The sequence below is a fragment of the Mustela lutreola genome, chromosome 14 (genome assembly GCF_030435805.1).
Source record: "Mustela lutreola isolate mMusLut2 chromosome 14, mMusLut2.pri, whole genome shotgun sequence".
Lineage (NCBI taxonomy): Eukaryota > Metazoa > Chordata > Mammalia > Carnivora > Mustelidae > Mustela > Mustela lutreola.
In genome coordinates this window covers 18874798-18935745 of record NC_081303.1, presented here as the reverse complement: position 1 = coordinate 18935745, position 60948 = coordinate 18874798, and the positions used below count along the sequence as shown (strand labels likewise).

The 60948-nt window shown below is 43.1% G+C and overlaps 1 protein-coding gene across 2 annotated transcripts; it reads right to left on the bottom strand.

The window, feature by feature from the left end:
- Positions 1–202: 202 nt before the first annotated feature.
- NPL (N-acetylneuraminate pyruvate lyase) lies at positions 203–35150 on the bottom strand. 2 transcript variants are annotated; one of them, XM_059146157.1, is made up of 12 exons: positions 35060–35150; positions 30570–30655; positions 20879–20952; positions 19154–19241; positions 17128–17185; positions 11946–12021; positions 10151–10243; positions 9307–9455; positions 9131–9177; positions 6564–6648; positions 3796–3835; positions 203–792 (listed from the first exon to the last, which is right to left on the bottom strand). In XM_059146157.1, the coding sequence occupies exons 2-12, from the start codon at positions 30635–30637 to the stop codon at positions 608–610; spliced, it is 963 nt and encodes a 320-aa protein (XP_059002140.1). In that variant the 5' UTR covers positions 30638–30655; positions 35060–35150; the 3' UTR covers positions 203–607. The 2 variants fall into 2 exon arrangements, with proteins under 2 accessions (XP_059002140.1, XP_059002139.1); XM_059146156.1 differs by lacking the exon at positions 35060–35150 and adding an exon at positions 34816–34904.
- Between the last annotated feature and the right edge of the window lie 25798 nt (positions 35151–60948).

The following is a 60948-nucleotide window of genomic DNA, read 5'->3' as shown; positions in this document are numbered from 1 at the left end:
TGGTAAGAACTGAAGCAAGTTTTCACCTAACGCAGTGTGTTGGGGTAAAACTGACATCACAGTTAATTTGAAAGCAGATATTCTAGAATTAGACTGAGTAGCAAGTGAGCTGGTGTGTTAACAGTTGTGTAGAGTTCAGTAACATTGTAATTTGGCACTCAAGTAAGGGTACCTGCCTAAATGAAGTAGCTCAGAGTTGTCCTAGATTCCAAATGAGTATTTATTTAAAATCAAAGTACATTATAGTGGTTTAAATTTTTTTAAAATTTAAAATAGGATTAAGAATCAGAAATCAAGATAATGGGGGCTCCTAAAGGCCAATGGGATGAATCATTATCATTTTCCCCCCCTGATTCCATTTCATCCATATAAGCAGAAATTTCTCCACAAAAATTCTGTGAAATATTGAATGACTCAGGGCTCATGACTCCTTTTAGAGTTTTTACCCCTTCACAAAATAGAGCATTTTTAGGATCTTAGAAGGTACTTAAATCCTTGGTGATTGGGGTAAGATTTTGTTTGCTAGAAAAGAGTTTAGTTCATTTAAAAAGTCCTTGAGAAATGAATGCACCATTCAACGCACACACTCTGATTTGACAGAGAGGCACTAGCTCCAGGATTCCAAGCTTCCATCCTTTAAATCAGTGGAAGAAAGGAAATCCAGGCTCTTCAGCTTAGCTTCTGCAGCAGCAATAAACTCCCTGGAGGCTTTCTGCAGTGGAGGCCGGGGTGGGCCCATTGGAATCCCAGAGACCAGAGTCATGATGGCTTTGGTCTGTGACACCCCAAAACCTAGAAAGGAAAAATAAATAAGGAAAAGTGACTGGGACCGTCCACTTTGCCACAAACATCCTAAAACAGAGATCACAGTCTAGTGACTTCTACAATAGGATAAGGTGGAAGTAAAAGAGGGGAACATTTCTTATCACTATGGCAGACTGAGCAAAGGAAATCCCTCTTTCTGCCTTGAACATGTAGAAAAGCTGGCAAATTGTTAACAATTTGACAAACTGTAAAACAAAACAAAGGAAGACTCAAAGTCAGCCTCAAAAGGGAGAAGGAGGGACCAAAGGTATCAGGAAGAAAGAGGTCAGTGTGTGAGTTGCCGAAGCCAGGTGGTCCATGAAGATGATCTGATTCAGGGATATACGCCTGTGGATCAGAGGACACAAGACTTCATTGCTTAGGCAGAATTGAGTTCAAGCACATCTAAGAAGTCCCTGAGAAATGCACTCCTTAAGACGTTGCTGTTTTAGAGCTCATGTTATAAAGCTGGGGCAGGAATCCAACAGGAAGCCTTGGGTCTGTGCAGAGCAGGGGTCTGAAATTAAATGCCCTGGGTAAACTGGGGGTCAGCCTTCTATGAAAGGCAGTGGAAGAAAACCTGGCCTGCTGGCCTGGGGACAGAGAGGCATGAAATCTTGACTTCTGACAGGCTGTGGAGGGAAAACGATCATATGAAAGAAATCCCAAGCCTGTGCTATCGATGAATGCTGGATCCAGATTTGCATTACGCACTTGGTGTAAAAACTGTACTAAGAAATTAACCTACATACTGGTTAGAACTGGTGAAACTATAGTGTCCAACAGAGGCGAATGTAAAAATGTAAAAATAGGACAACTCTGAGCCTCAAATTGTTAAGACACTTTATAACCTACAGCTCAATGGATTCTCTAGAAAACAACAGTCTCTGAAGACAAAATCAAAGTTAAAAATTATAAAACACATGAGAAAAAAGCTGCACAAGAGCTTGCAAATGCACAACTGACAAATCCCACATCCTGGGAGTAGATGATGCACAATTCTGAGAGACCTCACAGAGATAGAAGGAGGAATAGAAGCCATAGGCTACAAGAAGGGCATATAAATAAAGAACAGGAAAATCTTGGGGTGCCTGGGTGGCTCAGTGGGTTGAGCCTCTGCCTTCTGCTCAGGTCAGGATCCCAGTCCTGGGATTGAGCACCGCATCGCATCGGGCTCTCTGCTCAGCAGGGAGCCTGCTTCCCCCTTTCTCTCTGCCTGCCTCTCTGCCTACTTGTTATCTTTTTCTCTCTGGCAAATAAATAAATAAAATCTAAAAACAAAAACAAAAACAGGAAAATTAAAAAAAAAAAGAAATGCTAGAAATGAAGAAAATATATATATTCAGTGAAATGAAATAGGACAAAGCAGAGCTGAAGATAGAATTAGGGATGTTGAAGGTAGATCTACCAAAACAATACAGCAGAAAGAAACAATACAGCAGAAATACAGCAGTTGTTTTAACCGGCTATACTTTTAGATCCCACATATGAGAAGTAACTTTGTTTTGCTAAGCTAACTAATGTAACAATTGAGCATCTGGGAGGAAACTATTAGTTTGACCAAAGATATACAGTATATTTTGATGAATGCAAAATGGCCCTTCCAGGCCTATTATAAATGGCAGAACAGGGAGCTGCCCTCACAAGAAGACTACAAGTTTATTAAGCTAACTCCCTCCTTGTCTAAACTGTGAAAAGCTCCAACCTGCTAAAGAAGTCTGAAATGATTTCTTTTTTTTTTTTTTAAAGATTTTATTTATTTATTTGACAGAGAGAGATCACAAGTAGGCAGAGAAGCAGGCAGAGAAAGAGAGAGAGGAGGAAGCAGGCTCCCTGCTGAGCAGAGAGCCCGATGTGGGACTCGATCCCAGGACCCTAAGATCATGACCTGAGCCGAAGGCAGCGGCCCAGGCGCCCACGTCCACTGAGCCACCCAGGCGCCCCTGAAATGATTTCTTTAAAGATACATTCTTTTAAATCATAAAACTTATCTTCAAGAGTCCACTTTAGCGGGGTGCCTGGGTGGCTCAGTGGTTAAGCCGCTGCCTTCGGCTCGGGTCATGATCTCAGGGTCCTGGGATCGAGTCCCGCATCGGGCTCTCTGATCAGCAGGGAGGCTGCTTCCTCCTCTCTCTCTCTCTCTCTGCCTGCCTCTCTGCCTACTTGTGATTTCTCTCTGTCAAATAAATAAATAAAATCTTAAAAAAAAAAAAAAAAAAGCAGATGGGAAACACTGTCTTTGAAGGATTAAGAGAGCGAGCAGAGAGCCCTTCAAGAATGTGGGCCATATCACGTAATAGGTGCTTGGGCTTGGGGGGAGTTGCCAGGATAAGCCAGAAAGGCTCTGAAAGGGACGTGGGTGGTCTGCCAAGAATAAAACTTAAAACTTTTCCTGGACTTGACCCAGCTTCTCAGGAAGGATCAGTCTCCTCAGAAGTGGAATGAATGGTGGCATCTGTCATCTGTGATGGGATAATATTTAGGCGACTCTGAAAAGGCTTTTCTATGCAAATTCAATGTATTTCCCTCAAATTTTACTTTGTCATATTACCCAAACCTCCATCCATTTGAGCTTACAAATGTTAATAAACTCTTTTTACATTGCAAATACTCTTGGGAGAGCTGTCAGTCATTCACAATTTAGTAAGATCTATACTCAGACTGCCTTCCTCCAAGCACTCAGGCTGAAATCAGCCAAGATGCAGTAGAATTTTAAGGAGCAGAGGCACGAACAGGGAGCGAGTGCTGAGAAGAATCAGAAGGTGGTGTGCAGAGTGGGGAGGCAAGCAAAGCGTGAAGATGGACGGACAAGGTTGTAGAAGGGTGCCAACCAGATTTACTTCACGACTTTATAGGTTGGCCCTGAGGCTAGTATCGGAAATAAAATTCTGCTTGCATCAGAACAGTGAAAAGTGTTCTTGTTGAACCCTCACAGAAAGTGATGGTCTTCCATTTCCCTAAAAGTCAAAGCAGACAAAGTAGAAAACTTACCAAGTTTGAACACAAAGTTGATAAATCTCTGAATACAAAACTGGAAAGGAAAAAAAAAATTGACAGTCAGTATCACTAAGTTATGAAAACAATGTAGAAATTTTGGAGGTCAAAGGACAGAAACCCCAAAAGAAAAAGCCCACCACCTTAGTTTTCTGAAGGCTTGTCAGAGTGGAGAAAAACCCCCAAGTGAGGATGGTTGAGATCCATCCAGGATAAGGTAGGCTCTTTTCATACACATAAGCTTTATACAAAGGGGGCCATGCAGAGAAGTGCCAAAGACAGAATTGCACAACAGAGTTAAGACGGGGGGTGGGCAGCCTTCATCATCTAACTGATCCTTATTCATCTAAACTTATCAGCTACTGTGGTTGTTTTCAAACTGGGGTATGCTAATTTCTAAGGTACTCTCTAAGATATCTAGGAGCACTTAGGAAGGCTAAGATTTATGGGAATAAATAATTTCTGGATCCTTAACTTCTGTAAGTGCTATTTTTTTTTTGTAAGTGCTATTTTTCTTAAACTAAATGAGACTAAGAATTTACATGGAGGTATAGACTGTTCAGATTTCCTTTTCGTGAGTGCTCCTCTTCCCACTTTTGAAAAAAATAAAGATGTACTTCCTATATCATTGCTTCGGCACTGCCTGTATTACTTGGGACACCTCTGGGAACTGAATAAAGGAGCAAATCAAAATATTGGTACTGGCATCGACAAAGTGAAAAAGCGATTCCTCTAGTTAACAGGTATCACGTCCTCTAAAAAATTATAGGGCTTTCAACTTTTTGCTTTCAATACTGCTTTCAATGTTGCTTCTCAGGCTGTCAGCTGAAAATCACTAAAGCATTCTATGGTTTTTAACACAACTCAAAAAACTATTCAAAGAATTGAGTGACATTACTATAACAGAATTTCTTCTATTCTTACTACTAATTTATATGAACAGGGCTTCATAGCATTGATTTCTCTAAAACCCAAAAACATAAATAGTATTGATGCTGAAATGCAACTCACCCTAGCATTAAGTAATCTTCATCCATGAACGTGTAAGCTAATTCATAAAAACAGGCTCTCATCCATTTCATTAAGAGATGCATTTTTGATTAACATTTTATGTTGTTTTAACCAATTATATACAGTCTAGTAACAAAAAATTCAGTACAGAATGAACTTTTAACACCCAGAGCCTTAAAAACATGTATATATATGTTCTTTTTTCCCTCATACACAAACTGTAGTATATTACATTCACAACTCTATATGCCGCTGCTTTTGTACACTCAATATACCATGAAATCTTTCCAGATTTATACATAGAAAATGATCTTGTCCTTTTAAGGGCTGCATATAATTCCATCGCATCACTCAAACATGATGTTTTTAACCCTTTCCTTATGGCTGGGTATCTGGGTTGCTGCTGTCTTCTGCTCTTATAAACAACACAGTACGAAGCATCTCTGTACACATGTCATTTCACTTATGTAAATACAACAGATGGCATTTAAGTTCTTGAGAATGAATAAATTCCACCCTGACTTGTTGGTCTGCTTCTTCACTTGACTGCAAGTTCCTTTACAACAGAGACCGGCCTGACCGAAGTTACGCACTTGGCTCAGCCCTTGGCATTTGAATAACGGAGTCGATGAGACACACGCACACTAGCCTTCTGTAAGAAAAGCCAGAGAATGGGGTAAGCTACACTCCTTACCAGTACCTTTTCGAGCAGGATGACTTATTTGAGTGGGACTAATGGGGGAGAGGGTGGAAGCTGGACTAGTCAAAAAAAAAAAAAAAAAAAGAAGCTGCTAAATGGAAGGGCTCCTCTCACAACCATTTCCCTGTCGATTCTGTCCTCTGGTTTCCCTCTCATACAACTCAGAACAGGCTGGAATTTTCAGAAATAATTTTCACTGGGAAGCTACACCATCGGGGCTGAGCACTATTCCAATCTGGCTTATGCCTTTCGCTCTCACTTATCTTTTTGGGATACTCCACTCAGTTATTCTTACCATCTTAAAAAATCCCTATGCCTCTTGACCTCTGATAAGTCCTTCTCTTGTGCCTATGCTGTTTCTTTCCACCTCATTCCACTGACCTCAAGCACACATACTACCCAGCTCAGAGACTGGTTCTTCCTTTCGTGAGACTCTCCACTCTCCGGACAGCTGCCTGCCCTCAGTGTAACATTAGCGGCAGCCACCATTTCTCCCCACCTCGGGTCTTCCCTGTAACCCATCAGCTCCTGCTGCTTTTCTCTTCCTCTTTCGAAGTCAGTGTCTCCTTTTAGATCACCCACTTGGCTCTTGTTTCTGCTTGGTAGATGCTTCCAGTTCTCAACACGTGGCAGGTGAAAATGACTGACCTGCTCTGACTTTGGATTGAGTCTCCCTGTTCTGGGTTACCAGCGTCACGGCTTCTTCATATACTCTGGTGACTTGGGTGTGAAGTCCTCAAGGGGATGGCATGTGGTCATTTCTCCAGAACGCTATCGCTATTATTTTATAGTCACAAAAATACTTTGAACATAAAGTAAAAGTAAGATCGTTTCTAGGAGGAACACAGAGAAAGATCATTCCTGTATGGGGCCTGTCCTGATTGGACACGTGGGGAACACAGACAATCGGGATAGGTTTGGCTTTAAACAAGAACAGGTAAGAAGCAGAAGGAAAGTAAAGAAAGAGGCAGTGAGGCAATTTTAACAAGGGCAGGTGTGCTAGGAGTGCTGGTGAGAGAGAATAAGGACTAGCCAGCGGGAAAGAAAAATTAACCTGATGGTTCAGGGCTGAAGAGAAGTCCTTTCGTTCAAAAGCCTCCAACATCTGGTTTGTCTTTTTTCCCAGGTAGTTATAGGTGCTGGAAAGAAAACAGTACACACTGCAGGATCAGTAACTCAGTGGGAGACACCTAAATCTTCAAGTCCCTTTGATGCCTAAAAGGGAGAAATATACCAGGCCTTCCAGAAGTCTATTTTTTGGCCCTAGTCTATTAGAGATCAGGTGTCTTCGCTTCTGAGTTATCTAGCAACAGTAAGCGGTGCCAAGAGGAGGCACAGAATACCAAAGAGGATAAAGAAAAAGAAGAAAAGTGGGAAAAGGATAAAGTGAGAAAAAAGGGAAAAAAGCTAGAGATGGAGGTGTATTTGGTAGGGAGGGACTGAAGCCAACACCTGCCCCAAGGCACACGCACAGGCACAAAGCTAGACTCGAACTGTGGGTAAAATGTAGTATCTGAGAGGAGGCCGAAAAGCCTTATGCTGAGGAGCTGGGTGAAAGGGGCAAATCCCAGCAGATCATCGGAGTTCCCTGCCGGTTTATGTATTACCTGCAGTACGTGCGCTTACACAATTTATATATTACCTAGAGACTACTTTCTAATAATATTAATGAAGATGATAATAAAATGAGAGATCATTTATTGTCTATTGTGTTCCCGGGGCCTGACATAAATCGTGTCTAATTCTCTCAAAACCCTGGCTTCTGTTTGGTTGTGAAGAAACTATGACTTACAGAAGGCTACACCATTGTGGCAGAGGCTTTCGTCATTTCATGCTGCCATCTGCTACCACTCAGCAAAAATGCAGGTGAGAATAAGTCATTTGATCTGATAAAATGTGGACTTAAAAAAATAATATCCAACTCTACCAGTAAAGACAAATACCTTAGACGAATGACCGAATTCTTCGAGAAATCAGCAGGGTAGACGTTTACAAACAAGTTTCTAAAACTTCTCATATAAGTCAGTCTTACAAAAATACATTTATCTTGATATATCAAAAATAGAATGCTGTTGGTATTTCATACATGGAGACCCTGGAGTAAACAGCAAGGGATTCCAAGAACGTGAAGTTCACATTATCTTCTGGCAATAAAATAAGGAAAAATAAAATATAATAGCTGAGGTAAGTCACTTACAGATGTGAAACACTCCTAAGTCACAATATGTCTGAGGAGTTTCAGAATGCTAAAATTCAAATCCCAGGGGTCTTAGGCATATTTAGTCAGAGAGGAATATAATTATAATTAAGAAGAAATAAAGTCTAACGAAACGTACTTCACTTACAGATTATGTTGACAGAATTAAAATGCCTAGTATGGAGGCCAAAAAACAAAAGTAAAAAAAATGTAAGAATTTCATGGTCAGCAGATCCAGGCATTCAGGTTCCCATGGTAGAAATGTCCCTGCAGGGACGCCTGGGTGGCTCAGTTGGTTAAGCAGCTGCCTTCGGCTCAGGTCATGATCCCAGCGTCCTGGGATCGAGTCCCACATCGGGCTCCTTGCTCCGTAGGGAGCCTGCTTCTCCCTCTGACTCTGCCTTCCACTCTGTCTTCCTGTGCTCGCTCTCGCTTGCTCTCTCTCTCTGACAAATAAATAAATAAAATCTTAAAAAAAAAAAAAAAAAAAGAAATGTCCCTGCAGTGGCAATGGATGTTGTGGGCCATCCTGGCCTAGTGAATAACTTACCTAACTTACTTATTCTACTTATTCTTCAACAAAGCTATGGTCAACAAGACATGTTATCAATATTATTTTGCTTCTCCTACCCTTTTCCCATAGGAAGGAAATGCACTTTCAGTTGACATGAATATTTCACTCAATCCCTTGCAGGCACGTTTCTAATGAACTGGGTAAACAAGTGCAGTGGACATGCTAATTGAATTGCCTGCCTCTGCTGAGAAGGCATCAGGCCACATGATTCTACTTTTCTGGCTGCAGCTGACTGGACTTGGGCGAGCCAAACAGGCAGTGCTATCTCGTGATACCCTGAGATGAGATTCACGACCGGGCAGCCACGACTGTCCCTGTGCATGCTGAAGTGTAGAGAGGGCACCCGGAGAGCAAAAGAGGGAAAGAGAGAGGTGTGCGGAGAGACGCAGGGGTGAGAGTCTCCAGAGGAGCACAGGTGGAGAATCATCTGTCCTGCCTGTTGAGAGCTTTGTGGTCCTAGGTTCTCACCTTAGCTGAGGCCTGGCTGCATTTCCTCCTCTTGAGTTTTACCCAATTTCCCAGTAGTTGATAATAATGTATCTTCTTCCACATTAGCTACTTTCAATGGGTTTCTGTTACTAGTAACTAAGTAATTTCTGGCAAGTTCTGTGCAGGCTCTTAGCTCAAGTTCCTCACCTCTAATTGCAACAGACCCTTCTAATAACAGTGACTGAGTTGCTAATAAACTGCTAAGCTCTACTTAATTTCTTTTTATGGAAAGACTGAGGGAAAGAAAGGCAGCTTTTATTAGGAAAGGTGTCTGTGCAAGAAGTATAAACACATATGCAGCAAATGCCTCCCTGGGGGTGCTTCGCAGTTACAAATGCTGGGAGAAATGAATCAGCCTCACCTGCCGACTGCTCCAGTTGCTCCCATCACCAGGGCACTCAACAGTTGCTAAGCAAAAACACACAGAGGATTCACTTGAATGAAAAAGAGTGAGAGAAAATATCTTGCAACCTAAACAGCTTACAAACTGTTCTGGAGGGTAACATCCCTGCTGGGACAGGCCAGTGGATAACTTACCTCATCCACCCCAAAAAGGAGAGCAAACTGTCGCTGGTGATTCTGATCAACACACTGCCCGAAGTCTAAGAGATCGGTGTCACTGAACTTCAGCCCTTGGAAGGTGGGGATCTTCTCCTGGATCCTGTCCAACAATTCCTCAGCACGAACTGCTCAAGACAGAAAATGCCTCACGAAACTGCACACGTCCAGAAAAAGTCAAGTCCCATCACGTAGAGCCCTTCATATCTGCGCTGAGTGCCAGGGGCTGTTCGCAGCTGGACGTCACTTGCCCCCACTTAGTAGTTCCTATGACTTGTTAAATTTCAGCCTCCAGGCTTCCATTCCTCGAAGACAACAGATGAATGTTTTCAAATCACAACATCTATCTTTTTTCTTTTAAGGAAGTAGAAAGGAACGGAATCCAAAAAATAATCTCCTAAGAAATTTCATCTAATTGTAACAATCCCCTTTCTGGAGAAGCACAGTAGCAATAAAAGAAAAGTCAAAAGAAGGGGTGCCTGGGTGGCTCAGTCAGTTAAGTGGCTGCCTTTGGCTTAGGTCATGATCCCATCCTGGGATCGAGTCCCACATCAGGTTTGGGCTGCACGCTCAGCAGGGAGCCTGCTTCTCCCTCCCCCTAACACTGTGTAAAAACTTTCATTATAAGATAGTGTCAATGATCGGTAGGAGTGATTTATTTTTGATAAGACTGACTTATTTTGGAGCCAATTTGAACTACCTGGTCAACAGTTTTATGCTTTTGTGACCCGGGGTGGAGGGTAATGGAGTGGGAGTTTGTTACTGAAACAGGGTAAGATGTGAGAGATGGAGGGAAAGACACACGGGGAGAAACATTACTTACTCTTTATCCCTGTCAAGGCTGGAATGTGATAGTAATAAAATGGCAATGCTGGGGCAGCAGCGGCCACCTCCTTTAGGAAATTAATCAAGACATCTGAAAGAACAGCAGGAAAAGCCACCGTGTAAACAAGTATGAAACACTAACTTCCCCTGGTAAAAAATTAACCATCTATTGGAATGCAACCATCCCTCTCAGAAGGCCAAAATAAGATGATCACTTTCCTGCCATACTAAAATACTATTAAAAAACTGGTGTAAACCTTCCCACATATTAAGAGAAGCTCATGAAATAATACTCTTATCAAAGCCAGAAGCCCATCAGTAGGACTCTTGTGCTCTTATCCCAACAAGGGTTAAATGTGGTCAGTGAACAAGGAATTTGCATTAGGATCAGAATCATCAAGTTGTAACTGGGAAAATTCTACAACAAAAATATAAACATTGGCTCAAAGAGGGAAGTTATAAGAATAGTGGCACATGTCACCATAATTCCACCAGAGGTTGGCACTTCTCCAGTTTTGGGAGAAAACCAGATAGAGCAGAAGCGAATTCATTCTAGTTTACTGAGGATTTGCAATTTCCTACATCGTCCTCCGTGAGTTTTCACAGCGACATTGCTAAGGAGGATGAATAAAATCCCTCAGACCTGCTTACACTGCGGAGTGGGAGGGAGAATCTTCTGTACATCATCTGAACACTGTGATGACGTACTCTGCCCATGATAAATACTGGAGAAAATTATTATGTATAACTCATTATCTTTCTTTTTTCTTTTAGGGAAATGTATTGACATAAAATTTTTATAATCATGTGAAAAAAAGTTTTAAAATATGTTCATTCTGAATTCTCAAAATAGCAGTATTTACATCACTTATCCTATATTAACAGTTATTTTCTCTCTACCAATACTAGATGAATTTCACAATTACTTTGACCCAATTACATTTAGCTTTGATTTTATTTAATCATGCATGCAATCATGGATTGTCTGTCTTCAATCCTTTAAAAATTTGTACTTCTTTGTTTGCTAATCAGAAGGATTAAAAAGACTCAGTACACTTGGAAGCCACAAATAATTGCTGTAGAGAAAGCAGAGAAGGAGGGGCGCCTAGGTGGCTCAGTGGGTTAAGCCGCTGCCTTCTGCTCAGGTCATGATCTCAGGGCCCTGGGATCGAGCCCCGTATCAGGCTCTCTGCTCAGCAGGGAGCCTGCTTCCTCCTCTCTCTCTGCCTCTCTGCCTGCTTGTCATTTCTCTCTGTCAAATAAATAAAATCTTAAAAAAAAAAAAAAAAAAAAAAAAAAAAAAAAAAAAAAAAAAAGAAAGCAGAGAAGGAGAAAGCAATTAACTTGGTATTTTGGAAGACAATGGATCTTTCTCTGAAATCTCCCTCTAATTCATTACTCACCCTACCTTGACCAGAACATGAAGTCTCAAGATGCCCATCACTTATATTCCTCTTTTTTTGAGAAAAATGACCCATGCTTTGCCATGTGGCTCTGACACTACACAACCGACTGGACTAGGAGTGGATGCCTAACCTGCACCTGGAGGTTGACCTGGGGCTTGGTGGATGACCCAATCAGATTACTTGGTAAACGAGCTGAAGCCCTTCTTAAAGGGGTCGTTTCTTTTATGGATTCAGGGAGACCAAATATTCTGGACAGTTGCTGCACCACCGCAACTTCACGCCGTCGGTCCACACAACTTTACTTCCAGGAGTTCAGTATGACCATTTTGAATGAAGGCCAAAGAAGTGGACCACGTGAGGCCCCACGTGTTTGGACGACCTGCTTACCTGTGTTCCCTGGCTTGAGAAAGAAAGGTGCAAGGACAGCGATGCCATCAGCTCCTATTTCTGCGGCATGTCGGGCCTTGAAAAGAAGAAGACCTTTATGGGTCTGGTCCCAATTCTGATGTTTGTGGGTTGAGGGGTGGTTTCCCCTCATCAACAGGAAATTCTCCAATACCAGCTGCATGTCCTGCAAGCTTACTCAACTCTGATACTATCTACCTGGAGACAGAATCAGACTGCACAGGTTAAGGGCTCAGTCTTACAAGACGACCCTGCTTCCCTGAACTTCAGATGTTAATCACAAGTCCAGGTCATCACCTGTGCTTCTGACCAACTGGCTACAGACTTGGGAGGTTCTAACGATCCCCTCCTTGGGCTCACAGAACTCAGGGGAACATTTGACCAGCAGTTTATTAAGGAAGATATAACTCAGGAGCAGCCAGGTAGAAGAAATGCACAAGACAAGGCATGGAGAGAGGGCCTGTAGTTTCCATGTCTTGTCCAAGTGTGGGTGTGCCACTCTCCCCGAATTTCCACATGTTCACCAACCTGGAAGCCCTCTGAAACCTGCCCTTTTGGGTTTTAATGGAGACCTCACTGCATAGGCATGGCTGATTTCATCACTGGCCACTGGTGATGGATTCAACCTCCAGTCCCTCCTTTCTCCCCAGAGGTGGAGGTCGGGTAGGACTGAAAGTTCCAGCCCTCTGATCACACGGTTGGTCTCCTGGCAACCAGCCCTCATCTTCAGTTGCTTTCTAAAAACCACATCATTCATACAATAAGAGACAGTTTTATTGTTCTCATCACAGAAAACTGCAAGAGTGTTAGGAACTCTGTGCCAGAAACTGGACAAAGACCATATATATATATATATATTTATTTATTTATTATAAATCACAATATCACAACTATCTTGGAATAAGTGACCTACTACATTTGCCTATATCTTACATACTGAGAGTAGCAACAAACCTCAAATTTGCCAACAGATGCATCACTAGAGAGAAGAAAATAAGCCAAATTTAACAATGAATGTCAGCAGGAAAAATCCCAAATTGCAAAGTAGAGAACCTGGGTGGAGGTGACCCGTGCATTTAATCTTATACTTCTTCAGACTTTGTCAGCACAAAAAAAACCTTGCTAACAGAGATATGAGTGTTTCATTGTAATAATTATAACTATTATTAGAGAAACTTGCAAGTGTAATTTCTCTTCTGGTGTTCAGCCCATTTGATGATGCTGTCTTTCCTGCCCAATGATATAATAGTCATATTTTAAAGTTTATTCTAAATTTATTTAAAATTTTTAACTTATGGATTGGGAATGCAGTTGAAAAATTTTAAGAAGAAAAAGATTATGCACATAAAGGAAGATACAGTGTACCACTATTTTAGGGTTTTTTTAAATTCCTCCAGAAAAAAAAGACCATTTCCTTCTGCTGGGCCCTTAAAACATTCTTAACTATTTTGAGACCTAAAATCTACTACATTGCAAGACAGTGTGTACAGTGACAATTCTCAAATAGAATGAGTTCCTACAGGCGGGTGTGAGATCTTACTCACTCTCGTGTATAGTTAGTGAATTATGGTGATAAGCACATAGCAGGGACTTGCTGAGTCCTTCAGAACATGTCCCCCTACCTAAAAGGGAAAAATATTTCTCTCTAAGACTTTAATAATATCTATCTCTACTAGATGGGATTAGCTTCCTGCAAAAGTAGGAGAGCCAAAGAGAAGACCGGGATACAGTCCAAAGACCAATTGTGACATTGGGTTTAATTTCATTAACACCAATTGGATGTTATATATTTCAATCATTTGTTTAGCACTCTGTTAAGGACAAGACTAGAAGGATAACCTTAGCTGAAAATAAAGAAAAAGGAAATAGCTAAGAGACAGTTAATGGCAGTGCCCGTTCAAACAACATCCAATGGAGTTATGCCTAAGCAAATACCAAATTACAGTCTCATTGGCAAGATTATCCACATAGTAAGGGATTATCCCTATAGCAGGAGGATTACCTCTATACTAAGATTATCTCTGCTCTATTCTAGAGCTCAGCCTGATGGATGACAATCTTTCCTGTCATGACAAAATGTTAAAATTTATATCACACATAGGAAAAAAAAATCAATTAAAAAGAGATGAAAACAAATCTCCTACATCACACTACCTTAATTGAAAGGCCTATTGTAAGAACAAATCATGCATCAGAAGGATAAATCAAGTCTCCACGTTTTGATTCTAGACTTATTAAGCAACAACATAGCAATATGCCTTCCCTTGTGGCATGCCTGACAATAGTGAATTACGACTTTGCAAATATATATTATACATCCCATTTCTTTTTTTTTTTTTTTTTTTAAAGATTTTATTTATTTATTTGACAGAGAGAAATCACAAGTAGATGGAGAGGCAGGCAGAGAGAGAGAGAGAGGGAAGCAGGCTCTCAGCAGAGAGCCCGATGTGGGACTCGATCCCAGGACTCTGAGATCATGACCCGAGCCGAAGGCACCGGCTTAACCCACTGAGCCACCCAGGCGCCCCAATACATCCCATTTCTAAATTCAGTAATGAGAAACAAAGAGAACCCATCAGGAAGATGCTGGGGCTAGATCAAGTCACTGTAATCTTTGGAATCAGAATACATAAATTCTGAAAGTATGGTGAATTGAGTAGTGGTCCAGGTACTGGACCATCTGGTAAATACCTCAACACTTTCAAGCTTTCTTTTTTCACCCAATTCACGAAGTCCTCAAAACAACCAAGTCATGTACTTTTCTCCCAGAAAGTGTTACTCCTTCCATTCCTGCCCTGTGCGCCACCTGATCTGCTAATCTCTAAACCTGGAGCAATCCAGCTGTTTGTATTCTGGAACCTATGTTCTGGTTGGAGACTGTACCTAGAAAGAAATTTTCACGACTTAGTTGAATGGTAGTAAGACAAATTTATGACTTATGACTTCAGTTGGTCTTTAGCACCATTCAGTTAGGGGTGCCTGGCTGGGCCAGTTGGTAGAGCAAGGGACTCCCGATGTCAGGGTCGGGAGTTCAAGCCCTATGCTGGCCATAGAGCCTACTACAAAAAAAAAAAATTTGTTTAATTGCCACAAAACCATATAAAATTTACCATGTCAATCATTCTTAAGTGTTCAGTAGTTTTAAGTTATAATCACATTGTTATAAAACAGATCTTTAGAACTTTTCATCTTGCAAATTTGAAACTCTAGACCCACTAAATAATTCTCTCTTCCTCTAGCTACTGGTAACCACCATTCTACTTACTGTTTTTATGAATTTGACTATTTTAGATACATCATTTCAGAGGAATCATATAGTATTGTCTTTTATTTTATTTATTTATTTATTTATTTGATAGAGAGAGATATCACAAGTAGGCAGAGAGGTAGTCAGAGAGAGAGGAGGAAACGGGCTTCCTGCTGAGCAGAGCCCGATGCGGGCCTTGATCCCAGGACTCTGGGACCATGACCTAAGCTGAAGGCAGAGGCTTTAATCCACTGAGCCACCCAGGTGCCCAGTATTTGTCTTTTAGTGACAGACTTATTTAATTTAAACATAATGTCCTCAAAGAGGTTCACCTATATTACAGCATGTGACAGGATGGATTCCCGTCTTTTTTATGGTTGAATAATATTCTATTGTATTGTTAAAAAAAAATCCACAGGACCCAAATGGAGTCACTTACATTAAGGCCCCATGTCAGCAAACCAAGATTTAACACCTAACCTGGCTGTAGTTTCAATCCTCCCAGGAATGTAATCTTTATTTTTTTTTAAAAAAGATTTTATTTATTTATTTATTTATTTGACAAAGAGGGAGAGAGAGATCACAAGTAGACAGAGGCAGGCAGAGAGAGGAAGGGAAGCAGGCTCCCCAGTGAGCAGAGAGCCCGATGTGGGGCTCGATCCCACAACTCCGAGATCATGACCTGAGCTAAAGGCAGAGGCTTTAACCCACTGAGGCACCCAGGTGCCCTGGGAATGTGATCTTTAAACTGTCAACATGGAATTTCCTGGTCAGCCCTAGGAAATCCACAATCAGACCTCCACCTTTCCCCCTTGGAGGGTGACCTTGCTTAAAACAATGTGTTCTTTGCTAATAATTTCCTTTTTCTTGCTCCTTCTGTCTTTAAAAACCTTTCCTTTTCCACAGCTCGACAGAGCTCTTTTCTATTTGCTAGAATGGATGCTGCTGGATTCATTCAATAAAGCCACTTTGATCTTCCAAATTACTCAGTTGTATTTTTGTCCTTTAATAGTAGGTATATACCATATTCTGTTTATCTATTCATCCATTGACGGGTATTTGGGTCGCTTCTGCATCTCTCTATTATAAATAATGCTGATATGAGCATGGGTAGGGACAAAATTTCTGTGTTTCAGTTTTCCTTCCCATTCCTGTGGGCAGCAATTCTCAATTTTTACCGCTTTTCACATCTGAATCCCATCTTCCTTTATGCCCAGCAGATGGCTTTGCCTTTTGCTTCCTAGAGACACTGAGGTTGGCTCAAGTTCTTCTCCTTATTTGCAAACTGAGCTACATCTATACCCACCCCCACTTGGCTCAGAGGAAGAGGTGTCTCTGTCTCCTACTCCAAACTCTGCTATAGGAATTAGTCACTCGGGCTACACTCATTATGGCTGTGTCTGCTCCTGGATCGTGAGCTCTGACACCGCACATCTCATATTCCCCAATAACAGCATCCAGTATATAGCAAAAATGGTATTGGGTTTAACTTCAGCATAAAAAAGGAGCCCCTTCCCTTATTCACAGTCTAAAAGAACCCCAAACGAATAAACAAATAAACAAATACTAACAATGGACTCATAAAAACAGAGAACAAACTGGTAGTTGCCAGTAGGGAAATGGGCAAAATAAGTGAAGGGGATTAAGAGGTACATACTTTTAGTTATAAAATAAACAAGTCACAGACATGAAAAGTATAGCGCCTGGAACGTAGTCAATAATATTGTAATAACGTTGTCGGGTGACAGATGGCAACTACACTTATCCCAGTGAGCACTGAGTAATGCACAGAATTACTGATTCACTATGTCGCACACCTGAAATTAATATAATATTGTATATGTCAACCATACTCCCATAATAAAAGGAATAGGAGGCCCCTGGAGTGGTCTCTCCCAGATGGACTTACGTACATACCAGTTCTTGTGATTCTTTCAAGCTCAAGGCTCCTACGTGAATTACCACCTGATCCAACCTATAAAAGAGGAAACACTGTTGTATCACTTGGAAGTTTACAGGAATGCAGAAGGGCTGAACTACCCCGGGTTGTGCTGGTTTTGGCAGTTAGCTAATGGCCCTCTAATCTCAACCCCCAAACTATTAAATTCTATGGTGGTCTATTTAAAATTAGTCTAATGAGGGATTTAAAAAAATGTCCAGGGAGTAAAGTTTTGACACCAAGAGTCAGTTCATCAGTATGTGAATGCGTGTTTGGACAAAGCACTGTTTTAGATGGTGTGTTGCTGGTGATCTGTGCGTGGAGACTGGGGTAACATGGAGGTATTTCTGGTTGGGGATGAAAATAAAGAGGTTCTTCAAAGAGTACAGCCAGGAACAAGTCACATGAGAAATGAATTCACTGTAGAAAGCTTTTTCCTGTCTTGTAATTCCTCAGAATTTGGCTTCTTCTGAGAGGTTTCCTCTGAAGACCCCACTATTCATCTTTGGGGGTGTTCCATCCGCCCCACGGGTGGAGGTCACAGTGAGCCTGGTGTTCCCAGAAGAGGATTAATAGAACTCAGTTGTGAGTCCAGTCACCCCAGCGACTCTTCTGAGGGACCATGAATAACGCACATGCCATTTTTCAAGGGATGGAGACACGGCGGTCTTGTTTAGGCCTGCTCACTGAGTCCCTAGTGACTCCTGACTTGTTGTGTCTCAGGTGAAATGGGGGCCCCACTAAGGAAGTATTGTGATCAGGGTTGCATTTTTAAAGATTTTATTTATTTATTTGAGAGAGAGACAGAACAAGGGAGGAGTAGAGGGAGAGGGAGAAGCAGACTCCCCACTGAGCAGGGAGCTGGAGGTGGGGCTCAATCCCATGACCCTGGGATCCTAACCTCAGCTGAAGGCAGATGGCTGACTGAGCCACCTAGGTGCCCCAGGGCTGCATTTTTAAAGGTTAAGACCTCTGAAAGGAGAAAGGAAGGCTGACTCAGAGGCTCTTACTCTTATCAGCTGCTTTTCTGAGCGGCCTCCTGAAACCTTTCACACCCCTTCTCCTGGCTTAGGGTTAAACGAAGCCATTCATTCCTTCTCCCTTCCACCCTGATGCTAGGTGCTGCTAGAGAAAACCACCCTATGGCTTTCATCCCAACTCGTTCTTTTCCAATTCGGGAGAACGAGGCTCCAAAAAGCCTTCTGGTCAACATGACTTACTTCCCTTCCAATTCTGTGCAGTGGCTACTTCAAATCTGGACTGTTCTCAAGCAAATTTCAACCCAACCCTTGTTCCTGGCAGATGTGCTCACTTACAACACACAAGAAATACACAGAGGCCTCATACACAGATTACCCCACTTTTCCTCTTCTGCATCGCCATGCTTGGCCACATCCTGGCCCATGCTTCCCTCCTAGCTTCTGGGCTGTCCTCTAAAGTTACACTACCTACTTGTGGTTTTGTTTCAACCCCCCAACCCAGACCTTCCCATCAAAGGTATCAGCTGCCTATGCATTCTTATTCTCTTTGCAGATAACTGTCTTTTCAGCAGAGAAACATGCTCAAGACTTCCCCAGTTTAAAACAAACTTCCCTTCTTTCCACCTTGCTTCCTCTTCCCTCATCCACCGCTCCATCTCTCCTTCCCTTTACCAGAAAATGTTCTGAGAATGAGCTGTGCTCGTCGCCCCCACACCCGCACCTCTGCAGCGGTCCACCCACCCATAGCTCCCTGCGGGCCTCTCCTGTTTCGCCAGCCCGGCTGGCTCTGCACTCTCCGAGGTCATTGGTCACAGTCACTGCAAGTTCACTGAGCAGTCTTCTCAGCCCTCCATCTACTGACTTTCATAACATCTAAAATTTATTACAAATGTGGTGATGAAACAGCATCCCCATGCTTCAAGCCTGACCTCTGGCCAGAAGGTGGGAGGCTGTGTCATCAGGAAAGAGCTGTCCTCCAGGCAGCTCTGTGGAAGGGCGCCCTTATCCTGATGACGCCACTCACTTGTTCCGCCCTTGGGTCACCCACTCCTCTGCGACCTGGCGACGCTCTGAGACGCTCAGGGACAGGCCTTCTCCGGTCGTGCCATTCACTGTTTCAAACAGAGAGTCAGTTAGTGGGGCCAACCCATTCCTTTTGCTCTTCCAACACGGACACAGGAAGTGCAGGGTCAGAACTCCTTGCTTAGGGGAAGGGACATGGGGACAGATCAGAGGTTGGAATCTAGAGGGGAAATGCCACATTTCCATTTTTATCTAAGATTCTCTTCTTCCCATCTTCACCTTGTTCCAAGCAGTGGGAAGCTTAATTATGACTTGTAATGACAAATCCGTCCTTGCTATTAGGGATGGAGAGTGAGTATTTGAACACAGACTGAGATAACTGCCCTCATTTTAGGCAAATATCCAATCACACCACCTAATTCTATTATCTGGGCTTGAATGGCAGGAAAATCACCACCACCCAATACTGGGCTGTCAAAGGGTCATGAGGACAGTGGTGCGTACTACAGATCTACAAAGACCTCACTCTATAGTTTAGCATGACGGTAGCAATCTAGGACAATTTTTTCAATGTAATTCATAAGAAAACACCAAAGATATTAATATTTCTTATTTAAGCACTCTTATAATAGCTACTCATTCTCACAACAGCCCTGCAAAGTGCAAATGATTCTTCTCATTTATAGATGCAAAGATGAGATTTTCAATCACTAAATAGAGTTTAGTGAAAAGTTTCCAAAATTTTCCCTTAATCTCTTAATGGATCACAGAAAGTATGCACATGGCACTAGGATACATTACTGGGCCCTAATGGATTTGGATCTCCAAATACTGAGCACTCACCTGGGGTAGAGAAGGCAGGGTGAGGGTAGGAAAGAGTGTTTTTATCACTCCTTTGGGGTCTTAAGACACTTCCAGTGTGCTGTACGAGTAGGGATGTTCCTACTTCTTCCCAATACCCAGGGGAGATCTGAGGCCCTTTGAAGGGTAACAATCAGTCTTTGCTGGCCACGGCTTGGAGCCGTAGGGGGACACCAAGTGGTTCTGTATTCAGGTTCTGGTTTTGACGTGTGCCCTGACTGCCTTTTCACAGAGTTTTGACCTGACTCAATTATGATCTTATGCTTCCAGTTCTTGAGGGACCCCTGCTGGTAGAGCAGCAGCTTGGAAAAAAGCTGTGGTGTCCAGTCTAAGGGGCAAAGCACCTACAACACCACACAAAGGGGCAACTCGGTCACAGGTAAGTACAGTTCTCGGGCCTTGAGTGTACAAGATGTGATTTGAATCCATCGGCTATGAAATAAGTGAGTGTAACTGCTGGACCTGTGAGTCTTTTGCGTGCTGCCTTTAGAGTCTTTCCACAGTTACCACATGAAAGGCCTGGGTGAGACACAAAAAAGCCCATTCTTAAGAGACAGAAGTCTGGATTTCGCTGTTACTCTACCATTTTTGGCTAAGTGCCTTTAGGCACCCTAAATACATCTAAATACATCCGAGCCATAGATTATCTGTTTTGAAGGTATACCATCAAACTAGGAAATCTCTTGAGGTGCTTTCCAGGTCTAAAACTGATGAGTCTCTAGATTCACAAATTTACTTAGCTTAACCAGGCTCAGTCATAACCTATGACACAAGACACTGTGACCTCCTAACTAGCAACCAGGTGAGAGCTGCTTTCTAAGAACCGGGATAGAGAAGTCTAGAGAAATGTCTGAAGATGACTCACCAAAAATACTCTTCACTCCCTGTTCCTCCACAAGATAATCCACATACCGACCGATGACTGAAAAGTTGATTTCTCTACAGGACACAGGAAAAAAAAAAAAGGGAAAAAAAGCATATTTAGTCTTCAGATTATGATTCGACCACTCCTCAAATCTATAAATTGCTCTTTTGTTAATAGTTATTAAAAGTCCACCCAGGGGCACCTGGGTGGCTCTGTGGGTTGGGCCACTGCCTTCGGCTCGAGTCATGATCTCGGGGTCTTGGGATTGGGCCCCGCATCGGGCTCTCTGGTCAGCGGGGAGCCTGCTTCCCCCTGCCTCTCTGCCTACTTGTGATCTCTCTCCCTCTATCAGATAACTGAATAAAATCTTAATAAATAAATAAATAAATAAAATAAAAGTCCCCCCAGCCATGTTACACTAAGTGAAATAAGTCAGTCAGAGAAAGACAAATACCATATGATTTCACTCGTATGCAGAATTTAAGAAAGAAAACAGATGAACATAGGGGAAGGGAAAGAAAAATAAGACTAAAACAGAGAGGGAGGCAAACCATAGGGAACAAACTGAGGGTTGCTAGAGGGAAGGCGGTGGGTGGATGGGGTAGCCCGGTGATGGGCGCTGAGGAGGGCACTTGATGTAAAGAGCGCTGAGTGTCAAACGCAACTGATCAATCACTCAACTCTACCCCTAAAACTGATAATACACTATATATTAACTAAGGTGAATGAAAAAAAAAGTCTGCTTAGCCAATATGTAAAATACTTAACTTGCTCTAAATAATGCCTGGATTGTTCCTTGTTGTTTTGAGCCTGGTGATTTCTCTACTTATCCTTAGATGCCTCACTGACATAAGCAACAACATTATTTTATCACAAAGGCTTTACCCCCTGTAAATTTAAACATCCCCACGAGTAACATTTAAAAATTAATTATTTAATAATCTTGTGCCCTTTTGGGGAAGAAGGATGATTGGGGCCATGGTTAAATGAGAATTTAATATTTTCCACTTGGTGAAAAGCAAACATTTTTTAGGCTTACAAGATAGGAAAGTCCGATCTTGATAATTTAAGAATTTTTGCACTTAATGTTTGTGACAGCAAATGAAAGCTTCAGTGGTATTTGCCAGTTTTTTTTTTTTAAAGATTTTATTTATTTATTTGTCAGAGAGAGAGAGAGAGAGAGAGAGAGCAAGAGCGAGCACAGGCAGAGTGGCAGGCAGAGTCAGAGGGAGAAGCAGGCTCCCTGCGGAGCAAGGAGCCTGATGTGGGACTCGATCCCAGGACGCTGGGATCATGACCTAAGCCGAAGGCAGCTGCTTAACCAACTGAGCCACCCAGGCGTCCCCTGGTATTTGCCAGTTTTAATCAATGAGGATTACACTGGAGAGGAACTTTGCTCTCACCGCCTCTCAAAGCACAGTCTGTGGAAGAGCCGCCTAGGGATCTGGGGCGTCTGCAAGAAGGTCAAAGTCCCAGGCTCCACACAGTCCTACTCAGTCAAAATCTGCATTGTAACAAGATCCTCCTGTGATCTGCGTATACTCAGCGGTTTGAAGGGCAAAGACCTTGTAAGGATCTGATGCTTAAGGCAATAAGGGTTCTTTTCCTTAAAATCAAATTGATTTTTAAAATCTAGAAATTGACATACACACATCATATAAAGTGACCTATTCTTAACCAAAATGCAGGGGAGAACGACGGGGTGGAGAGTGAAAATCCAAAGGAAAACTGTGGCTATGGCTCTACCGGGTGTCATAGGTCACCAAAGCCATGGTTATATTGCCAAGGACAAAAAGTGCTAGTAGGCTCCATTTACATTTTTGTCAATGGGGGCCCCGAGAATCCTTGTTTAATTTCAAACTTATTAACATCCTTTTACTTTCTGTATTCCTTAACAAACCAAACCAAAACAAAAAAATTGGATGCATACAGAAAACAAAGACATCAAAAGGTATTTGTCAAAGGTAACAGGAACAGAAGGGATAAAAGCAAAGAATGCACAGGTGATCACTGTCCACAACATGCCAATGACATCTAATCCAGCCACTTGGGAAGAGTGCGCTTGGGGCACTGTAAGGCCCCCAAGGGGAGCACACTCCCTCCATGATGGCTCGAGGTACTGTAGCACTGCCCTCCCTGCCCACTTGCTCAAATGCCAAATCCTGGCCTCTCAGTCTTGCTGAGCAGAGAGGCTCCCTGAAGGCACGACAGGAACAAACTTAGGTTGTTCTCACCTAAAGGGAGGAAAGGCACGTTATCTGCCTAGACAATCTATGTCAACACCTTCCTTTAGGTTAGCTTGACCTGCTCAACTTGAAACGTCCACACCTTGGACAGTCCTGACCATTTGGAACCTGCTCCTGGTTCCAAGCTTCACCGCTTGCCATAAGCTCTGAGTTGCAGGAACAATCAGCAACAGCTTTGTTTGCAGGCTATAAACCCCGATTTTGACTTGCGATGTCCCCCTACCAAAGCAAGCAACAAGGAAACAGCTCCTAATCACACTTTCCAATCACAGACTGGAAACAGGAAATACACCTAGTGGCCACAGCTTATGCTGGAATCACAGATTCCAATGCAATGGCTCCCAAGCACTTTCACTGAAGTCCTGGCACCTCCCCAATTCCATCCCAGCCCCGTATTCAAGATCATCTGGAGTGGGCCTGGCTTTTTCACAGAGGAGGAGCCTGGAGAGGTCTGAATGGTCAAGGGCTGGTAGGTACTGTACTCTGTCTGATGTGTGTTCTTTTGGTTTAATCTAATGCTTCATCGTTTGGTAAGGGAATCTAGAGAGCTTGTTTCTATTTTCAGAAATACTTAAGGAGAGAAACTGTTTCTGTTGGGGGATGTAGGTATATATCCCCAGTGTGGACACTAAGCTCAGTAGGGGCCTACACCACCAAGTCGGCCTCTAGTGGCCAGTCTACTATGCGTGCTCCGCATTCTACCTGGCTCCAATGAAACACCTGGCCATTAGGACTGTTACTGCTTCTCATGATGAAACCCGGCAATACTTCAAATACACCTCATACCCTCATCAAAGTTCACATCTCTATTACCACGAGGATCATTTTGTAAATTGTTTATGCCACCCTCCAGGCTAGAGCAAGGACTTCCTGAAGGTAGGCACGGCGCCTTTTACACCTGACTATCCCTTCTCTGCACCTGCATAGTGCAGAAGCTCAAGGAGGATGAAACACCCATGATCTCTGCCTTCAAAGCGGCTTATCTCCACACCTGCAGGATCCACATAAACTCCATTATTAACTGAGGAAAGGAGATGGCTAGAATATTAAGGAATATTAAGGACTAGAGTAACTAGAATATTAAGGAATGTATGTTGAGGGCTATGATTGAAAGTATATAGGGATTCAGAAGAGTCAGAAGAGGGTCTCATCTTTCCAGTTAGGGAGGCTGGGAGAGAAGATTTCTTTTTCTTTTTTTTTAAGATTTTATTTATTTATTTGACAGACAGAGAAATCACAAGTAGGCAGAGACACAGGCAGAGAGGGGAAGCAGACTCCCCGCAGAGCAGAGAGCCCGATGTGGGGCTCGATCCCAGGACCCTGGGACCATGACCTGAGCCGAAGGCAGAGGCTTTAACCCATTGAGCCACCCAGGCGCCCTGGAAGAGGAGATTTCGAGGAGGAGGTGGTTATGGAATAAACAGGATGAAATTCTGCACACTTCCTTCCCCCTGACGTTCTTGAGTTGCTGTCTGTCTGGCCCTGCCTGTTCTGGCACCCTTCTCTTTCCACAGAGTTGGCTGCACCCTTAGGCAGATGTAGGCCTGCATGTGAAATCCACGGTTCCTTCTCCTTCCTCAGTGAACTCCATACTTCTCTCTGTGGCTTCAGTGAAGTGACTTCTATTTACACTCACCCCCTACTCCTTTAGGCTTTGTTGGATGATGGCTACAATTTCCCTCAGGTTAGGGGTGCTAACGGGTGATACATTATCTATCCCTTAAAGAAAGCAGTTTGTTGCTTCTTACAAAATGTCCCTAGCCTACAAGAGTGACACTAACAGTAGAATTTCTGGGCAGTGGCAGAGTCACACCAAAATGTCCTTGGACAGATGGTTTTTTGGAACTACCGAGTCCTCTTAGAGAGAGAAAAAGGTTGAAAAGAGATGGCTCCTAAATGTGTTTTGACTTTCCCAATGCTATTAAACATTTGTTTTCTGGTTTAAAAACAAACAAACAAACAAAAACTGAAAAGCCAGATCTGATAAGACCAGGCCTGTATTTCTGTAGAGCACCAAATGGTGGGGGAAGAGCCATGGCTGCCCCCTTTGGAGGCTCAGAAGCCCCCAGACCACCTCAGGGATTTCAGGTCTCTGCCTGACTAGAGGGGCAAGTTTGCAGTCCTTGGCACTGTTGCTCAGTGGCTACAGTCACAAGTGAGCACAGGGAAATCACCCAGAGCTGTTATCCTAGCTGTCACAAAGGTACCCCAACAGCAGGGCCAAGGTAGGAGCAGGATAATTCTCTCTGGGGACCTTGTTCCCTTCCTTGTTTTCCCACTGTAATCTGCCTCTCTGTGGTGGGTGGGCAGCCCCTGTAGCAGCTATCTGGAAGTCACTAGAGATAGTGGGAGCTGTAAGATTGGATTATTTCCTCCTCACTGGATGGCGGTCTGGGGCTCATTGCTCGTGAAAGTGAGAGATGGCACAAGCCAGTTCTCTTCCAAAGGCAGGACTCGCTTTCCATGGCCTGTCTCTTCCTTTGTGAGCCCCAAGAACACATCTCAGTATTAGCCTCTTCAGGGCTGAATGACTCTGAACCAAATACATTGCTTGCTGAAGTCACTCCCCTACTTAATTCCAATTTAGTATCTTAATTTCAACTCCCATAGGTTCAGATTCTTTGCCTTAGGTCCATGATTTTCTCTTAATTTTTCATGCTATAGAAGCTTTGTCATTTATTTTTGAGAAGTACACACAATAAAAAAGGACAGGAAAAACCCACTCATTATCTCCTTGGAGATGATCACTCTTATTAGTTTGATATTTTCTATTCATAAACACACAATGCAGGATTTTCTTAAATGAATATGGCCATATTGTACAAATATTGTAATTATTTTTTCACTTAGCATGCCATATTGAGTATTCTCCCACATCTTCAAACATTCTGTTCCTATACTGGCTACACGGCATTTCACTGCATGAATGAAAAGAATTTAGCCAATCCTCTACCTTTGGACTTCAGTTTACTTCCAAACCATGTAAGAGGAGAGAATGTTTATCTAATTATTTTTGCAACAAATTGAGGCCCTGAGTGGATAAAGTCTGAAACAGCATGTAGGCTGTATCTCTTTTCTTAGGACAGAAGAGTAACAGAATTTTTGTGAAGTGGCTTTTCAGAGAAAAATCTCGATTGCTGTTCATTTCCTCTCCTAGTGTATGACACAAAGTGAAAGACTTTCACTTTATTTGAGAATACAGAATCACCAGGGAGGTCTTGTTATAATTGGGACACATGTCAGAAAATTTGATGTTCCTTTTTTTCTTTTTGCCTTTTACATGTAACTCTCACCATTCAAAATCAGATGGAAGTTATTTGTGCTTTTGGCCAAATAACTACTTGGCTACTTTAAAACTCCTTCGTCAGAGAAGTATTCAGGGACCGTAACTTCCCTGCCTTGCCAGAAAACATTCTGTTCTGGGAATCTGGGTCATACAGTCTCCCGACACAGTTCAAAAGACAATACACAACTCCAACTCCGGCAGTCCAGGCCCCTTCTGACTGGGGTAACCAGCCTGTTTTTACTACAGCGTGTTGTGAGGATTTTCATGGTGAAGCCAAAGGCATCTGAGGGAGAAAACATTTTTTTTTTTTTTGACATTTTGGCCAATATGAAATGGACTTTCTTCTCTTTTTTTTCTAAAAAAAAAAAAGATTTTATTTGTCAGAAAAAGCGAGAAAGTCAAAGAGACAGAGTCCCAGCAAAGGATGCAGCAGGCTCCCCTCTGAGCAAGGAGCCTGATGTGGGACTCAATCCAGGACCCCGGGATCATGACCAAGTTGAAGGCAGACACTTAACTGACTGAGCCACCCAGGTGCCCATGAAATGGACTTTCTGTTTTAATGATTGCACTTGGCCAAGGGAAGAAGTTACTTCTTGAAACAACTAAGGAAAGCAAGTATCTTCTACTCTAGGGCAGAAAGAGAAGAGTTGAGATGGATAGAGAAAGACGTTTCTCTCTGGCTCCATGGCTGGGTGCACTGTGTTAATGTTTAGGGTCTTGTCTCATCAACTGTGGAAACAGAGGTGGCAGTTCTCTTTCAGAGTTATTACAAAGATTGAACTGGAATATGTATGTTAAAATGCCAGCACGACTGACACGTAGTGTTTAGCCAATCAGTGTTAGCTTCTTTTCCTCATGAAATAACAAAATTTAGCATTCACTGTGCTAGATGATGAAGACCCAAGGATAAATAAGAAACCGGCTCAGTCCTTGTGTATTGCCTGATGCTGAGTAAATATCTGTGAAATAAGGTTAAGCAGCTCAGAGCCTATTGGGAGAGATAGGAATGTAACAAACAGTTATTATAGTAATTTTCATTAACAAGTAATTCTGATGTAATGTGAAAAGGTGTGCACAGGCTGCTGTGGGATCACAAGGGGAAGGACTCTGAAATTCTTTATAGGAAATAGGGAAGAAGCAGCAGAGGATGGTTTTGATGGTTGAGCAGAAGTGTTCACGTGGATTCGAGAGAGGAGCGCAGAGTGGTAGACAAAGGAAGAGGAAATAGAACGTGTAAAGGCATGGAGGGAAGAAAATACATGACACGTCTGGGGGCAACAGAAATGTAGCAGGAGAGGTAATCCCGGTATCTGGCCTTTACCTTCAGATCCTTTCCTCAGACTTTAATGTGCTAAAGAATCATCCAGGGACAGGTAAAATGCAGGTTCTGATTTAGTGGTATGTAGGAGGACCTGAGATTCTGCCTTTCCAGCAGGTTCCTATGCGAAACAGAGCACAGTCCAAGGACCACATGACAGAGGTAGTAAGGCATCAACACAAGGGGGTCAGCAGAGAGTCTTAAAGAGGGAAGTGACACAATTAGATTTATGAGGATGCTCACTGGACTGCAGTGTGCAGGTTGGACTAGGGCCAAAGACACTTTGTGTATCTTCCTGGGGATCACTACAATATCCCTCATGACGTAACAGCGGAGAGCTGCACTCTTTGAATTCAAATGGGACCTGGAGATGATACGGCTGAACTCTTTCCAGAATATGAAAGAGAACATTTAGCAGGTGACAAGACCTCCCCAAGGTCAGACAGCTAATTAGTGGTAAAGCTAGGGGTCAAGAACCCAGATACTCTAACTAAAATCCATTTAACCATGTTCTTCCTGACAACTTCCCCACTTCAGAACACCAGCTTACATTCAGAATTGCATCCGGGTATTTCTTAGAATTATAAAAAAAAAAAGGGAGGGATGCAGGGGGAATAGTTCTTGTTCAGCCATTCTCATTCACGGAGACTATGGCTTACTTTACGAACCAGGTTAGGAAAGCTCCCATGACTGGCAGGTCACGAGGCAGAATTTCCAGTTATTCGATTCCATGTGACCCTTCTTTCTGTCTCCTGGAAACATGTCATAAGTTCGCACTCCCCTATGGGCAAGTAGGCAAATGCCCACCTGTTCTCAGATCCAATCTTGCTTTGTACCCACAGTAATGTCTGAATGGGGCAGGTGGTGGGAGAAAGGGGAGCTAATATAGCTTACATGCCTGCTATGTGCTCTGTAGTGATATACGTTTCAATTTAATTTGAAGGTCCTTGCAAAAAAAATGCATTCTTATTTTGACTGCACACATCAGGAAAGTGAAGGTCCTAGAAAATCCTAGAAGAGAAAAGATTAATGAAAAAAAGAAGAAACAGAAATGGAGGAAAAGGGCCAGAGGTATTGCGGACCAGAGAAGGACCCAGAAAACAGAGTCATTTATCTCCATACATGGGGCCTGATGTTCCTGAAAACAGCAGAATAGGGAGGAAGAACACACCAAAATTCTCAGTGAGTCCCAAATGAACAATCGAGCCTGTTCAGGGAGTCTCTTCTAGGCTGCGGGCTCTGATTAAAAAGGTTAAAGCAGCATCAACCAGATGTAGTTGTAGTCAGCCTGTAAACAGGATCCTTCTCAGTAACAGGAAGTGAATCCTGCCTGCTCATGCAATCACAAGATCCGTTTTATTGGCCGACAAGCAGCGAAAACATCGAAAAAGAGCTGACTTCAGTCTTTCCCTGGACTTATGGAAATGGAGAAGCAACAGGAAAAAAATTGCTATGAATCACTGAGTAATCTAAATGCCATCTCAGCAAGAATTTGATGCAGATCTAGATGGGATTTTTCATGAAACTTAGAAACTGGAGGTCTTGAACTCCAGTGATCTAAGAGTAAACTGTGATACGGCCAACTTTGAATGAGAATACTATGTCATAAGAAATGTCACTTATCGGAGTGCCTGGGTGGCTCGGACGTTTCACGTCTGCCTTCAGCTCAGGTCATGATCTCTAGGTCCTGGGATGGAGCCCCATGTCCGGCTCCCAGCTCAGTGGGGGGCCTGTTTCTGCTTCTCCCCCTGCCTGTGCGCTCTCTGGCTCTCTCTCTCTCAAATGAATAAATAAAATCTTAAAAAAAAAAAAAAAGAAATTTCACTTATTTTTAAAGGGGTAGGATTAAGGTTTATAAATTCAGCAACAGAAGACCAAAAAAATAAAAGCCTTTCTGAAAGATCTCTTAAATGCCGCAGCTCCCTTGCATCCCTGTCTGGTTCATATAAACATACTGACCTAAGGGCCTCCTGACCCTGTGCTGAGCACCATTATTATCCATGGATTATCTCACGTTAACACCCAGAACTCCAACACACAGGTTAATTATTGTATTTTATAGAGAAAGAAAGAAAGGAGAAACTTAAAGAAACCAGAATTCTGTTTTGGTAGATTGACCTCTCTAATGGGTCAAAAGCATTTAGATCCAGGTGCATAAATCCCCTCTTCGTCCACGGCAACGTCCAGAAAGCAGTTCTATGCCTGTGGCAGGTGACCGTTAGCAGACAGCAGGAGCAAAGGGCCTGCCCTAACATTCCCCCAGGAGTGAGGGCACTTGTCTGGGGAATGAGTTCTCAGCAATCATCTGTTGTTACCTCCCACTCCCACAGGCCCCCAGGGTTTAACCCATGTTGAAATGAGACTGTAAACATACTATGGGGACCACCTTGCAGCTAACTTCCCCTCTTTCCTCAGGCGAGGACATTTTCTTCACATCTATGAATTGGCTGAGATGGAATCATGCAGCTCTCTAGGGACAGGATCTAGAGGGGCCAGGCCAGGGCTTGGGAGCAAATCCTGCTAAAATGAGATTTTCCTCATGCAATTCCATTGGCCTCATTTGGGAAAGCCAGACCTCCGATGAAATCCAAGGAGAATTTATTTCGTGGCACTATAGATACTGGGAGAAAGGCAAGATGCCGTATCTTACATTCTTTCTGCACTTTGTGATACAGAGACTCTTCTCTGACTTGGGATCAGAGACAGTACGGGGGAGGGATGACTGACAGAAGCGGCCATTGGCAAGAGTACAGGTGCAGAATCTAAGTGACTGTGATTATAGAGAACTTCTGTCCATTTTGATGGAGAACAGATTCCCCTTAGGGCCCAAATGATAGTTACCCATGCTCAGTCATTGGCGTGATGGTTGCAGCAACGAGACCTTGAAGCTTCTTCTTTGGGAAGGCCATTGAGCTGCTGAAAAAAGTCTGCAAAACATACAGTGTAAGTCTTCTCCTTCTTCAGGGAATGTCCATTAATGATAAAACTCCCAGGCAAAGTCCATTCCCAGTTTGAACTGTGAAAAATGCTTACAAGTACACAAACACAGAGAGCAATCGAAAAGAATGTAATGTAAAGCTTAATTCTGCAGAGGAAACTGTTTTTTCAGACAGGAGAAGGTGGGGAGACAAGAAGGGAGCCGTATCTGGGAAAGCACTAAGAGAAGGCTTCCCACATTATCTATACAGCTAAATCAGGCAGTCTGAAAGCTCAAAGAGCACGGGTAAACAACAGCAAACCCAAGAAAGAACATGAATATAACTCAGGAAGTCAAGTATATAAAAAATTACTATTACTTAACTTGTAATTTGGTCAGGACAAAAGGGACATCCCTTCCTTTTTCCATATCTTCATTCTTTTAAGCAACAATCTCACCTAAAACCAACACTTAGAAGTTGTAAGGCTTCAGGGTGACTATCTTCAGATTTTACCTAACCTTTCATATTCTAATTTTGACCAGTTTTGCGCTTTTTTTCCTACGTCTAGTAAACCATGTAAACTCTATCATCATTGGCTATTCACCTCTCCCCGACTACAGCAAGCTCCCAAGGACAGGGAATACATTTCACTTGCCTTTGCTTTTCCTGCACTGAGTTACCTGCTGGACACTGTTCAATTAAAAAATGATGAATATGTGGGTAACTTAGTGATGTTTCCAGATTGTAGCTGGGTGATGGCTTGCACAGACAGGGAGATCACTGCTCAGAGACTCAACCTGACCCCACTCATCTAGGCCTAAAGGATCCCTCGCCATTTGACAGAGGGTACACATATCATGCCAGTGGAAAAAAGTCTAGAAGTTGTGGAAAACAGGCAATGAGAGGCAACAGAGTATCCTAGTCAATAGCCTGGATTCCACAGGCCGACTTCTGGTTCAGCTCTCAGCTTTGCCACTTACTAATCACAGAAGTCTTACTTACCATTTTTTGAGCTGTAAGACATAAAAAATTCAAAGCCACGAATGCAGAGTCTAACAACTGCAGAAGAAAATGAAGTATAATCAGAGTGTTTTTGGTGACAACTGGACAAAAGATGGCTGGCTTAGAGCCAGCTTAGAGCAAGCACCAGTGATGTTTATGGGTAACAGAGAATATGGGGTATGTTACAGTCCTGAGGTCACTGGCATATTTAAAAACCCAATGCCCACTATGCTTAAATTTTACTCACGTAATGTGATAATTACAAATGATCTCATTTTGTTTGCTCTTTATAACTGTTCACTTCGACTCCCTAAATGGGAGTATAAACTTAGAGAATACATATACACATATACTATATCTTCTCCTTTTTCTTTTTTTTAAAGATTTTATTTATTTGAGAGAGAGACAGTGAGAGAGAACATGAGCGAGGAGATCAGAGAGAGAAGCGGACTCCCCGTGGAGCTGGGCGCCCTATGCAGGACTCGATCCCGGGACTCCGGGATCATGACCTGAGCCGAAGGCAGTCGTCCAACCAACTGAGCCACCCAGGCGTCCCTCTTCTCCTTTTTCTGTATCTCCCAAGAGTTCTGGCTCTGGTAAGCCCTTGAAGCCAGAAACAGGACAAAAACAAGGACAAAGACATGGACGGGCACACTATGGCGGAATTCACTGCTTTTGTAGAAAGCCAATGTGATACTTTCCCTTACAAACAGGTATGTGTCCCTAGCAAAACTTGCTCCTGAAATTAAGCCCAAATCCTTCAAGTAGTTTTGCTCTGCACTGAAGGGCAATAAAGGGGAATATAAAAAACCTGATATACGGGATTCCAGGATTTCTCTGACTTTTCCTAGTTTGAAGATGAGACTAAAATCCTGTAGGAGGTTTTGAGAGATAAATGAGGTCCTTTGGGAAAACACAAGGCCATGACACAGGACCTGTGTATCCCGGAGGAAGGTCTGTGCATTACCTGAGACGGACACTATGCCTGCTGCATATCTTCACCAGGCACTCCTGCAAGTGTCTGAACTCAAGACACCTGCCAACTTGTCCCCCAAGATTTCTTCCTTTGTTCCTAGAGCGGAGGGGTTAGAGCACTAGCTCTGAAGTCAGACATCCTGGCTCCAGCGCTTACCAGTGGGGCAACCCTGGAACTGTTACTCACCTTCTCTGCGAGGCAGTTTTCACCCCCGTAAATAATAGTAGTCATATTTCAGAGGTTGTTGAGAGTAAAATGAATGAATTTTCATGGAATGATTAACAAGAGTGCTAGACACATAGTAAGTACAACCAGGAAGTCTTCTCAGTTGGCTATAGGACATGAGCAAGTATTCCTATGTTTACCAGCACCCTCTTTCCTGTCATCTCAGCTTTACTGCTATTGCCTCTCTGACTCTCACTACTCTGGTCCATTCCGGGACTAAGTTGTTTCAATGCTCTTAGCTTCCTTCCCTGCAATCCTCCCTCTCCCCCAACCCACTGCCCCTCTCAGAACTTACCCTTTGTTACCTCTTATCTAGACCGAAGGACACAACCTCAGGTCCAAGGGGCCCAAAGGGGCTCAAGAAGGAGCAAATGATAAGACTCTCATGAGCTAAGTTCAACTCTAAAATCTCCTAATTCAAACCCTACCAGGCTGTTCCATCAGACTTCTGTATTCTGAGCTTTTAGCTGTATTTATGTCATACTTAGGGCAACCACGCTGATATTCTTAGGACTGTCAGAAGCTTGGATGGGTAGTTTTATATATGCTTTTGATTGAAAGAAATAAAAATAAGTGCATGTAGATGCAATTTGGTTAAAAATTTTCAAAAACAGAGGCCATAGGGGTGTGGGGTCTGAGTTGGGAACTGTGCTAATCCCCACTCTTCTCCTCCAACCCACGTAGGCTGCCGGGTTAATCTGGAGGCACAGACATTTCTGGTCCTGCCTTTGCCAGGCTCAGAAAATGCCACTAACGCCTCCCTGGCTTCCGTAGGAGAAATACCAAACTCCCTGGTGTATGTCTCTGCACGGATCTCTTCATGCCTGAAGTGCACTAGCTCCGCTGATCCCTCCCTGTTGCTCGTTTCCATGCCTGGCCTGCTTTCTTCCTCCCGAGGCTCTCCCATCTGAAATGACATTATCTCCCACTTCAGCCAACTTTTAAAACTCACTGAAAAGCTGGAGGACGTCCCCTGACTCCCCAAGAGGAAGATAATTTCTTACTCCTCAAACACTTGTTTTTCCTTCAAAATTTTATCAGTTATTAGGGTAGGTATTAGCAAGCCACCAGGGGGCAGGAAAGGCTTAAAAAAAAACAAAAAAACAAAAAAACTATCTGCGGAGAGCAATATACTAAGTGAGCAAAATTTGCTGACTTTGTGAACACTGAAACTCCAGGAAGAGATGAGGCAAAAGGATCAGAACACTAACAGATAATGGTTGCTATTTCATACAATTGAATTTTTAAATAAATTTGGTAATATCCAGCTTTGGTATTCCTTACAGCCTGCATCACAAGCAAATGGTCAGAATGTTCTCCAGCCTAACTAAGGCTTAGTGTGAACATTGAATGTTAACAATGAAACGCTGGGGAGGGGACATTACTCTTGAAACCTTGCGCGAAGACAGACAGCACTTAGTACAAAGAATTCAAGTTGCCTAAGTCCATTCTCTTAAAAGGACAAAGTTAAACAACAACAAGAAAAACAACCTCTGGGGGAGAAGAAGGATGCAGATCTGGGTGTGGTGAATGACTCGAGAAATACGTAGAAAAGAGAGAAAAAGTGGAGAAATAAAGCAACAGAAAAATAAAAATGCAGAAATATAACCAAGTTCTCACAAATAAAAATGATTCGATCAAAAGCCCTCGCTAAAGTCTGTTTGCTCCACCTCCGCCTGGGGTCACTTTGAGGCACCGAGCCTTAGGGAAAGCTACGCGGTCCTGAAAGCATCCAGGGGAGCGGTCCCTCCGCCCGCGGCGGTGCGGACGCGCGCTCCGGGCGGAAGGGGGTCGCGTTCACACTTCCTCTAGCTCCGCGGTCCCAGCTCTTCTGCCCTCCCCTCTCCTCCGGGCCGTCCCCGTCCCCCTCCCAGCCCCGAGTCCCGTCCCCGCGTCCCTCAGCTCCCACGCCCCGGGGGGCTGGTGGTCTGCGTCCGTCCCAACACCCCGCGAGAGCCGCGCTCACCGCACGCGCCCGGGTCCACCTCGCTCGCCGTGGCAGCCCCCGCCGTGGCTCCCCGCCCCGCCGCCGCCGCTGCCACTCCGGGCCCCCGCCGCGGCCTTTGTCGCCTCGGCGGCCGCATCACGTGCCCCCACGCCCGGGGCCCGGGGCCGCAGCGCCGGCCCCTGTACCCGCGGCGCGCGAGGAGGCGCGCCCCCGAGACGCTGCGCACGCGTGCAGACCCCCCGCCCCGCCCCGTCGGCGTTACCTGGTGGGTGTGGGCGAGGGGACGGCCCGCCCCTGAGCTGGCAGCTGCGGACCCGTGGCGCGTGCTGCCGCGCGCCTAGATTCAGCGGGGCAAGTCTCTTCCTCTTCTGCTCAGCCGGTCCTTCCGCTTGCCGACGCCTCCTGGGCTCTCTTTCGCCCGAACTTCTGTGCAGGGCCTGCGGCAACAGGTATTCGTGGTTGTGGGCTTTGAAATTCCTGCGGTTTCGGAACCTTGCTGAGGACACTGCCTGCCCGTCGGGGATTTTGTGCAGTTCAGGCTGGTGCTGCTGCCCCCAACCCCACCTGCTCTCCTGTTCAAAGGAGGTGACGGATAGTAAAAGCGGATTAGTTACTCAAGTGGCATATTTTCTTTATATTCTGGAGAACAGTTGAGTTTTGAAAGGGAGAAATAATTTTAAACAAAATATCTCTACTTGCAGGGATATCGAGAGTTCATTTTTTAATACGTACCGTGCTAATCAATCACAGCCATAAACGAGTCCTCAGCTCCCTCTTGCAGAGGTGAATTAACCTCAGTTTTCCTTAAAAGGCAGTGGACGATGCTTATTTCATTTAGAGAAAATAAATTTCCCAAAGGGCTTTCTAGTTTGCACCATGCTTTTAAATCCATTCTAGAGGTTCTTTCATCGCACAACTCTAGAAATTAATTTATTAATCAATTCATAGAACAATCCTTTGTGGTGGGTACTGTTTTTTAAGTTCATATTTTACAGTTGAGAAAAGCATCATCCCATTCAGAGATGTAAAGAGTTTAAGTGATTTGCCAAAGGCCATTGGCCCATGAGTAGTTGAGAGATGATTTCGATTCAAGTAGTCTGGAAGGTGATATTTTTAATCACTACTCTATGTTATCCTGCAAAAAAAGAAAGGGAAAATCCTACGTTTGTCTGGTGATGTTGACAAGGGTATATTATCCTATTGGGACAATGTTAGTAATTTTTTTTTCTCCGAAGTCACACTTTAATGTAGGCAAAATTAAATATTTCAGTACCCAAAATGTATAGAACATTAGGTTTAATACTGTCAACCAATAAACTAATATGCTAAATGAATAAATTACTGTTTAAATAAATATGGCAGTACAAAGCAATGCCTTCTAGTAATGTGTTAGGATTTGCTAAGAAACACATGCTAAAATGGGATTTGATGTGTAGGAAATATATTGGGGGAGGGACCCAGAGAAGGCAGGGAGAGTCTTGATGATCATTCAGGGCTGACATCTGTGGAAGAAGCTGTGGAAAGAAGAGGGTGAGGAAGGGAAGAGTCCCAGGGGAATGAAGGAGGGAGCACATAAGAGCTTCCACTCTGTGCCCTTAAGAAACTCACAGTTTCTCCAGTGAATTGTGGGGAAGACATTTATCTTTAAAAATATGTATGCCTGTGCAAAGATACAAAACACTGAGGGAGGGGAATCTGGGCAGAGGGTTGAGGGTGTGAGTATGTATATATGTGTGTGTGTGTGATGAAGCAGGACGGTGTTTCTGAAAAGTTTTCAGGGGAAGACCTGAGCTGTCTTAGAAAAGGATTAGGTCTTTGGAGAAGGAAGAGGCAGCAAACGGCTCACTACTGGCTGGGAGTCCTCTAACACTTAACTGATAAGTGGCATGAACTCTGTGACCTTTCTTCTGTTGTTATACGGTATTATTATTATTTTTAAAGATTTTATTTATTTATTTGACAGATTACAAGTAGGCAGAGGCAGGCAGAGAGAGAAGGGGAAGCAGGCTCCCCACTGAGCAGAGAGCCGGATATGGGGCTCGATCCCAGGACCCAGAGATCGTGACCCTAGCCTAAGGCAGAGGCTTAACCCACTGAGCCACCCAGGTGCCCCATTATACAGTCTTATTTAATCATCATTACATTTCGTGCTTTTATTTCTTGTCCCCCAACTCCACTGTGAGGTGCTCAAGCCAGGTACCGTGTCCTATTTCTTTGTTTTTTTCCCATAGTGCAAAGTGCAGTGCTTGTCCACCTGCAGGCCAAGAGGGAGGGATTTGGAGACATTTACTCCCTTCAACTCTCCTTTGTTTTTAAAAAATATATATTGGGGTTCCACATCATATTGTGTTCACTACAATTCAAGTTTGAAACTCAGTGACGTGAAGGAAAGAGCTTGGGGGGCGCGGGATGCGGTGCATTGTAATTGATCAGACTGGCCGCATGTTCCATCCTTGGAGAGGACACAGGAGCCCTATCACAGCCTCTTGAACTGATGTGGGGAAAGAGTGGTTTCCCAGAAGGGTTCCCCTCACCATGTTGTAATGATACTGAAAGGCTCTAGTACCAATTCCGGTGTGTGTGGGGTATTCCCCACACTAAGAAAGAAAAGTTCTCTGACACCAGCTGGGTGTCCTACAATTTAACTCAATTCTGATACTATCTACTCAGATAGCATCGGATTCCACAGATTAAGGGTTCAGTACTACAAGTCTGCCTTCCCCACTCCAACCCCCCTTCAGACACCACATCAGACCCAGGCTCTTACCTATGCTTCTGATCCACTGGCTATAAACCTGACCCCTTCTTTGATTAATTTGCTACAGCAGCTCACAGAACTCAAGGAAACATTTTACTTACAGATCACCATTAATAAAAGGATATAACTTGGAAATAGTCAGGTGAAAGAGATGCCTATGGCAAGGGATGGGGAAAGGGCTCATGGTTTCCATGTTTTCTCTGAGTAGAAGGGCACCACTCTCCTAAAATCTCCATGTTCATCAACTGGAAACCCTCCAAAAGCCCTTCTTTTTGGATTTTTATGGGGGCTCATCACATAGGCATGATTGATTAAATTACTGGCCATTGGTGATTAATTCAACTTTGGAGAAGGTTGCCAGTGGAACTGAAAGTTTCAACCTTTTAATCACGTGGTGGTTCTCCTGGCAACCAGCCCCCACTCTAAGGCACTTTCCCAAAGTCATCTTATTAACATAACAAAAGACTTTAATTGCCGTCATCTTTTAGAAAATGCCAAGAGTTTTAGGAGCTCTGTGCTGGAAATGGAAGACCAAATATACATTTTTTATTATGAATCATAATATCACAGTTGTCCTTACTAGAAGAGAGGAAATGGAGCATAGACAGCCAGAATACTGCTACATAAGGGAACTTTCATGAAGGAAGGAGAATGTAATTTAGATCTTGGAAGTGTTGCTATCTATTGTGGGCTGGAAAGGGTTCTGTCCACGGGTAAGCTAGAAGAGTCCTTTGCATTTCTTGTAAAGACATAACCAAGTCACAGGTATGAGAATTGCTTCTGGAAATATTATGATTGTGTGTGTGTGTTGGTGTGGTTGATGGAAAACCCAAAGTTTATTTTCTGCATCAAAGTCCAGAGATCTTCAGAGCAGGGAACAGGCCATGACTAGAAGTGGGACAGATTGCTGGTCCGCAGGACAAAGACCCTTTCAGAGTTTTCTTTCTGAGTCTGAATGCCAATTAGTAGAGGGACATCTCTTAAGGGGAGAAAAGTCCTGTGCAGAAACTGGGCTTCAGAGAACCCTTTGGGGAAAAGATAGTTCTGAAAACAGTCTGCTCAACTGTCTCCTGGCCCCACCCTTTGGTGAACTCATACGTGGTTCCAGCACAAAGGAAAAAGTGGACAGAACAGGCAATTCCACATTTGGGATTCTTAACCTGGGATCTGTGACTCCAGATTTTTATTTTTAATAGCAATAATCTTAATCTTTTAATAATACTAATTTTTTAATTGAGATACTATTCGATACTGTACAATTCACCTATTTTTAGCATATTTTAATATTCTCTACTGTAATGTTACAGAATTGCTCAACCATTGCTGTAATCAGTTTCAGAGCAATTTCATGATCCCCCCAACAATCCATACAGTTAATAGTTAATAGTCAATCCTCCCTTCCCTTCCTCCTTCTGACCCCTGGCTCTAAGCAACCATTAATCTTTTTGTTTTTATAGATTTGCCTATTCTGGACATTTCATATACATGTATATGTATATACATATACATATGTATAGTATATTGTATAGTTTTTTGTATACATTGTATACATTGTACATCATACATTGTATAGTCTTTTTGTCTGGCTTCAAGTTTTCAGGATTCATCCATATTGCAGAGGAATCAGTACTTCTTCATTTATAGCCAAATAATATTCCATTGTATGGGTATTCCACTTTTATTCATTGAGTTCTTTGAACATTTGAGTTCTTTCTGTTTTATGACTATTATGGTAATGCTACTATTGTCATGATGGATTTTAGACCTCCTGGAATATTGTGGTATATTTTTTCCAGTGGAGTTAGTTGATAGCATTTTGGCCTCTGTTTAGTTTTTCCAAAGCCCCAAGTCCTTATCAAGACCAGGGTTCTTACCTGTGCCCAGGCTGCTCTTCTGCAGGCTGATTGCTACTCAATCTTTGGATCTTGGCCCAAATGTAACCTTCCTGAGAAGTTAACTGGTGCAGGTCCTCCTCACAGTACCCAGTGCTTTCCCTTGCTATCACGATTCTTTAATGTGTTCAGTGCTCTCCGTTAGTTGGTTAAGTTTCATGAGGACTGTGATCTGTTCTCTTCCTTGGGACACACAGAGTGCCTGCTACATGGTGGGCACTCAGTGAGTCGTAGAAGTAGTACCCAGTGCAGAATGAATCCTGATAAGAGCAGTATCCTTGCTCTGTTGCCTGAACATAGACTTTTGAACTGATGGGAGGAGGGTACCTCCTTATTGACGGGTGTTGACTGGTGTTAATACAAGAGTCAGGACCCCTGTGGCCAAGAGGGATGGTGTCAACACAGAGAACGAGAACTAGGGAGCATCAGGGACACAGGAGCCAGATGAAGAGGACTGCAATCCTCTCTGAGAGCAAGAAAGATTGCTGACGTGGATTAAATCTAGGGGACGTTGCCTTGTTGCTGATGTTGAGACCCTCTTTCTGAATTGTATCTATGGACTGACATGCCAATGTCATTGATTTATCGTCCCCTAATAATTGGAAAACCTTTGAAAATTTGGGCCTAGTTCGCCTAGTTTGATAGGCCTTGCCAAGGCAAGGAGGCAAGGAGGAATTATAAGGGTACCATAGTTTGAAAACAGAAAAGGAGGGGCACCTGGGTGGCTCAGTGGGTTAAGCCTCTGCCTCAGTAAGCTAAGCATCTACCTTCAGCTCAGGTCATGATCTCAGGGTCCTGGGATCAAGCTCCAAATCAGGCTCTCTGCTTTATTTATTTATAAATAAATAAAATCTTTGGAAAAAAAAACAGAAAAGGAAGTTAATAATATTAATTTTGCTTGGCAGGGCTTCTTTGAAAATATTAAAATAATTACAGAGGCAAAACTTCCTTTTGAAGGATGTTCAGCCTGTATTAGGTATTGCCTAGAGGCATGTTAGGCTGTTGGCAGTCACACAAGTGAGTCTGTTCTACTTGCAACAGCACTCTGGAAGGTTCCGCAGGGATCTCAGAGAACTAAACACGTCTTCCAAAACATGAACTTCCAAAGTTCAGGAGCTGCTCAAGTTATGAATTAGGTGAAAACTCACCACTAGGTGACAGTCTGTCAGCAGAAATTGCTTTCTCATTTAATGACTTTTTCCCAGCTGGAAGTTTCTGGGAATATCCGTAAAAATAAAAATATTAGGTAATCTTTTCTGATCCCTATCCTCCTTTTCCAAAAAAACCTATGGAGCTGACATCTTTTAAACATCCTTCCGTAAATCTCTGCCTCAGTATTAAAATAATGAAAAAATGGTGAATGGAACCACAGGGTACATAACCTGCCATCCCTCACAGCCCCGAGCAGCAGCTCTTCCTGCCCACAGGTCCTGTCCCCGTGCTTTAATAAACCACCATTTTGCGCCCCCCCCAAAAAAATGATGAAAGGAAAATCACATAGAAATCAGACAAAGAAAATTCAGTCCCCCATAAACCAGTTCTTTGGGTTTTGGAGATAAATATGGCAACGAAAATAGCACACTCAGTGGTCTTGGGTTTTTGATAAGTAGAGGATGCTTAAATCTGGTTCCAGTTTAGTTTATAAGTATTTTTTCCTTCATGAATATAACTCTGCTTCCTTTCAGCATTCGAAGTGAAGATGGAGCTCTTAGGAGAAATATATTTTATCTCATTTATGAAGAACTTTCAGGGACGCCTGGGTGGCTCAGTTGGTTAAGCAGCTGCCTTTGGCTCAGGTCATGATCCCGGAGTCCTGGGATCGAGTCCCACATCGGGCTCCTTGCTCAGCGGGGAGCCTGCTTCTCCCTCTGCCTCTGCCTGCCGTTCTGTCTGCCTGTGCTCGCTCTCTCCCCTCTCTCTCTCTGATAAATAAATAAAATCTTAAAAAAAAAAATAAATAAAATATGAAGAACTTTCATTTTATGTCCTTTTTGAGTAAAGGGAAGACTCCTGGAGCACATTCAGGGAGGGGAGGTAAGCGCAACTTGCAATTTCCTCTGCTCCCACCCAAGGCTTCAGTTCTCGGGAACAGCTGAGCTTAAGCACTAACAGTCTGGGCTCAGAGAAGTTTGGGCCCCTCCTGCCAGCTGGTAGCAGGGGGCGGGAGCTCAGATGGCTTCTGCAGGGGCTTGGGGGAAATTCTCTTGGTCCTGCCCCTCCACATTCCCTCTGCTGAGGCATCCGAGCGCTGCAATCTTGGACTGGCAGACTCCGCTTCCCAAGATATTTCTACTGTCCCCATCGACTGGGTTCTTCTGGGACTCCCTGAAACTTCCCATTAGTTATTCTAAAGTTTGTTGTTCTGTGCTCTGTTTCTCAGGTTAGGTATCTTCGTTACAGCTAAATTCTGTCAACTCCAAAAGAAATGCCTACCATCTATATTTGACCATACATTTAAAGGTGGGCCAACTAGGTTTAAAAAAAAAAAGGAAGAAAGAAAAGCAAAGTACAGAACAGTATTTATTCAATTCTTCCATTTGTATTAAAGGGGAAAAAAAAGGTGTATGTCCAGGTGTACCTGTATCTGTAGGTCTGTTATCTGGAAGGGTAACAGTGATATTCAAATATTTAACAGCGGGGGGTCAGTGCTGCGAAAAGGGATGGCTGCTGGCTTTAGGTCTGGAAGCATGCTGCAGATTCTCATGTATCTTAGCTTTAACTCTTTAATGGCTGATTGAAATTCTTGGGGGGGGGGCAGCGCTCAAGGGGCTTCCAGCAGCAACCGTTTGCCCATCTAGATCATCTTTAAGCAGTTAACAAAGTGCACTTATGCTAGTGGATGATGGCAGCTCTCAGCCTGTTCTCCTGGGAGTTGGGGGGAGGATCAAGGGTGGAAGGGTCTTCTGTCTCAGTGTGCCCTTTAGTACGGTTTGGAATGTTTGGTTATTGTTGTTGTTGTTTGGATTCTATTCAATCATGGACTTGGAGATCGAATTTAATTTTGTTTGGCTCAGGAGATAAGTCTTATTTTTAGAATGTGGATCTGGACATTTCTGTCTAGTCATCCGACTCCAGTCTGCCTACAGACTCAGGGCTGCTCTCTCTAATGCCTTCTTGCAGGAAGCTCCCTGACCCGGAGCTCTGCCTACACCCTCGGCTCCCCTGGCAGACCCCCTTACACCAGCACTCAGTCCCCACCGCAGGTCCTCAGCTTTGCTGTCTGAATCTCGTTTTGTTACTTACCCTGCGCCTTTGTCTGTCTACCTCACCAGACCTCAGTTCCATTACTAACTAACACAGACATTGCCCCGCTTTTTCTCGAGACCAGAAAGTAAGTGGTTTTTTGTGTCCACACAATTCTTGTGTCTGGAGAACCTGGACTTGCCTACGTTTTATCTCAGTATCAGCCCGCATGGTAATGGTCATTGTAACCATGGTAGTAACTCCCATTGCATTGGTTTGTGCCTCCACCTGCCTTGTGCAGAACCAGCCCTGCCTGCAAGTCTTCCCTGGGGCTTTGTCTGGGAGGTAGGGTGCTTCTTGCCCTGGGCCCCCTTCCATCCTCTCCTATTCTGCTTTTGAGCTCCTTGCTGGTGTCCTCTGCTGTGAAGCCACTGGGGGGCAGTGTCTGGTCTCAGCCACAGCCACAGCCACTCTAAGCCTAGGTTGCTCTCTCCTGGTGCCTAACGTGTGGAGAGGAGCCTTTTCTCTTCTGCTTGCCAAAGCAGCATGACCTATGTTCAGTGTCTCACTGAGCCCCCTCCCTCTTCATCTGGAGGATCTGCCTCCAAAGGGCTCAGGTATGAGTCAATGGAGCCAAGGCAGGGAACCAAAGACAGAGACAAGGCATTTTTTCCTTTCCATCCCAAAGCTACCCTTCCTGTCCTCCTTTCTTTCACCCAAGGCTGCCACAAAACTGTGTTTAAACAGTGGCTTCCTTCAGTCTAATCAACTCCTAGCCAGGTTAACTGTTCCCTTAGATTTATAAAACAAAGTTGACCCCTTGGGGTGGGAACGGCTGGGCTCACTCAGGCTGGCAGCCTGGTCACACATGTTCTATTCACACTTACCTCACTGTGTGGTAATTACCCACTGGCATGTCTGCTTCCCCCTTTGACTGCTGGCTCCTCCGGTATGAGCTCCTGACTGTGTGGGATTCATCTGTATGGCCAGCACCCAGTTCCTGCCTGTCATGTGGCAGACCTTGATCAATATTTTTTGAAGAATAATCAAACACAGTCATTTTGCAAAGATATGCAAAAGAAAACCTCTTCTCTTTACCAGAGGGACAACCAGGCAACACACACAGAGGAGCTATACTTAAAAGGGACATCCCCTACCCTACAAAATAGCCTTTCAAGGCTCTCTGGGCTCCTTGGGTCCTCGGGGGAAGGCGGCACTTCTGGGAGAGGCTTGCGTTGGTCTTGTTTGGAGAGAATAGCATGTTGAACAACTGCTTGACTGGTTACATCGTATGGTGCACCTGCCAATTGAAAAAACAAGGACAAAAACACAAGAGGGTACAGTATGGCAAAACATATTGATCGGAAAGGGAAAAGGCAGATGACATACAGGGACAGAACGTTTTATTTGTATCATCCCAAATTCAGAGAAACGTGGTTAACTCAGGGATCCAGTCACCTGAATGTTCTCAGCAGAGGTAAAAGTGACAGACTGAGGCATGAATCTGCTAATGCTGGATATCGGGTGTTTCCTCTCTTATTATTTACTAGAAGCAAGTCTGATGTCATGTGAAAGACTACTAAGTGTAATCGACCCTTTGACACAAGAAAAATAAATTGTGTAACTACCTGACTTTAGTCTCTGGGAAGCAAACCCATGAATCACAGCTGAAGCAGACACTCTTCAACTAGCGTGTGAGACTAATAGAGGCACTAATTACATTTATTGTAATAATAATGATATTTAACACTTACCTCAAGGTGGGGCATATGTTGAAATTAGAAAAAAAATAATATTCCAACAGGCTTATGGATACTCGGTGGCAGTATCCCAAATAATCAGTCATTGGAATCATTTTGGAGATGACGAACAAGGTTTTAATTGTAGGGAGAGGGATTAAACAATGTGTGGAAGGTCACACAGGTGGTAAGAAGTCTCTTGTTCTAAAGCATGACCTCTTTCTCTGCACAGCAGCACCTCCCTCCTTGGAGAATGTGACAGTGTAAAATCTTCAGATGAAAAACATGTGATTCTCATATGATTTGAAAAACAGTATTGTCTGGTCACATGGTTTGGTTTTCCTTGTTCTATGTACATGGAAAACCTTGGAAACTAAATGACTGGCTAGGTGACAAAGCAGGTGGTACTGAAGGGGAGTGGCGGGAATGACCAGAGCACGGGGCCTCCTGCCCCTCAGGGCCTTCCTTCTCCTGAGTTCTCTGTAGCTCCGCCTACTTAGAGCCCACCACAAAGTCAATCTACCCCTCTCCCAGCCCACCCACCTACCAGAGAAGCACGCAGCATTTGTCAAAAGTTCACTTTGTTGTTCCTAGGGCAGTGTTTGGAATGCTAGAGCAGCACCAGACAGGGCCCCTTGCCACCCTGGTGCTTGTAATCTAGGCGGAGAGACAAGGCAAAAATACGTGACACAATTACAGAATCTGACAGAATGTAATAAAGTGCTAAATTGTGTGGTACAGACAATTAGGGAACAAGACAGTATATAATAAAGTGCTAATTGTGTGGTACAGACAATAAGTATAATAGGAGTTCAGTGAAGGGATGGATGCGTGTGGGCTGTAGTCTTCAGGGAAGGCTTCTCATCATGTCAGGGCTGCCGTGTTTATCTGGTGCATGACGGGAAGCTGAATATGAAATAGAGGATGGATGAACAGCAGCATAACTGTGCTGTACTGTGGTATCTCTTCTCAGTCTGGATGAGGGCAGAAAGGGAGAGAATCCTTTGAGAGGTGGCATTCACCATTTGAAACAAAAATGAAATAGAGAAATATCTTATTTTCTCTATTAATTGTGTCACAGAAAATTTCCACAGAAACTTAAAATCATATTTTAAATTGAATGATGTTCTACATTGGACAAGGAGAGTTCTGTGTTTACAGAAATCATGTTGTAAATCCTTTTTGTTCATGAAGAGGACTTCTGCCTGACACATAATCACTCACTAGTTTATGCAAGACTCCTTAAAGGAGGTAGATAGATACTCTGGTAGACTAGTGGCGGACTGATAAACCATTTGAAGGTAACTCGGCAGCGGGTACCTCAGACCTTGAAGATCTGCCCATTCTTCAGTCGACCAGTTTTACTGTGGGAATTTACCCTGACGAAGTAATCATGGCTGACTGCAGTAACTCCGCTACAAGGATTGTTATCATAGAGTTGAGAGAAACTGGGGAGAATCTAAATGCCCCCCCCCCGAAAAGAGGACTAAGACATAAATGAACATATTTATAAAAATGGAATGTATAGTCACTACAGTGTTACCATGCAAAACCATTGAATGTGGTAGGAAATGTTCACAATATGTAGATAAGTGAAAAAAGAAAATTCCACAACTCCTAGAGTATGATTCCATTTTGGTGAAACATATGTTTTATGCAGAGAAACATATCTCAGTGGTGAAGATATATATCACTTCCTCTTCTTTATGCTTTTGTGAAATTTCCAAATGTTTTCCAAGCTACATGGTTTACTCTGAAATAAAACATGTATTAAGATCCTGTGGTTCTCTGATTTGTTTTGGAGGTTTGGAGGGTCATAATTTGGATTGTCATCAACCATTGAGTTTCCTTACGGTGGGGTAGACCTGTCCTGGGAGGGTTCCTACAGACCTAGGAGGTAGAGGCAGAGGTAGAGATGGAGGTGGAGATAGGTTAGGGCCGCAGATCCCACGCAGCAAAGAATTTCTGGGCCAAGAGACCAGCTTCAGAAGCATTATTTCATTTTTCTACAAATAATAAATAATTCCTTGTATACCTTATTTGCATGAACTCACATCAAACTAGGCGATAATGAGAGGTATGCATACTCTTTAAGGCTTATACAACATGAATTTTTAGCAGCAGAGCCTGTCAGGGGACGGAAAGCTCAGGGCATGGATCAGAATACTAAAAAAAAAAAAGTTTAGATGTGCCAAAGCAGAGTTTCAAAAATTGTGGTGTTCTAAAAATGCTTATCTTGAGCAAATCAGTACCTTTAACCCAGAGAATACAAAAAACAGGAAGTTAAATTTCATTTGAGATTATGTTAAAAGCCCAGATTTGAATATTTGGGTCCAGGCTAAATTAGGCCCTGCCTGGAAACCATGTGGGGGAGGTGGAATTGTTGAAAAACATCGGAAACTATCTGGGAAGGATTTTGGAATTTTTGGTCCAGGGGATTTTCCGTGTCTAAAGTGAAGACAAAATCTTCTCTTTCTATTCTGAGAATTTTATTTAGAACTGTGGTGAAAGGGGCCTTTCTCTGAAAGATTTCAGTACAAAGTGCTATATTTTCTCATCCGATGACTTGGTGTCTTCCATTTTCTAGATTTTGACTAATTTAAGGTCTTAAAATATACATGTTTCAACCCCTTTTAGTTAATAATTTTCTATTTTTACCTTCCCATCTAGCTTTTCATCTTGTAGTTGGCCCAGTGAAAATAAAGGGCAGTAAAGTCAGAATTTCACCACCTTTCCTATGTCCCCCAAATAGAAGGGAAATCCTTGGATACTCAGGTTCTTGGGAAGCCAAACCTTAGCTAAAAATGGGACATGTTTGCTTCTCTTGGAGAATCCATGCTGTAGGAAAATTTCCTTTTGCCAAAATGGACTGTATCCCCAGAACTCAAGTTCCTGCACATTCCCTTGTCTTTGAGTTAATTTGGATGAATTAACCTCCGTGCTCCAGGCTTTCCGTTGGATGGCATAGTACAGTGCTCTTCTGAAATATCTGTGACAACTAGCAGCAGCCTGAGGTGACATGGACAAGACTTCCCTCCCTCTACTGCCACATAGAAAGCCTAGATAAAATGTGGCAGAAATGTCAAATATTTATATACAGCCACTCTTGAAAAAAGTAAGGGTAATAGTTTCATTCTTAGCAGGAAAAAGGAACTCAGCCAGTGTGATAACTGTAGCTAGTGTGGCTGGAGCTACAGGTAAGTCCTAGAATCTGCAGGCTCAGATATGGAGGCCATGTAGGGACAGGAGATGTGGCCCCAAGGCCAAGTTTAGGCAGGGCACTGTGACTAGGGTTGTCAGATTTAGCATTTAAAAGTACAGGATGCAGGGGTGCCTGGATGGCTTAGTTGGTTAAGCGTCAGACTTTTGACTTTGACTCAGGTCGTGATCTCAGGGTTTTGAGATCAAGCCCTGCTTGCTGTCCCCATCCCCCCCCCCCATAGGCACACTCTCTTTAAAAAAATAAAATAAAGAAAGAAAAGTACAGATAATCAATGAACACTTTTAAGAAATGTATGTTCCAAAAGTTGAATGGGACATACGTGTACTAAAAATATGTTTGTCTAACATTCATATGTAACCAGGTGTTCTGCATTTTATCTGACAACTCCCTGGCAGAGTTCTGTCCATAAACCTGGAGGGCTGGGGTGGGGGTGGGGGTGTGCCTCATCCAGGAAGGGATTGGGTAACTACCTGACTATAAATACCTTCTGGAAACATTCACAACTGTTGTAGGGAAGCAGAAAGGAAGCTTTCATTGATCTGGGGCTGTTGGTGGGAAAATGAAGTATCCCCCAGGCCTTACCATGAGTTGTTGTAGGACTCAAATTTATATAAGCTATGGGATATAGAAATCTCAGCCTGAGAAATTACCATAAAAAACTGGTCTAGGGGCGCCTGGGTGGCTCAGTGGGTTAAGCCGCTGCCTTCGGCTCAGGTCATGATCTCAGGGTCCTGGGATCGAGTCCCGCATCGGGCTCTCTGCTCAGCAGGGAGCCTGCTTCCCTCTCTCTCTCTCTGCCTGCCTCTCTGCCTACTTGTGATCTCTCCTGTCAAATAAATAAATAAAATCTTTAAAAAAAAAAAACAAAAACCTGGTCTAGGACCTTTGAAACCTTAGAATTTCACCAGACACAAACAAACTGCTGTGTTCGGGGTATTTCTACCCTTACCGCACAGGTATTCATTGGGATAACTAGTCCTGGTGAAGATGAAGTGATAGTAAAAAATTACAAACCAAATGAAGAAATGAATCATCCTGATGGGGAACCTGGAGATAAGCAGGAAAAGTTCGTTACCCCAAAACTGAGCTAACCTAAAAAATCTGAAAGAGGTTATGATATAGGTGTCTTTTGAATGTCAAAGACATGAAGGAATGGACTGAAAGAACAGCTTATTATGAAAAAAGAGTAGGTTTATTTGAAAAAGAACCAAATCAGAAGTATAGAATTAAAAATGTTTGCTGACATTAGAAATTCCAAGGGACCCATTCAATGCCACATTAGACTTCTGAAGTGAACGAGTGAACTATAAAAAAGAACTAAGACATTCATCTAGAATGCAGTATGTAGAAATAATGAGGGAGAAAAATAGGAATATGAATAAGAGAAATGGAGGTTAAACTGAGGTCACGTGTGCATATGTGCGTGTGCACACGCCCACCTACATACACACGCACACACGGAGGGACGCATAAGGAAAGGGAGTAGAGAGAACAGACGTACAATTGCTAAGATATAATAGAAATTGCTTTAAAAAAAAGGACCCTAAAATATAGAGGCCTAAAGAAGGTAGAGATTTATTTCTCATACAACAGTCTAGATGCTGGTGAGCAGCTCCGTTATTTTAATCTGTGGCTTCTATTTCAGGATCCCACATGGTTTCTTTAGCTCTGGTCCTTGGGTCTGCATCCTAAACAGGGGTGGAGGCGGTGGGGTGGGGGGTACTGCAGGGAAGGGAAAAGAGTCATGTCTTGCCTGTGTCTTTTAAAAGGACTATCAAGAAGATGCACATAACACTTTTCCTAATACAGACCCATTAGGGAGGCAGGGAGAGGTTCTATGTTCCCAGAAAAAAAAAAAAAAAGTGGTAGTTCTTCTCCCAAAGGAAATCGGGAAGAGTGGATATTAGTGGACAGCTAGCAGTTCACCCAGCAGAGGTAAGGCAATGCTAGAAGTCATGAGGTGGAGTTTTCCAGAATTGATGAAAGATAAGGGTCCTAAGGGTGAAAACTATATCCCAAGCAAGGTAACTAAGAACAAATCTCACCATGGACCGCTATTGCTGACTATTAAAGAAAAATAAATAGATTAACCACTAGGAAAAAATAGATTAATCACAAACGAAGGCCAAGTAGATTGACAGTAAACTTTTTATCAGCCTCAACAGACACTAGAAAACAATGAAATAGTATCTTCAAAGTGTTAACTAAAAACAATGTTCAGCGTAGGAATCTGTATCCAACTGAACTGTCATTCAAGAATGAGGAAAAAATAAAGGCGTTTTCTGATAAATAATTTATAAATAGAAATAAATAAATAAATAAATAAATAGAAAGAGCTACAAAAGAATATATTTTTGTAAGATGGACGTTTACTACACAAGGAAATTGTGGGATGCAGGAAACAATTGGTGACCTCCTCCCTGTATAATATTCTTAAACTCAATGACGCTTAAAAACTCATCTCAAAATATAGAAAGCAAAAATATGGGAGGGTTATGAAGATGAGAGGAAAGCACATCAGGTCAGAAGATTGGGGTTGTGGCCTCTGCTATAACACTTTATTTTTCAGAACTTCAGGTAAGACTATATATTTCTATCATTTTAACCTCAAAAAAAACCCAGCAACAACTCAACTCTGATTCACTAGTTTTATGGTCTTGTGGTATAATCTTTCTGATTTAGAGGTGGGCTTTGGGATTTAATTTTTTTTTTTTTAAAGATTTTATTTATTTATTTGACAGAGAGAAATCACAAGTAGATGGAGAGGCAGGCAGAGAGAGAGAGAGAGGGAAGCAGGCTCCCTGCCGAGCAGAGAGCCCGATGCGGGACTTGATCCCAGGACCCTGAGATCATGACCTGAGCCGAAGGCAGCGGATTAACCCACTGAGCCAACCAGGCTCCCCCCCCCCCCTTTTTTTTTTTGACAGAGAGAGATCACAAGTAGGCAGAGAGAGAGGAAGAAGCAGGCTCCCCGCTGAGCGGAGAGCCCGATGTGGGGCTTGATCCCAGGACCCTGGGATCACAACCCGAGCTGAAAGCAGAGGCTTTAACCTACTGAGCCACCCAGGTGCCCCGGCTTTGGGATTTAAATCTTCCGATTTAGAGGTGGGATTGTCCTGGTTCAGAGCCTTGCTCTCTCATTGACTAACTTTGTGATTGTCGGCAGTTAAACCTCCTGAAGCTCGGTTTCCATACCTGAGAAATAGCAAAAATAGTCGTATTAGAGTTCCTGTGTTAGAGTTCTCGAAGCAACAGAGGCTGACTCTTGCTGAATAAATGGAAAAGCATTTTATTTCAAAATAAATGTTGAATACACTGGAAAACTGAGTTTGGGGGCAACTCTTGGGGTACAAGACCCCAAACCAAGCCACAGATCTGATAGGAAACTCCTGCTGCTCCATGGTTGCTGCTTCTATGTCAGAAAGATATTATCGCAATCCCTCTGGAACAGTCACCACAAAAAAACTGGACACCTCTGCCTCGCCCTCACCAGCAAAGGCACAACGATGGAAGGTCCATGTAGAGCCTCTTTCCGTTTGTTGCTTACTTCTGAATCAGTAGCTTATGGTGGTGTCCCTGAAGGGCAGGAACTAATCCGTGTGCCTGAATCCTAAGATTGTAGATTGCATTCTGACTTGTATGTTGCAATGGTAATGACTCATGATTTGACTTTTCCCCCAAATACAGGAAGGAGACTCAAAAAAGATAATACGCTGCCATGAATAGGATAGATGCCCATAACAGTAATAGTAATAGTAATAGTAATAGTAATAGTAATAATAATATCTGCTGTCCAGAATCAACTCTATTCTGTTTGGGGAACCACCACTTTGAAGGTCTTGCTAGGTGGTGGATCTTAATCCTATAGCAAAAGCCAAAAGAAGACCAGATGCTGTTTCACTTGAAATCTTGACATGAGACTTAGTATATGGACAGGAGACAAGCTCTTGTCCTGAGATGTCCAACAGTAAGAGTGACAGGAAGAAGCAGGGGCAGTTTGGTCATCATTCTAGTGGCGGTGGAGTTGATGGCTATGATGTTCCGCTTCCAATATTCAGTAGCAATGATGACAATAGGGTGCTAAGTCCACAACTCTTATCACAGTTCTCCACCGCACGATGAACTTCTTTTTCCTTCTCTGAAAATGAGTGTGCCTTACTTTAGAGGGTGTGTGTAAGCATTCATCAGGATGTGCTCTGAAAAAGGCCTCTGAGAGCCACCAAGCACCTAATCTGTGCTTCACTTATCACAACTGCCAGCCTTAGGAACATAGCATAATGTTTAAAGTTCCAGAAGAGAAGGAGCAATCCATTTAAATGTTAAGAGAATACGTAAAACATGTAGGAGGAAACAAAGACTGTTCATTCACTTGGCCATTATTATTCATTGACCACTACGGGATTATAAATGCAACACTACATTTGTTCAGCTGGGACAAATGACAGATCACCTATTTTGACAAGTGGGTTATTCCATCATTATATTAGTGTGCCATCGAGATGTTTGAATTCCAGCTGTAATATGTCTTTTTGAATATATTCATCTGTGGCTCCAGAGAAGGCTGATTCAAAATTCCCTGGCATGTAACAGTTACTGTTGGTTTAAAAAAAAACCAACTTGACAGCTCATTGTCCGAACCTTGTGTGGTAGGAATGTACAATTTACCAAGGTTTTTCACCTTGTGTTTCTATCTGCATAGTGCTGTATCTCTGTAATGTTTCCCATCCAGTATTTGTGTGTGTAGTGGCAGTCATCTTTTTGTGGCCTTTGGCACGGAAAGTGATGGCTGGGGGACTCTTCAGGCCTTTTGGGCTCAGTGAGTGGTGTGCTGGCCAGCCAGCTTTTGGAGAGGAAAAAAACCCCTCTAATTTATAGCATTTGTCAGTTGCCAGGGTGAAATACTCCCACCATAGCTAATTTCAAGCTACCAATGTGATGTCACAAAACATGGGGTTGGGAGGACTTGTGCAAAATCAGTTCTAGCTAGCTAGAGGCAGCCAGCTCCCAAACATGCCACTGTTTGCATTGTAAGTGTTTGTTCTTAAGGTAAGAAAACTACATAAATCACACTGTTTAGTTTCATAATCTCAAAGCTATGCTGGTCAAAACTCCCAAAAAACAAGAAAGCAAAAGCAGATACCTAATAAAAAGTTTTTATTCCAAGGAAGCCTTGAAATGTATTATCCTTCTAGACTTCTTTAATACTTCGTAATTTAAATGAACAGGAGCCAGAGACCTCTCTTTCTACTCTAAGGTGAAAATGCCCAGGCCTCTGTTCAGGTGGGAGCCCCTTCTGGGAATCAGTATAGGAAGGAGCCTTTTCCAGCTGTATCAAATCATGTCACAAAGAAATGGAAAAATGTTCCATGCTCCTGGATTGGAAGAATAAATATTGTGAAAATGTCTATGCTACCTAAAGCAATCTACACATTTAATGCAATTCCTATCAAAGTACCATCCATCTTTTTCAAAGAAATGGAACAAATAATTCTAAAATTTATATGGAACCAGAAAAGACCTCGAATAGCCAAAGGGATATTGAAAAAGAAAGCCAACGTTGGTGGCATCACAATTCCGGACTTCAAGCTCTATTACAAAGCTGTCATCATCAAGACAGCATGGTACTGGCACAAAAACAGACACATAGATCAATGGAACAGAATAGAGAGCCCAGAAATAGACCCTCAAATCTATGGTCAACTAATCTTCGACAAAGCAGGAAAGAATGTCCAATGGAAAAAAGACAGCCTTTTCAATAAATGGTGCTGGGAAAATTGGACAGCCACATGCAGAAAAATGAAATTGGACCATTTCCTTACACCACACACAAAAATAGACTCAAAATGGATGAAGGATCTCAATGTACGAAAGGAATCCATCAAAATCCTTGAGGAGAACACGGGCAGCAACCTCTTCGACCTCTGCCGCAGCAACATCTTCCTAGGAACAACGCAAAAGGCAAGGGAAGCAAGGGAAAAAATGAACTACTGGGATTTCATCAAGATCAAAAGCTTTTGCACAGCAAAGGAAACAGTTAACAAAATCAAAAGACAACTGACAGAATGGGAGAAGATATTTGCAAACGACATATCAGATAAAGGACTAGTGTCCAGAATCTATAAAGAACTTAGCAAACTCAACACCCAAAGAACAAATAATCCAATCAAGAAATGGGCAGAAGACATGAACAGACATTTCTGCAAAGAAGACATCCAGATGGCGAACAGACACATGAAAAAGTGCTCCATATCACTTGGCATCAGGGAAATACAAATCAAAACCACAATGAGATATCACCTCACACCAGTCAGAATGGCTAAAATCAACAAGTCAGGAAATGACAGATGCTGGCGAGGATGCGGAGAAAGGGGAACCCTCCTACACTGTTGGTGGGAATGCAAGCTGGTGCAGCCACTCTGGAAAACAGCATGGAGGTTCCTCAAAATGTTGAAAATAGAACTGCCCTATGACCCAGCAATTGCACTATTGGGTATTTACCCTAAAGATACAAATGTAGTGATCCAAAGGGACACATGCACCCGAATGTTTATAGCAGCAATGTCCACAATAGCCAAACTATGGAAAGAACCTAGATGTCCATCAACAGATGAATGGATCAAGAAGATGTGGTATATATACACAATGGAATACTATGCAGCCATCAAAAGAAATGAAATCTTGCCATTTGCGACAACATGGATGGAACTAGAGCGTATCATGCTTAGCGAAATAAGTCAAGCAGAGAAAGACAACTATCATATGATCTCCCTGATATGAGGAAGTGGTGATGCAACATGGAGGCTTAAGTGGGTAGAAGAAGAATAAATGAAACAAGATGGGATTGGGAGGGAGACAAACCATAAGTGACTCTTAATCTCACAAAACAAACTGAGGGTTGCCGGGGGGAGGGGGTTTGGGAGAAGGGGGTGGGATTATGGACATTGGGGAGGGTATGTGATTTGGTGAGTGCTATGAAGTGTGTAAACCTGGTGATTCACAGACCTGTACCCCTGGGGATAAAAATATATGTTTATAAAAAATAAAAAATTAAAAAAAAAAATTTACATTAAAAAAAAAAATCATGTCTTAAACGTTTTTATGGTGCTTTACAGTTTTCTTCCTTTCGTTCTCCATTTTGAAGAGGAGAAATCTTTTTTTTTTTTTTTTTTTTTTTTTTTTTTTTTTTTTAAAGATTTTATTTATTTATTTGACAGAGAGAGATCACAAGCAGATGGAGAGGCAGGCAGAGAGGGAGATAGAGGGAAGCAGGCTCCCTGCTGAGCAGAGAGCCCGATGCGGGACTCGATCCCAGGATCCTGAGATCATGACCTGAGCCGAAGGCAGCGGCTTAATCCACTGAGCCACCCAGGCGCCCGAAGAGGAGAAATCTTACCAGATGGAAGGATTAAGACTTGATTGTTTGGATTCCAAATCTGGTGCTTTCCCTGCCCTCCCCAGGCGGCCAGAACTTTCCTTGGTTGCTCTCTCTCAGTCCAGCTCAGACAGGATGTTTTTCCCTCTGCCAGGAAGCCGCTTCTTTCATCCATCCCTTTTCCCACTTTCACAAGAGGAAGTTCCCTTGGCCTTCGACAGACTTGCTATTTTCAGCGTCTTCTTGGATCATATTCCTGCCAAAGTCTTTTCCCACTGGCGGATAGACTGTGACTAAGCACTCCTGCATCAGCCCTCGGAACTGTGACCTGTCCCGTGTCCCTGCAGCACTGGAGGAATGCAATGCTGGGAAGCAGCTGGGGGAAATGTTAAAGCTTATCTTGAGAGATGCCATGTGCTGGGCAAAGTCCTTCTGCTGACTCCCTGATCACATCAGTCCACTCTGTTAATGGTGCTAATGATGAAGTTTTATGATGCCAGCGATTAGTGTACAAACTCTCAGGCACCTCAGAACCTTACCTCATTTGGCTTTAGAGGTACACGCAGCAACAGCAATCACTCAGCAGTTTCACGCAAGGACGGGAATATACTGATTGCGTGAGAAACTCAAAAAGCTTCAGTAACATTTAGTTAATGCATTTGTATGTTAACCTTATATCTATCGTGCATCTGTGATGCTGTGATGTTCATGGCTCTGTTGGAAGGCCTAGAGACTCAAAGTAAAGTATATGTGCTGCTGAAGCGAGCACGAGAGCACTCAAAGTAAAGTGTTGGTGGTTGCATTCCTCCTATCTGTGCATAGTGGCAGGGCAGGCATACACACACCGGTGGTTGTAACCGAATGTGATGTGCACTACAGTAGAGATGAAGGCAAGCACGCAGGAGAAAGATATAACTCTGCCCTCTGCCTGGGGGAATCAGCCTTCCAAAGGGTTTAAAGCTGGAGCTAGGATTTGAAGGTTAAGAATGACACCAATTATGAAGTGCTCATTATGATCCATGAACTGTCCTGTTCTAAGCATTTTCCATATATTTACCTATTTAATTATCCAACAACCCTGTTAGGTTAGGTTCACTTATCATCCCCACAGGAACCTGACTCACAGAGAACTTAAATAACTTGCCCAAGGTCACCTCGCTGGGGAAACGTGGAGATGGGATTTGAAATGTGCTATTAACCTCTGTGCTCTATTTCTGTGATTTGCTAGGGTTAGGAGCGTGGTTGGGATAGCTTGAGCTGGGGCGTGGAGGACATTCCAGGCTGAGGAAACAGCGCGAACCAAGGCCCAAAGATCTGAGAAAATAGGACATGTTTGTGATTCTTGCTTTGAATTTTGGTGGGAAGGCCACACAGAGCCATTCAACATACATGCGTCATTTTTCTTTCATTGCAGAAGCTTTCCTAGAGAATGTTTGGGAAGGAATTTATCAACAACATTTCTTAAAATCTGAGCATTTTAAAATGGCCAGTGTCCCACTGTTCGCTCTGCTAAGTTGTTGGGTGAGGGCTGTTTTAAATACATCCCTAGAAGGATACGTATTACTTGATTTCCCATTATTCCTGAAATTGATTAGCTCTAATGCTACTTGAGGCCAAAATTGTGAATGGATCCCCATAGAAGGCAGTTAGCGTTTTCTGGAAGAAAATAGATGACAAAGTATATTCTTGGTCGTGGCCAAAGTTCTTGCCAATGTCAGTGACTGATCACCAAGTGAGACCGTGTACTCCGTCCCGTACCTTACCACATCCTCGGGACATGCAGTGTGTGCCCAGAGGTATGTCCTTTAGTAGCAAAAACAAAGTGTGGCCACATTTGTCTCAGAGAAGCACCTAAGTGGGGGATCACCTGGCCAAGCCCATATTTCTTCAGGAATTTTCTGCTCTCAATACCCTGAGATAAGTCATTCGTTTATTCATTCAGTCAGCATCTTTAAATGCCCACCACAATACAGGCTAGTAATATCAATTACCGTTAATAGAGCTTACCACGTGACGGGCACTGTGCTGAGTACCTTAAAGTGATCACATTTGATCTTCCCAGTAACCCCGCGGAGTAAGAATGGTATGATCCCCAGAGGAGAAGATGGAAGGATTAGGAAACTTGCTCCGTATGACATAGCTTATTGAGCTGGCAGACCTTTCCCTGGCAGATCCTCTTGTCCGGCACCTGCTGTGCTATGCCATCTCCTTATGTCCAAGGTTCTATAGCAGCCATGGTCAGGGATGCAAACAACAAACTCTAATCAAGTCAGAATGAGACAGGCATAGAACACTGGTTCTCAGTCTTTTGCCCACCAAAAGGGATGCCACCTGATAGCCATGTAGGAGACACATTCTCGGGACAATACCAGCCTTGTGCATAATTCCACTCCTTTCCCTTTTACCCCACTCTCCTGCCTCAGGAAAGCATATTAGAATGCACATGAGTAAGAGTGACATTATTATAGTAATGACATTGAATCAGAACTAATTTATGAAGATGATAAATCCTTTGCATGGTTTCATACAGGAAGAGAGTAGATATAAATCTCAGGGCACAAATGAAAAGTATCCTTTTCCTTTGTTTCTGTAAGTCAACTTAATTTTGGCTCTGGACACTCAGCTCCTTGGACTGTCAGGAAATTTAGCCTCTGCCATTTTGAGCTAACCTCTCTTATTTCCCATGAGCTCATGTCAAGATTCTGGAGTCTTATGCAGGGCCAGCACTGTGTATAACAATTATCACTACTGGTTCCACGGAGATGGCTGCCACTTTGGGCCCGCAGGATCCCTTTGGCACTTGGAACGCGGAAACCCGTGAGGAATCTGGGAGCCCAGGGTGAATCCCAATCTCCCAACTTCCCCAGGGTGGTAGAGGACCTTTTCCTCTGAGATCCCTTTGACCTGTCTCTTTTCTCCCTAACACAGGCCAGTCCTTTTTTTCAGGGAAATTCCTCCCCATTCTCCCTCTAACGCCCTTCTTTTCTGATGAGATTCTGATTCTCCTCTATGGCTTTTGCTTCTTGGGAGGGGGGAAAAAGCAAGCTGGGAAGTGAAGTATCTTTTCTATTTGTTCTTGCTGCTAACCTCCTGCTGGGAAGTGAAGTATCTTTTCTATTTGTTCTTGCTGCTAACCTCCTGCGAGGTCTGGAGGCTAGAATCTGCTTGAATTAGGAGGGAAAAATAGTAATAAAAATAATTGGATCTGGTCATTTACATGGAAGCAGATAGCCTTCATTTCTTTTTCTTTCCCTCCTCTTTCCTTCTCTTTCTTCTTCTTTACAAAATGCAAATAACTTTGTTTTCAATGATAAAAGATGCCACTGAGCAAATTAACACTAAACTACAGTGTGGTGTATATTTTTTCAGACCTCTTTTTACTATACATATAACTTTTAACAGTATTTAAGAAATATTTGAGTTCTTGCTCTGCCTTGGAAGCTTTTGTATGAGGATGTTACATTTTATTCGTGTGTCAGCCCACTGGGGAATCTGTAGGGTAGTCATTGAACCTTTTCTACATGTATTAAAGATGATACCAGCTATTCCATGGAGGGTGCGTTTGCAAGACAATACACTATTATAGAGGTCCAGATAAGAGAGGACAGTGTCTAGGATTGGGTGGGAGTCATGGTGGTGGAGATAAGTGGGGATTCTGGATCTGGTTGGGAAGGTAAGTAGACAGCACCAGCTAGGGACTGGATATGGGCAGTGAAGAAGATAAATTTCTAGGTTTGGGTCTTGAGGAGCTGGGTATGAGTTGCCATCTAAAGAAGGAAAGATTAGGGGGAGGGTGATGCCCTTCGTTTCTTAGGACTCTGCTAGAAGAACACTTGCTAACTCTCAGGACCTTCTAGAGTCTTGAACCATGAATTTTGGATGTGAATCGACCAGGAGATGCATAGGATGATCCAATGGGCTGCAGGAAGAACATTTAAAATTGCTATTTAAACTTGTTTTCTCATCCTCTTAAACATCTATTTCCACGGATGCTTTTTTTTTTTTTTTTTTTAGATTTTTAAAATTTATTTATTTGACAGACAGAAAGAGGCAGAGAGGCAGGCAGAGAGAGAGAGAGAGAGAGAAGCAGGCTCCCTGCCGAGCAGAAAGCCTGATGTGGGACTTGATCCCAGAACCCAGAGATCATGACGTAAGCTGAAGGCAGCAGCTTAACCCACGGAGCCACCCAGACGCCCCCACGGATGCTTTATAATCTGCATATTAGCACCATGTGTTATTTTTATTTTATTTTATTTTATTTTTTAAAGATTTATTTATTTATTTATTTGACAGAGAGAGAGATCACAAGTAGGCAGAGAGGCAGGAAGAGAGGCGGGCAGAGAGAGAGGAGGAAGCAGGCTCCCTGCCAAGCAGAGAGCCCGATGTGGGACTCGATCCCAGGACCCTGAGATCATGACCTGAGCTGAAGGCAGCGGCTTAACCCACTGAGCCACCCAGGCGCCCCCAAGTGTTTTATATATACACATTGGCATACCACTTAGAGATAAATAAGAATGACTAAATGAAAGAAAGAAGAAACCGGGAGTTGTAGCAGAGAGCCGATTGTTCACTGAAATCTGTCCTTCATTCCAGATCATACGGTTGCAGCTGGGAGTAGCTTTAGCTCTAGCTGCTGCTCAGCCAGAGACAACTTTCTCCCACCCCTCAGAAGGAGCTGTTACCACTTCTCCCCAGTGGGAGGTGAGCAGAAGTGATATATGTCAGTTCTGGACCAAAGCTTTTGAGAAGCAGGCATGCCTCCTTTGTAGTCTTAGCTCTTTGGCTGGCGTAGATGCAGAAAATGACCCAGGGCAGGGCCGGGGTGGGGATGGATGACGGAGGTGGGAGATGGAAGGAGCTTGCATCCTGAAGCATTGCTGTTCTTAGAAGAACATCCACCTCAGGCTATTACAGGTCCAAGAAATAAACTTTTGTGTATTTGAGCCATTAGACATGCCTCGGTCCCTATTATTTCTGCTTAGCATACAGGGAGCATGTGTAACATTTTTTTTTTTTTAATTGAGGTGCACCTGTAAAATATTTGGAGCCACTGGTCTCAACACATGGCCAAATGCAAATGTCAGGGGGTCTTAGTAGCCTATCAGATGCAGGGGACAACAATTTACCATTTCTGAGCCATCCCCCTACTTAATCAAAAATTGTAATTATCATGGAGTGGTGTTTAAATCAGCTGAGTTCTAGTTTTGTAGAAAGTAAAATTTTGAGGAAGGCTCGAATTCAGATTGCCATTAATTATATAAAAAGGAACTAGCTTTATTGGTAATCCAAGGATCCTCTTAGAAAATGTGGAAAATACTCAGTGAACATTATTGGAAGAAATCAGTGAAATTCAGCAAGATGGAACATTTGTTTGGCACAGATTTTCCTAACATTTGCAAATACTTTCGTGTGCTCAGATTTTAGCTTAAATTGTCTTCTTTCAAGGTCTGTGGACTTTTAAGATCCAACTCTTTTCCAGTTACCTTCGTAAAGGGAATAACAGTTCTTCGAATTCCCTCTTCCTTCCTCCCTGGGGTTTAGGTGGTGAAACTCAGAAAGTCTTCCTCGGAGCATTTAGAGAAGGAAGAGAATGATGTATCAAGGCAGTATTGCTGGAAGCTGAGATCAACAGACCATGACTAAAGTCAGCTTGCAGTTATATTGGCTGAGAATGTCACACCAGCTGCTTGCACACCCCACAAGATGATGAATGTCTTGCTGCTGTCCGTACTGCTCTCCAGAATTTATCAGCAAAAGAGAAAAATGGGGAAGGTTACAACTCCCAGAGACTCATAAATTCTTCTTGCAACAGTGAGCAGTGAAGGCTTGGCTGACAGTTATGAATGAATCACTGGCCATGTGTGTGGTGGCGGGAGGAGTGTCTGAACCTTGGCACTGTAATCAGGAGTAGCAGGCGCCACCTGGACAGCAAGGGCAGGTGAGGTGGTAGGAGGGCTCTCATGGCAGATCCATTGTTCTTCTAA

Coding starts and splice junctions, on each gene's coding strand:
- NPL (XM_059146157.1), bottom strand. CDS start 30,637: ATGGCCTTCCCAAAGAAGAAGCTTCAAGGTCTCGTTGCTGCAACCATC. Junction 20,953..30,569: donor ACGCCAATGACTGAGCATGG/GTAACTATCATT, acceptor TGTGTCCTGTAG/AGAAATCAACTTTTCAGTCA. Junction 10,244..11,945: donor TCTCAAGCCAGGGAACACAG/GTAAGCAGGTCG, acceptor CTGTTCTTTCAG/ATGTCTTGATTAATTTCCTA.